The 72,089-nt window shown below is 41.7% G+C and overlaps 1 protein-coding gene across 1 annotated transcript; it reads left to right on the forward strand.

Moving 5' to 3' along the window:
• Positions 1–1,158: 1,158 nt before the first annotated feature.
• On the forward strand, positions 1,159–37,603 carry AP1S3 (adaptor related protein complex 1 subunit sigma 3). The gene is made up of 5 exons (XM_012445874.3): positions 1,159–1,380; positions 18,827–19,005; positions 21,008–21,116; positions 30,287–30,424; positions 36,506–37,603. Exons 1-5 carry the CDS (start codon positions 1,177–1,179, stop codon positions 36,539–36,541), a joined length of 666 nt encoding a protein of 221 aa, XP_012301297.2. The 5' UTR covers positions 1,159–1,176; the 3' UTR covers positions 36,542–37,603.
• The last annotated feature ends 34,486 nt before the right edge of the window (positions 37,604–72,089 follow it).

Raw genomic sequence — 72,089 nt, forward strand, 5'->3', positions numbered from 1 at the left:
CTTACAGGGAACTTGAATAAATGCATGATCAGAAGACCACTGGTCAACAGTCAAGAGAAAGAAAGGAACTCTAGATTACTCATCTGTAAGTATATCCCAGCTGTTTCTGAGATAAACTTATTATTCACATAATAAGTGGAAGCTGGTTGATGAGACTAGGCGATTGAGGATCAAGGTAAGTCAGTCAGCTAGACAGCATGTAGTTTGTTGTCTCCCAAGAATGTCCTTCTGGGTGCCAGTGAAATGGCTGTCAGAGGCTCTTTCCATCAGAACATGGAAACCGTTAGTGAAATAAATAATGGGGTAGTAATGGGATGATTCTGAATGGGGAAGCAGAGATTGTTTTTGACTGCCTTGATGAAGATAAATGGGAGTATAAATGGGAGAGGCTGACCCCTGTATAATTTATTTTATATTAATTAATTAATTTTTTTGAGACAGAGTCTCTCTGTGTTGCCCAGGCTGGAGTGCAATGGTGCGATCTTGGCTCACTGCACCCTCTGCCTCCAGGGTTCAAGCGATTCTCCCACCTCAGCCTCCTAAGTAGCTGGGATTATAGGCATCTGCTACCGTGCCTGGCTAATTTTTGTATTTTTAGTAGAGATGGGGTTTTGCCATGTTGCCAGGCTGGTCTGGAACTCCTGAACTCAGGTGATCTGCCTGCCTTGGCCACCCAAAGTGTTGGGATTACAGGCGTGAGCCACTGCACCCAGCCTGGATAATTTATTAATGATTGCAAACATTATTGAATGCTCATTCTGTGCTGTACTCTACACTCTAGAGGTTGATGTGTAATATTTTGTTCTCGCAGCATCATTAGTCCTTACCAGTGATTTTTGTTTTTCCTATTTTGTTGATAAGGAGACTGGAAAGATCAGGTAACTTTTTCACATCCACTTAGTTCATAAATGACAGAGCCAGGATTTAAATACAAGCTCTCAAGCTATTGATTGACAGAGTTTTCCCACTTAACAACCAAGTTACTCCACTGCCTCCCAGCACCCTCTGCCTGGCCTAGTGATAAATGTCCAGTGGGCTCTGGACAAAATCCGAAACAGTGATTGAGTTATATCATTTTGGCTGGATGGCATGCGACAAGCTTGAAAAAGCTAACGTTTAAATCTATGGAATGTAACAAATTTGCTTCAAAGGGTCAGTACATTAGAAGACTGGCAGATGTCAGTGAATCTTCATCCTAAGAATATGTGTAAAAGGTATCTGGGAAACTTTCATTTGGCAAATCTTATTTCTACCCAGAGCATGCTGGTAAAATCTATACTAAGGGGCATCATGAAAAGCTTCGGCAGATGGCCTTTTTCAGAAGAAAGCATCTTGGCTTGTGGAAGAGGGAAGTGGATTTGGCTGGAGCCATTTGAGAAGGTGAATATGCCATGCTGGTCAAGAAACAGTGGACGTCCCTCCTTTCCAGTTTCAGAAAGCCCCTGTGATGGGGGTTCAGATGCAAGGGAGAGGGTTGAGAGGGAGTAGCCTGGGAAAGATAGTCTTGTGGCTTTCAGAGTGAGCTTAGAGTAAGGACATCAGGATAATTGTTTTAAGGGCTCATCCTGACATACAAAGGCAAACCATGGAGCCCTGGAGGAATGAGTGCTCAGACAAGTCATGTGTAACATTTTTATAATTGATCTAGCAGAAAGAAGAGGGCAGCTGGGTCTCTCGGTTTGCAGATGCTATTAGACGCTTCTGGCCAGAGAACTGTTAAACCTGTCAGGATAAGCTGCCAGAATATGTGGCAAATACAAGTGCTAGTTGAGTTTATTGTATCTGGAGAAAAGTAATTCAAGTTGTAAGTTTCTGATACCTGGTAAAACCCTGAGCTTTTTAAAGGAAGGCTTTCTCAAGGAAACCATAGGAGGGGCTGACTTCTGGATAGTTTATTTTATTTTACTTTTAATTTATTTTTAGTTTTTTGAGATGGAGTCACTCTGTGTTGCCCAGGCTGGAGTGCAGTAGTGCAATAGTGTCAGTGTAAGAGGGGTTAGTTATAGGAGTTAGTGTTCTCTAACCCCTATAAAAAAGCCAAAGCACTTCTCCACTGAGAATATTAATAGAGGGCTATTTGTTATTTCTCAAAATTTAACAGTTTCACCAATATGTGAGTCCCCATTATGAGCAAGAAATGGAGTTAAACGTGATTCAGAAAGAAAAATGCAAAATGATAAGGGAACTAAGAAACCTATGGTGGGAAAAAAACTCAAGAGGTGAAACTTCTTTAATCCAGAGGTGACAGCTGAGGATCGTATGTAGTAACTTACTAAAACGCAAAGAATAAACAAAGAATCAGCAAAAACTGTCAGTCCTTTCTCTTTGAAAATTGTAGTCTGGGTGTGGTAGCTCACACCTGTAATCCCAGCACTTTGGGAGGCTGAGGCAGGCAGTGATGATCACCTGAGGTCAGGAGTTCAAGACCAGCCTGGCCAACATGGTGAAACCCCCTTCCCCCAATACAAAAAAAAAAAAAATGTATTAGGTGATCGTGGGAAAAGGGGAGATGTTGGTCAAAGGGTACAAAAAGTTTTAGTTAGGTTGAATAGGTTCTGGGGATTTAATGTACATCTTGGTGACTATAGTTAATAATAATGTATTATACACTTGAGCATGCTGCACAGATCATCCCATCACCTATTAACTATTCTTCCTGGTGCTCAGCATCCATTAACTATTCTTTCTGGTGCTCTCCCTCCTTAGCTACATTTCCTGATGCTCTCCCTCTCCTACCCCCACTCCCCAACAGGCCCCAATATGTATTGTTTCCCCCATGTGTCCATGTGTTCTCATCATTCAATTCCCACTTATAAGTGACAACATGCAGTATTTGGTTTTCTGTTCCTGCATTAGTTTGCTGAGGATAATGGCTTCCAGCTCTATCTATGCCCCTGCAAAGACATAATCTCATTCCTTTTTATGGCTGCATAGTATTCCATGTTGTGTATGTACCATATTTTCTTAATCCAGTCTATCATTTATGGGCAGTTAGGTTGATTCCATGTCTTTGCTATTGTAAATACTGCTGCAATGAATGTACACAGCCATGTATCTTTATAATAGAATGATATATATTCCTTTGGGTATATATCCAGTAATGGAGTTGTTGGGTCAAATGGTATTTCTGCCTGTAGGTGTTTGAGGGATTGCAACACTGTCTTCCACAGTGATTGAACTAATTTACATGCCTACCAACAGTATAAAAGTGTTTCTTTTTCTTCATAACCTCATCGCATCTGTTGGTTTTTGACTTCTTAGTAATGGCCATTCTGACTGGTGTGACATGATATCTCATTGTGGTTTTGATTTGCTTTTCTCTAATAATTAGTGGTGTTGAGCTTTTTTTCATGTTTGTTGGCTGCATGTATGTCTTCTTTTGACAAGTGTCTGTTCATGTCCTTTACCCACTTTTTAATGTTTTTTTTTAATTTGTTTAAGTTCCTTGTAGATGCTAAATATTAGACCTTTGTCAGATGAATAGATTGCAGAAAATTTCTCCCATCCTGTAGGATGTCTGTCTACTCTGATGACAGTTTCTTTTGCTGTGAAGAAACTCTTTAGTTTAAGTAGATCCCATTTGCCAATTTTTGCTTTTGTTACAATTGCTTTTGGCATTTTCATCAAGAAATCTGCTCATGACTATGTCCTGAATAGTATTGCCTAGCTTTTTTTCTAGGGTTTCTATAGTTTTGGGTTTTACATTTAAGTCTTTAGTCCATCCTGAGTTGATTTTTTTATATGGTATAAGGAAGGAGCCCAGTTTCAATCTGCATATGGCTAGTCAGTTCTCCCAGCACCATTTAATAAATAGGAAATCCTTTCCTCATTGCTTATCTTTTTCAGGTTTGTTGACGATCAGATGGTTGTAGTTGTGCTGTCTTATTTCTGAGTTTTCTATTCGGTTCCATGGTCAATGTGTCTGTTCTTATACCAGTACCATGCTGTTTTGGTTACTGTAGCCTGGTAGTATAGTTTGAAGTAGTATGGTAGCCGTGAAGTAGTAGCCTTGTAATATAGTTTGGGTGGCATAATGCCTTTAGCTTTGTTCTTTTTGCTTAGGATTATCTTGGCTATTCGGGCTGTTTTCTGGCTCCATATGAATTTTAAAACAGTTTTTTCTAATTCTGTGAATAATGTCAATGGTAGTTTAATGGGAATAGCATTGAATCTATATATTGGTTTGGGCAGTATGGCCATTTTCATGATATTGATTCTTTCTGTTCATGAGCATGGAATGTTTTTCCATTTGTTTGTGTCATCTCTGATTTCTTTGAGCAGTGGTTTATAGTTCTCCTTGAAGAAGCCTTTCACTTCCTTTGTTAATTGTATTCCTAGGTATTTTATTCCTTTTGTGGCAATTGTGAATGGGAATTCATTCATGATTTGGCCCTTGGCTTGCCTGTTGTTAGTGCATAGGAATGCTAGTGGTTTTTGCACATTGATTTTGTATCCTGAGACTTTGCTCAAGTTGCTTATTAGCTTAAAAAGCTTTTGGGCTGAGACGATAAGATTTTCTAAGTATAGGATCATGTCATCTGCAAAAAAATATAGTTTGATTTCCTGTCTTCCTATCTGAATACGCTTTGTTTCTTTCTCTTGCTTGATTGCCCTGGCTAGAACTTCCAATACTATGTGGAATAAGAGTGGTGAGAGAGGGTGTCCTTTTCTTGTGCTGGTTTTCAAGAGGAATGCTTCCAGCTTTTGCCCATTTGGTATGATATTGGCTGTGTTTTTGTCACAAATGGCTCTTATTATTTTGAGGTATGTTCCTTCAATACCTAGCTTATTGAGAGTTTTTAACATGAAGGCATATTAAATTTTATCGAAAGCCCTTTCTGCATCTATTGAGATAATCATGTGGTTTTTGTCTTCCTTTCTGTTTATGTGATGAATCACATTTATTGATCTGTGTATGTTGAACCAACCTTGCATCCTGGGGATGAAACCGACTTGATCGTGGCGGATAAGCTTTTTGATGTGCTGCTGGATTTGGTTTGCCAGTATTTTGTTGAGGATTTTTGCATTGGTGTTCATCAAGGATATTGGCCTGAAGTGTTTTTGTTGCTGTATCTCTGCCAGGTTTTGGTATCAGGATGATGCTAACCTCACGAATGAGTTAGGGAGAAATCCCTTCTTTTCAAGTTTTTGGAATATTTTCAGTAGGAATGGTACCAGCTCTTCTTTGTAACTCTGGTAGCATTCAGCTGTGACTCCATCTGCTCCTGATCTTTTCTTGGTTGGTGGACTGTTTGTTACTGTCTCAACTTCAGAACAAGTTATTAGTCTATTCAGGGATTCAATTTCTTCCTTGTTCAGTCTTGGGAGTGTGTATGTGTCCAGGAATTTATCCACCTCTTCTAGATTTTCTAGTTTGTTTGCATAGAGGTGTTTTTGTATTCTCTGAAGGTTAGTTGTATTTCTGTGGGGTCAGGGATGATATCCCTCTTATCATTTCTGATTGTGATTATTTGAATTTTGGTAGATCTTAAATGTTGTCACAATACCCACACAGATTTTAACTAAGTGAGGTGATGGATATGCTAATTAGCTTGATTTTGGTACTCACTTTATAATGTATATGTATAAAAATCACATTTTATACCATAAATATATACTATCTTTCAGGACATATATTAAAGTGTATTACTCCACCTACAGGCCAGTAGACTAATGACATCCTTATTCTGTGAACCGGTACAGGTTGAAAATAACTGGTAAAATCAAATGATGGCTGGGTATAGTGGCTCACACCTGTGATCTCAGCACTTTGGGAGGTTGAGACAGGCAGAACACTTGAGGTCAGGAATTTGAGATCAGCCTGGTCAAAATGGCAAAATCTCATCTCTGCTAAAACCACAAAAACTAGCTGGGCATGGTAATGCATGCCTGTAATCCCAGCTACTAGGGAGGCTGAGGCATGAGAATTGCTTGAACCTGGGAGAAGGAGGTTCCAGTGAGCTGAGATGGTGCCACTGCACTCCAGCCTCAGTGACAGAGTGAGACCCTGTCTTAACAACAACAAAAAAATTAAATGATCGCTCATAACGGATAGTTTAAGACAACTAATACACTTAAGAGTTTCCCTCTAAACTTTTGCATTTACGTGCATTTTGCATTTCACATGGGGAAGAAGAGGGGATAATAACATCCCAGAATATGTTTTTGATATCACTATCAAATGTAGACACTCCATCACTTCTTATTTATTATTTTAAAAAATTACTTTTGACTGGGTGTGGTACCTGTAATCCCAGCATTATGGGAAGCTGAGGCAGGTGGATCACTTGAGGCTAGGAGTTCGAGACCAGCCTGGCCAACATGGTGAAACCCCATCTCTACCCAAAATACAAAAATTAGCCAGGCATGGTGGCATGCGCCTGTAATCCTAGCTACTCAGGAAGCCGAGGCAAGAGAATCGCTTGAACCAGGGAGGCAGAGGTTGCAGTGAGCTGAGATTGCTCCCCTGCATTCACACCTGGATGACAGAGCAAGACTTTGACTCAGAAAAAAATTACTTTTAATGTTTTTCTCTAAATAGATATGTATTTAAACTCAAAGTTAAATAATCTGTAATAAAAACAGTAACCTCCTTTGCCAAGTTCTTCTCCCAGGGGCAACTGCTTTCAATAATCACAGCCTTTTCTTTTGTCCTTTACCTCTGGATTTCTAAATAATCTACTTATATTGTAGTTTCCATTCATTATTGACTTCCTGTTAAGGTAATTGAGCACTTTCTTCTCTTTTGTTCACCCTGCCCCCACCTTAACACACGCATATGCACACACACACTCTTTCTCTTACTCTTCCATCTGGAATGGTGGCTTTCTTGGCCTGATGTGTGGCTGTTGCTCTGGCTTTTTTTTTTTAATCACCATGTTGTATTGGATTCTCTGTTCCCTGGAGAACATACCCAATTCTTTCTTGCATTTCTTCCCTCATTTACTGAGGTACATCCTCTGGTGGCTTCTTAAGAAATACTTGAGGCAGGCCAGGTGCAGTAACCCATGCCTGTAATCCCGGCATGTTAGGAGGCCAAAGCTGGTGGATCTCTTGAGGTCAGGAGTTCCAGACCAGCCTGGCCAACATGATGAAACCCCATCTCTACTAAAAGTACAAATTATCTGGGTATGGTGACGGGCACCTGGCCTGTTATCCCAGCTACTCAGGAGGCTGAGGCAGGAGATTCACTTGAACCCAAGGAAGCAGAGGTTTTAGTGAGCTGAGATGGTGCTACTGCACTCCAGCCTGGGTGACACAGCAAGACTCTGTGTCAAAAAAAAAAAAAAAAAAGGAAAAAAGAAAAAGAAATATTGGAGGCAATTTCTCTTCTTTGTATTTTTAGTCTTTGCATGTGTGAAAACGTCATGTCTCTCGACTGATAATTTGGCTGGATATAGACTTCTTGTCTTTCAGCATCTAGTATTGCAGGTTCTGATTTCTGATCCATTGCATGTTAACTGTCTTTCTGGAATCTCAGGGTACTTTCTTTGTCATGGTTGTTCTGAAATTTCGAGTTGATATGCTTCTAAAATTTATTGTGCTGCATGCTTGATGAATTTTTAAAATCTGAAGTCTCGTCTACTTAGTTCTTGAAAAAATTTTGAATTCTTTCTTTGATATTTTCTTCCTCTCCATTATCTCTGCTCTATCTTTCTTGATATCATTACACCTTCTTGCTTGATCGCCTATAGTTTTTTATTTTTATTTTTATTTTTGAGATAGAGTCTTACGCTATCACCCAGGCTGGGGTGGAGTGGAGTGGCATCATCTCAGCTCACTGCATCCTCTGGCTCCCATGCTTAAGGGATCTTCCCACCTCAGCCTCCTGAATAGATGGGACCATAGGCATGTGCCACCATGCCTGGCTAACTTTTTTGTTTTTATAGAGACAGGATTTTGTCATGTTGACCCAGGCTGGCCTTGAACTCCTGGGCTCAAGTGATCCACCTCCCAAAGTGCTAGGATTGTAGGCATGAACCACCATACCCAGAACCCCCTCTATAGTTTTATATTTACCATTAATTTCCCATCTATTAAAACTTATTTTTGAAGGATGGGATCTCACTATATTTTCTAGGCTAGGCTTGAACTCCTTGGGCTCAAGTGATCCTCTTGCTTCAGCCTCTGGAGTAGCTGGGACTACAGGCATTCCACTGCACCCAGCTTACATCTATTTTTTTTGATCCAGTTTATTGGAGATTCCTTTGACTTTATTTTGGTTATCATAGTTTTTAATTTTCAAGAACTTTTTCTTGTCTATTTTTAGAAAAGGAAACTTGGCCGGGTACGGTGACTCACACCTGTAATCCCAGCACTTTGGGAGGCTAAGGCGGGTGGATCACGAGGTCAGGAGATCAAGACCATCCTGGCCTACATGGTGAAATCCAGTCTCTACTAAAATACAAAAAATTAGCCAGGCGCAGTAGTGGGTGTCTGTAATCCCAGCTACTCTGGAGGTTGAGGCAGGGGAATTGCTTGAACCTGGGAGGTGGGGACTGCAGTGAGCCAAGATCACGCCACTGCACTCTAGCCTGGTGACAGAGTTGAGACTCCATCTCAAAAAAAGAAAAAAAGGAAAAAAAAGGAAACCCTGTGTTTGTTTTATTGACATAGGAACTTTATCCTTTAACCATCCCTGAGTATTGTGTGTGTGTGTGTGTGTTTGTGTGTATGTGTGTATGTGTATAGCCATTTGTTCAGCACCGTGATTTGTTACTGTATCCAGTGGTTTGCCATTTTTTTATTTGTTCTTTTCTGTCTCTTTCTTGTTACAGGCTATTTTCAAATGCTTGGGACCCTTGGTCTCTACTCATTTAGAAGCAGGGTGGGGAAATGCTGATAGGCAGTTCTGAGGAAATAGACAGGTTGACTGAAGCCGTCACTGTTAGTACCTACAGGTCTTTTCTCTGTCATTTAGTGTCTTCAGGGAAGAATCATTCAGTCTGTTGAATTAAGAGATGGGTTTTTCTGTACAACAAAGCTAGAGATGGAGGTTCAGAAACCTTACATATACCGCTTTGCAGGCTCTGAATTAGGTTTAGAATCCAGGAGGGTTGCAGGCATCTGTAAATATCTCTTATTAAGGGTGACACTCTGAGTGGTAATGTAAACCTTAAGTATATAAGAACTGTGACAATCCAGCCCGGCGTGGTGGCTCAAGCCTGTAATCCCAGCACTTTGGGAGGCCGAGGCGGGTGGATCACTTGAGGTCAGAAGTTTGAGACCAGACTTGCCAACATGGTGAAACCCTATCTCTACTAGAAATACAAAAATTAACCAGGCATGCTGGCACCTGTCTATAATCTCAGCTACTCAGGAAGCTGAGGCACGGCATGAGAATCACTTGAACCTGGGAGGTGAAGGTTTTAGGGAGCCAAGATGGTACCACTGCACTCCAGCCTGGGTGACGGAGTAAGACTCCATCTCAAAAAAAAAAAAAGAAGAAGAAGAAAAAAGAAAAGAACTGTGGCATTTACACTGGAGTTTCTCAGATTAGGTAATGCCCTGCTTCATGCGGACAGTGTCAGCAGTCCCTGCTTGGGAGGTTACTGACTCGGGGCCAGAGCAAGCTGTGCTAAGAAGTTCTCCAACTGCATGGAGTTCCTAAATTTCTGTATCCTTGGATGAAGGAATTGGGAACTTATTGTGTGGTGTAGTTTGTGTGTGTGTGGGGAGGGGCGGGGTGTGTTTTATATATGCATGTGCATTTTCACTTAGCTATAGTCCCTGGAAATCTGCATGTGGCACATGTCAGTTACTGGACAGGTAGACTTTCAGCCGCTCTTCCTGCTTTCAGAACTCTGCCTTATCCCTTGTCTTCTAGGGATGTGCTGCATCCAAGTGTTGCTCTCAGGCATTCTCTGGGGAGAGATGTCTGGTTTCTCTTTGGAATTCACCCTTTCAGTGACAACTTCCCCTGTTTTGCTAAATCTTTCATCTCATTTCTGTCTCTGTCTTCCAAAGATTGGTTGAAGATTTCTGTCAACCTTCCTAGCTCAGGAACACCCTTTCTCTCTTAGATGAAGATATCTGGCTTTGCATGCTCTGAAGGGTTAAGACCCAGGAGTGTTGCAGATGTCTAAAATATTTCTTCTTGTCTCGGTCCGTTCTTGCATTGCTGTAAAGAAATAGCTGAGACTGGGTAATTTATTAAAGAAAACAGGTTTAATTGGCCCACGGTTCTGCAGGCTGTATAGAAAGCCTAGTGGCTTCTGCTTCTGGGGAGGCCTCAGGAAACTTACAATCATGGTTGAAGGAGAAGGGGAAGTAGTACCTCACATGGCTGGAGCAGGAAGAAGAGAGAGGGGAGAGTTGCCACACACTTTTAAACAACCAGATCTCACAATAACACACTCACTGACTCTCATGAGAACAGCATCAAGGAGATAGTGCTAAACCATTCATAAGAACTCTGGACTCTCATGATCCAATCACATCCCACTTAGGTCCCATCTCCAACACTGGGGATTACAATTTGACATGAGTTTGGTGGGGACACAAATCCAAACCTTGTCACTTTTTTTTTTTGAGACAGAGTCTCACTTTTTCACCCAGGCTGGAGGGCAGTGGCGTGATCTTGGCTTACTACAGCCTTGACTTCCTGGGTTCAAGTGATCCTCCTGCCTCAGTCCCCCAAGTAGTCGGGACTACAATTGTGCACTGCCATACCTGGCTAATTTTGGTATCTTTTGTTGAGATTATTGGTTTCACTATGTTGCCCAGGCTGGTCTTGAACTCTTGAGCTCAAGCCATCTGGCCTCCTTGGCCTCCCAAAGTGCTAGGATTACAGGCATGAGCCACCACACCTGGCCTTTTTTTTTTTTTTTTTTTTTAAATTTAATAATTCTTTTTTTGTAGAGACACAGGGTCTTAATTATGTTACCTAAGCTAATCTTGAACTCCTGGCCTCAAGCAATCTTCCTGCCTCAGCTTCCCAAAATGCTGGATTTACATGCAGAAGCTACCATCCCTGGACTGTTTTATGATGTTGATTATGATCTACTAAGTTTGTTTTATAACCTGCTGGATCGCAGCCTGTTGTAAAAACAATGCTCTAGCTAATGAAAATGAAACGTAAACTGTAGGTTTGCACTTTCTTTCTCTCTCACTTTCTTCAGTTTATTGACAGAATTAAATAACATCGCTTTGAAATTAGAGAAGAATAGTTATTAGGACTCCCCCATCTTAACAAGGCAACAATGATCATTTCTTAGTGATCCTACCTATTATTGTTGTCCCTATGCGTATGTAATTGTCATCTTAGTTGTGTAGCTGGAAGACACTTTGGCTACACAGTTTGTATGTTTCTTAAGACTTATTTTTTTTAGAGCAGTTTTAGGTTTACAACAAAATTGAGTGGAAGGGATGAGACATCTCGTATACCTCCTACCCTAACACAGGAGGAGACTCTCCCATCATCAACGTCCCCACTGGAATGGTACACCTGTTGCAACTGATGAGCCTACACTGACTCCTCATTGTCACCCCAAATCTGTAGTTAATTTACTTTTTGTTTTGTAATTTCGACTTTTATTTTAGATTCAGGGAGTGTACGTGTGAGTTTGTTACATGTACAGCTCATTGTTAGTGTTGGATATTCTATAGGTTTAGACAAATTTATAATGACACAGATCCACCATTATAGTATCATACTGAGTATCTGCACTCCCCTAAAGTCCTCTGTCCTATTCAGCCCTCCCCCCTACACTGCTACAGCCACTGGCAGCCACACAGTCTGCAATTCTTTCTGCCATTACTACAGGGTCAGCTGAGTAGTGTGCCATGTCTTTGAGCTAAAGTTGTATTTGTTGAAGGAACTTTGGCATTTACTTAGTATTAGACCTTCAGATAGAATGTTGATTGATTTTAATTGAACTTATTGATATTCTTCTTATTAAGCATTTTTTTTCTAATTATATAATCATATATATGAATTTTGGAAAATCCAGACAAGTACAAAGAAGAAAATAACATTTATAATTCTACTGTTGTAAGATAACCACTATAACAATTTAGTGTATTTCTTTCATGTGATTTTTTTGCAAGAATAGTTTTATATTTTTGCTATACTACACAAGCAACTTAATATTCTTTTATTTTTTTTAAGATGGAGTCTCACTCTTGTTGCCCAGGCTGGTGAGTGAAATGGTGCGATCTCAACTCACTGCAGCCTCTGCCTCCCGGGTTCAAGCAATGCTCCTGCCTCAGCCTCTTGTATAGCTGAGATTACAGGTGCCTGCCACTGCACCTGGCTAATTTTTTTATTTTTAGTAGATATGGGGTTTCGCCATGTTGGCTAGGCTGGTCTCAAACTCTTGACCTCAGGTGATCTGCCTGCCTTGGCCTCCCAAAGTGCTGGGATTACAGGTGTTAGCCAGTGTGCCCAGCCATCTTTTTAAAACGACATTATATCAGAAGCATTCTTACTTTGTTGAAATTATTTAGTAAATATCATTTAAACTCTATTATGGGATATTAAGACATTTTTTAGTTTTTTTTTTGTATGCTAATATAAAGATCAGTAGTAGACATCTAATGCCTCAATATTTGTCTGCATTTTAAGGCACATTCTTAAGAAATATTTTATTAATTAATTAATTAATTTATTTATTTATTTATTTATTTATTTATTTATGGTAGAGACGTCGTCTCCCTATGTTGTCCAAACTGGTCTTGAACTCCTGGGCTCAAATGATCTTCCCACCTCAGCCTCCCAAAGTGTTGTGATTACAGGCATGAGCCATTGAACCTGGCCAAAGACAGATTTTAAAAGCAGAATTACTGAGACCAAAGATATGGGCACTTTAGGACTCGTGACACTTACTGCTGAGTCACTTTTCAGGAGAGTTGGAGGTCTGGGGGTGGTGGTTGTTTTTGAAAGATGAGAGACACTTGGGTTATCCAGCATTTGTAGATGAGGAGCCCCAGAAAAGGGGGCACAGCCTGGCAGTGTAGGAGTGATGATGCTATGCTCTCAAAGAGGTAGGCGAGGGTTGAAAGCCAAGACGTGAGAAGCATTGTGCTCTCTGATGCAGGAAGAAAATACATCATGTTGGGGGGTGGGTGTGACAGGTCTGTGCACACAGGTATGCAGGTGTGGAAGGAGACAAGGGAGTCCCCAAAATGGCTTTTATCCTCTCCTCAGAGTCAGAGAGTGAGGATGGAGACTAGAAATATGGGGGCATGGTGGTGACATGAAATGACTCACTTGGGGGATAAAAGGGGCAGATGCTTAGAAATCCTTTGCATTGAAAGGTACGTGGAAGGTCTCCGAGTACCCTGGAGATTCAGCCGAGCTTGGTCCTCAGACCTTTACAGTGGTACCAATTTGCAAAGCCCTCTTTGATTTTTCCCAGGAGTGCCTGGTAACTTTCATATAGATGCAAAGTGAGAGTGGATGGTCTGATCATGTTCGGGAGTTTGCAGAGTGGCTGTAGAGGTGGGAAAAAGGAGTGAGGAGGTGAGGATCAGAGCAGTGGCATTTTTTAAGTGATGTGTCATCATCTGGGCCACCGGAGGAGGGCCTGTCAGGTTGACGGAATTGGAGGAAAGGAGCATCATAGCCTGAGTGTTTGTTTGAGCAGCTCAGGTCCTGAGATACGAGCTGGTCCTGAAAGGCTGGTGTTTGCAGCATGACAGTGCTGAGGACAGGGAAGGGTCCTGGATGTCTCTTTTCTTGGAAGCTGGTTGTGCGTCCATTTCATGGATCCACGTCAAGTGTAGGGAGTTGTGAACCAAAACTGTTACTGGAAGCCTTCAGGATTCCCCTTCACCTAGAAGGAAGATGCCGACACGGGCCAGAGCGCAAACTAAGCAGCCCGGTCCAGCTCTGCTTCGTGCTTCCCTCAGAGTCCTGACGGTGTCCCCCAGAGCATGCCTCCAAAACGGATTAGAAAATGCACAGAAGAGTTTGCATTCTGAGTCTAAGTGAGAATTTGGGGCTGTGCCCAATTAGGTCAAGGATTGTTCTAGTAGACACTCTGAGGACAAAGAAAGCTGGAATTACCTGATGTCTTTGGGTTTGAGCGATAATCTGTTAACAAATGAGACCTCTCAAAATGGCAGCTGACAGAAGTGGTCCCTTTGGAGGTGGGGATGGAGGTCTTGGTGGAACCAGGGGCCCACGTGGTGCCAAGCATTTGGGCCAAGTATAAGAAGTCACCATGCCTTGCTGGATGTTACAGCTGTTGCTGAAGTTGGGGTCTCCCGGGAGAGTCCCTTCATTGTTCCTTTTGTCCCAATAATATTATTGAAAGAGAATGCTAGTGTCGTTTTCTGAAGTCAGATGAACTTCTTTATGACATCGACTTGCATTTAAGTTGGCTCTTGGCAAATACTGAAAAAGTTTTCCCATGCCTTTTTTTCTACTCTCAAGCGAATACTAATCAAAAATGGTATTTTTTCATTAACCTTTTGAAAAGTATTATTCAAATGTGCCCTGAATGACTAAACTGATAAATTGGATAAAATTAATTGCTGGAGGTGATGAAGTCTTGTGAATCATTACAATCCATTCTACCAGTTTGTTCAAGCTACCTCATTAAATCTAAAGAGGTAACAGACACAACACTAGCCCAGTTCTCAAGCAAAGGAGAACTTGAGAGGGCTAAATCTTTGAACACTGTCTCATGCAGTGCAATTACTGGATATGCTTGAATCTATTTATTTCTGTTTTTGAGTCTGGAATGCATAGTTGCGTTTTATATGGGCTTAATGGGGTGTTTTATGTTCCTGATCATCCTTTCTTCTTGAATTTGTAAGAATGAAACATTGCTCTTTGGTCATTGTTCTACACTGTTGATCCTTGTTTAAGAAGGCAGGCATCTGATCCTCAGATAAGTTTGCATCACAGATCAACTAGAAAAGCATCCACCATTAAACCCAGCAATAGTTACACCTCTCAATAGAACTTCCAAGGTTAATCTAGGTGCCCTCGATTAAAAGTAACATTTGGCCTATGGAGAATTCCTAGAGGATGTTCAACAATGATGATTATGAGATCTGATAATAGAACCAATAAAGAGAAAACATAAGACCTGGTTTATTTCCTCTGGAAGGAAAAGGCTAAAAGAAGAGTTAAAGGCGGTGGGGCACAGTGGCTCATGGCTGTAATCCTAGCACTTTGGGAGGCCGAGGCAGGCTGATCACCAGAGGTCAGGAGTTCAAGACCAGCCTGGCCAACATGGCAAAACCCTGTCTCTACTAAAAATACAAAAATTAGCCAGGCATGGTGGCAGCTGCTTGTAATCCTAGCTACTCTGGGAGGCTGAGGCAGGAGAATCACTTGAACCTGGGAAGTGGGGGTTGCAGTGAGCTGAGATGGCACCACTGCACTCCAGCCTGGGCAGCAGAGTAAGACTCCATCTCAAAAAGAAAAAACAAAACAAAAAAAAAAAAAAAAAAAAGAAGACTTAAAGACTATTTCCAAATCTGTGAAGTTAGTTTTTCTTCCAAAGATACTTGATACATTCTCTTTTTATATAATCTGTGGATAAAATTAGGGAAAACTGGTTTAAATTGAAACAGAAAAGATTTAGGTTAGATGGAAGAAGAAAAATTTCTAGCAGAAAATGCAAGTAAACACCGAGCAAATGTGTGGACTTCATTTACCTAGTAAAATTCTGACTATTCACTAGGCATTGGATTGAATAATCTTACACACTGTGATGATGCAATGCTGAGCCTTATTCTTTTGAGATCCTATAATCATTCTATTTTATGCTCTTAGAGTATCAATCACTTTAATGATATCTTCTTGGAAGCAAAAATACCCTTCTCAATACAGTTATCAGAAGGTAGTAACTGTGTTGGATTATTGAATTTGATTATTATTATTTCAAATAGAGATGGGATCTTGCTATGTTGCTCAGGCTGCTCTCAAACCCCTGGGCTCAAGCAATCCTCCTTCCTCAGCCTTCCAACATTCTAGGATTACAGGTGTAGGCCACCATACCTGGCCAAGATTATTGAATTGTTTATACCTGTGTTATCGTGGAACAGGTATTCAAAAAAAATGCTAATGAAGGTGATTTTTCTTAAAGCTGATGATGAGGAGGGCTTTTTAACTTGGTTTCTCATCACCTGTGATGTCTTGGGCCTCATATCATTATTATAATGGATGTTTCTTTTCTAAGATTACCTATTCACTATTCACAATAGAAAGACATGGAATAAACCTACATGCCCATCAGTGGTGGAATGGATAAAGAAAACATGGCAATATACATATATACCATGGAATACTACACAGCATAAAAAAGAACAAAATCATGTCCTTTGCAGCAGCATGGATGCAGCTGGAGGTCATTATCCTAAGTGAATTAACACAGGAACAGAAAACCAAATAGTGCAAGTTCTCACAAGTAGGAGCTAAACACTGGATAGGTATGGCCATAAAAATGGCAACAATGCACACTGGGAACTACTAGATGGGGAAGAAAGGGACGGGGGCAGGGCTGAGAAACTGACTTAGGTACTATACTCAGTGCCTGGTTTGACAGGATCAGTTGTACCCGAAACCTCAGCATCACGCAATATACCCATGGAACAAAAGCACATATGCACTCCCTGAATCTAACACAGAATTGAAATTATTAAAAAACTAATTTATAGTTACCAGGAAAAAATAATGAACTATTAAGAACCTCAAGCTGGTCTTGGTGGCTCATGCCTGTAATCACACCACTTCGGGAGACAGGCAGGAGGATTGCTTGAGCCTAGCAGTTCGAGATCAGTCTAGGCAACATAGGGAGACCTTGTTTCTACAACAAAATTTAAAAAGTATTAGCCGGGTATGGTGGCACACACCTATAATCCTAGAACTTTGGGAGGCCAAGGCCGGGGGGATCACCTGAGCCTGGGAGGTTGAGGCTGCAGTGAGCTATGATCATGCCACTGCACTCCAAAAGATCTCAAATTCTGTAGCGGGGTGCAGTTAGGGGGAGATCTGAGTAAAAAGCATGGTTTCATTTGACTCTTAGATATTGCCACCTAGTGAGTTGTAATGGTTTATGTCGTGACATTTAGGGCTAAGTCTTTTTAACAGAGTAGCATCTTTTATATGTAAAATGTTTTATTAAAATCTAATAATTTTTTGTTCCCAGTATATATAATCTCCTTTGTAACACAATTAACTGAAACAATGCACTTAAAAAAAAAAAAAAACTGAATACAGTAAATTATGATTCTAAACCTGATCTTCTGATACCATGGATTGAGAAAACAATTCTCATAAAATAAAGATTAGGCCATCTGACAATTTCCAAAAGTTACATATACCTACCTCCAAGGATTTTTAAAAATTTCTTTTTTTAAAAAAAATTCTAACAGAGCCTTTAAAAATTTAGAAATGGGGTCTCACTGTGTTGCGTAGGCTTGGCTCAAACTTTAGGGCTCAAGTGATTATCCTGCCTTGGCCCCCAAAAGTGCTGGTATTACAGGTGCAAGCCACCGAGCGCTGTCCCTTCTGAGGTTTTGAAGTAAATTTCCAGATGTTCCAATGTATTCTGCTTACTTAAAGCTTTTAAAATTCATTACCTTCATTTCAAATATACTTTTCGAAACTTATTTGAAAATAAAATCAGGCTGTTTCCTGGTGTAGCCAATACACTATCTAAACTGTTAAGAGTCTATGGTGATGCCAAAGACGATTGTAACTTGAGGTGGTTGATGCTAAAGCTCTCAGCCAAGTAACCTGCAAAGTGGGGAAAAGAGCTTATGTTTAAGGGTGGGTACAGTGGCTCATGCTTGCAATCCCAGCATTTTGGGAGGCTGAGGTGGGCGGATCACTTGAGACCAGAAGTTTGAGACCAGAAGTTTGAGACCAGCCTGCCCAACATGGGTCAATCCCGTCTTTACTAAAAACATACAAAAAATTATCTGAGCATGGTGGTGTACACATGTAATCTCAGCTACTTGGGAGACTGAGGCATGAAAATCGTTTGAACCTGGGTGGCGGAGGGCGGCAAAGCAAGACTATCTCAAAAACAACAAAAAAAGAGCTTACATTTAAGGCAGAACGTGGTTCCCTTCTCACTTTCTCTTTCCCCTTGCTTCAGCCTCACTTCCTTTCCTTCTCCCCTTTATTTCTATATTACCATTATGTTTCAATAGTTGAATATGGTGCTGGGAAGTAATTTTTAAAGTAAACCCTTCTATTCTTAAAATTTTATTTTTGTCTTGTGAAGGAAGAAATTAATGTTTTCAAAACAGAAGTACTACTACTTTCTGGCCGTATTTTTCCCTATTTGTGTTTATAACATTTAAAAAGAATGAAAATAAAGCCGGGCATGGTGGCTCATGCTTGTTAGCCCAGCACTTTGGGAGGCCGAGGCGGACAGATCACCTGAGGTCAGGAGTTTGAGACCATCCTGGTCAACATGGAGAAACCCTTGCTCTACTAAAAATACAAAAATTAGCCAGGAGTGGTAGGACATACCTGTAATCCCAGCTACTCAGGAGACTGAGGCAGGAGAATTGCTTGAACCCAGGAGGCAGAGATTGCAGGGAGTTGAGATTGCACCATTGCACTGCAGCCTGGGCAGCAGAGCAAGACCCTGTTTAAAAAAAAAAAAAAAGAATTAGAAAACTTATTTTTCTCCTATAATAAAAGTAAGCTATGTTTGTGATTTACACATTTCTTTTTTCTCTGATGGGTTAAATATGATTTGTTAGATGAGCTAGTTTTCATGCTGGTAAGTATTTTTTCATCTGTCCAGAATGATATTTCTTTGTAAACTCCTCCACTGAATTTCAGTGTCTAAGCAAAATGGCAGAATGACTTAGTTGACCAGGTTCTGTTTTTTGTGTCCTTTGTTTGTTCTAGATACATTTCATATTGCTCTTCAGTCGACAAGGGAAATTACGGCTGCAGAAATGGTACATCACTCTCCCTGACAAAGAGAGGAAGAAGATCACCCGGGAAATTGTTCAGATTATTCTCTCCCGTGGTCACAGGACAAGCAGTTTTATTGACTGGAAGGAGCTAAAACTTGTTTATAAAAGGTGTGAGTAAATTTATGAGAGCTTAATTTCCCAGTCTTGCTTTGGTTTGTTCTAATGGTTTGTTCTAATCCTGAACATTTTAGATTTCTATACCAATTCCATCATTTACTGAAATCTTTGGAGGCTAGGGTCCAGATATTTGTACCAATAGACTAACTATAAAAGAACTCTCATGTTACCAAAAGAACTTCTAGGTGCCAGGATAAATTGTAGGTACTTGAACTACACCTTTATAGTGCATGCATGCATTCAAGAAAAATGGTATGAGCACCTGTTACATTCCTGGCATTGTTCTTTTTTATTTTTTTGGAGATGGAGTCTCACTCTGTTGCCCAGGCTGGAATGCCGTGGTGCAATCTCAGCTCGCTGCAACTTCCACCTCCTGGGTTCAAGTGATTCTCTTGCCTCAGCCTCCCAAGTAGCTGGGATTATAGGCATCTGCCACCATGCCTGACTAATTTATGTAATTTAAGAGACACAGGGTTTCACCATGTTGGCCAGTCTGGTCTCAAATTCCTGAGCTCAGGTGATCCATCTCCCTAAGTGCTGGGATTACAGGCATGGGCCACCACACCTGGCCATTTTTGGCATTGTTCTAATGGCTGTGAATACATCAGTGAACAAGACATATGACATTCCTGCTCTCATGGAGTTTACTTATTTATTTATTATTTTTTGAGATGGAGTCTCACTTTGTCGCCCAGGCTGGAGTGCAGTGGCATGATATCGGCTTACTGCAACCTCTGCCTTCTAGGTTCAAGTGATTCTCCTGCCTCAGCCTCTCCGAATAGCTGGGACTACAGGCATGAACCACCATGCCCAGCTAATTTTTGTATTTTTAGTAGAGACGGGTTTCACCATGTCAGTCAGGCTGGTCTTGAACTCCTGACCTCAGGTGATCCGCCTGCCTTGGCCTCCCAAAGTGCTAGGATTACAGGCATGAGCCACCACATCCATCCAGAGTGTACTTATTTATTAAGTAACCAAATAAAAAATACTGAGTTAGTAACAAGTGCTTTGGAATAAAATGGAGGTTAGCATGACAGGGAGATGGGGATGTGTTCAGTGGGGCAGCTCTCGTTATACCTGTTACTTACATTTATAGTGAGTAAATTGACGACATGAAGAGTTTCAGTAGTCAGTTCCCAGACACAGTAATTGAGTGTTAATTGGTAGAGCCATGATTCAAGTCCAGATCTTTTTGACTTTGAAGCCTGTATATTCTTTTTACCACACCTGCTTCCCATGGCAAGACCATACTAGAAAGGACTCTCAATTTATAGATAAGAGAACCAAAGCCGAGAGGTAACATAATTTTGCTCCTGGAGACCCAGGCAATTGATGCCTAAGCCAGGAACAGAACACAGCTGACCAGACCCTGCATCCAACATCCTACTGCAGCTCCTGGAAGGAAAATGCACATTAGAGATGCTCTTGCAAACGGTGTTTATAAAACTCATTGGGGAAAACAGAGGTAACCTCTGCAGACTGATATTTAATGGAGTAGATTACCAGCATGTGCCTGCAAAGCTCCTTCTGCTGGGCCCAAGATTGGAGTTTGACAATTTGAGGAGGGGAGGCACACACAGAATGACTGAAGCACATTCATAAGTGGGAGGGTGGGGAGCGTGGACTCCTGAGAGCACTGGTCAAGGCTTTCTGTTTTACAAAAAACAATTGACAAGCTGGAGAGGGGTGTGAAAAGACACCCTGATTACCATGGGCCAAAGGACACTGTCCTCCTGATAATAGATCTTCAAGGTAAAATTTTGTTGAGAGCCTTTCATGTGTAATTAACAGAAGTAATCCAATCCCCACAGCATTTTTATATATTCTGATTTATATTTCAGGAGGCTACTGGGGGCGATGAGTAATGATTTCATCCTTGGATGGGGAGAGGCTCAGCGGGGAGGAGGTGACTTTGCATATTCACGGGAAAAAAACTGTCTTCAGTTTGCTTAATGTATCATCATATTATGCTTTTGTTATTTTTCATTTCAAGGTATGCTAGTTTATATTTTTGCTGTGCAGTAGAAAATCAGGACAATGAGCTCTTGACGCTAGAGATTGTGCATCGTTACGTGGAGCTGCTGGACAAGTATTTTGGAAATGTAAGTGTGTGCTGGTTGGTTAGGATTAGTTACAGTCCCCATCTCAGCTCTTACTTCAGTCTGTTACCCCTTCTCTCCCTCACATCTAAAATATGAATTGAACTTGAATCAAAGATCACCTTAGTCTCCCTAATATTAGCACACAAGACCTTTCTCCCTACCTGCAATTCTTAGTATGAAGGAACCATCTTTCTTTTTTTCTTTCTAAATAGAGATAGAGTCCTGCTATGTTGACCAGGTTGGTCTTGAACTCTTGGCCTGAAGCAATTCTTCCACCTCAGCGTCCCAAAGATCTGGGATTATAGGCATGAGCTACTGTGCCCGGCCACCTAAAGCTTTCAAGCTTACCACAGATACACCAGAGACCTTATTTCAATGAACCAGAATGTAACTATAAAGGATTTCTTGATATTCTGTCCCTTATTCTTCATTGGCTTTGTCATCTCTTTTCTGTTTTGACTTTTTATCTTTCTCTGTTTTTTTTTCTAAGCTATAAGTATTCTTAATTATTTATGCATAAGAAAAATAGCAACAAACAAAAAACCCAAATCCTTTTCCTTCACATTGCTGTTCAATAATCTTTCTGCATTTTCTGCCAAGTGATATACTATACCAGGTGCTCCAGTCCTCAGAACCCGTTCACTCTGCAGTGCTTATAGCATGGGTCCATCTTTACTCTCCAAGGAAATCAGCAAGTTACCTTGGAACCCTCCCGTGGGTTGACACCAGCAATTCCTCTTATGTCTTCATCTGCTTTCAGCTGCCTCTCCCTACAGCACTGGACCCTTGCTCACCATGAAGCTTTCCTTAAATTGGCCCCTCTTGATTTTGCCATGACACTGATTTCTGCTGACTCTTGTCCTGTTATTTCTGAAGGCCCCTCCTTGGTTTCTTCCACTCAGCTCCCTTCCTCCGCCCATCCCTAAATGCTTTCATCTCTTCCTAACTCTGTGTGTACTGACTCTCGTCCTGGAAATCCCTTACTAAGTGACTCTTCTTCCCCTTGGTGACAGTCTTCACTGAGCTTCTCATGTTCCAGAACCAAACTCATCTTCTGAAAACCGTTCTGTCTTGTGATTGGAATTTTTTATGTTCCGGGATCCTTCAGTGCGAAAGGATGCTGCTGCTTTTGTCTTTTTCTGTGCCTTACCGGAATCTGCCTCTATTCAAATTGGGCTGACATTCATTCCCTTCTTTCCACTCTCACTAATATAGATTCACTTGGGATTTTAATTTTGCTTTTCTCTTAAACGTCCTATCTGGATTTTTATGCCTCTGAACTTTTCTCTGTTCACCCTCTTGCCCTATTAGTTACCATCTTCCTTAAAAAAACCAAATCTAAGTGTGGCGTTCCTTCACAGCCACTTGCCGTCATGTGCAGTGAATAAAATCAAAGCCCCTAGCCTGGTGTTTACCCTTTCAAAGCATGGATCCCTGACCACTCCTCCAGGCTTGTTGCATTTCCCTTTTTATTTATTTATTGATTGAAATGGAGTTTTGCTCTTGTTTCCCAGACTGGAGTGCAATGGCACAATCTCTGCTCACTGCAACCTCCACCTACTGAGTTCAAGTGATTCTCCTGCCTCAGCCTCCCGAGTAGCTAGGGTTACAGGTGTCCACCACCACGCCCAGCTAATTTTTATGTTTTTAGTAGAGGTAGGGTTTCACCATATTGGCCAGGCTAGTCTTGAACTCCTGACCTCAGGTCATCCGCCTGCCTTGGCCTCCCAAAGTGCTGGGATTATAGATGCGAGCCACCATGTCCAGCCTAAATTTCCTGTTTTATATACCTGACAGTTCTCAGCAACAAGGAATGGACTTGGAGTGTGTCTAACTGGATGCAGATTTGCTTGACCACCAAATTGCTAGTCTCTTGAGGCCATGCCTTGTGACTCATTTTATCCCCCTGCCACTTAACTTGTAACCAGCGCTGTGCCAGATTTGATAGCAAATCTTCCAAAACATTTAATCCAATTCACAGTCTCAAGAAATAAATCACTGGATTTTGGAAAATGTTTTCTTCTCAGTAATATCCTCTTTCCTATTCCCTTACTCACTGAAGATGTGTGTTAAGTGTTAGGATAATTTGCTTCCAGAAGAGTTTTTTTGTTACTCTCTTTAATGGAATGAGCAGTGTTTGCAGTATTGAACGAGTTTTATCAGATTTGTTGCAACACTTTTCATAAGGATGAACACTGGAAAGATTTCTAAAAGAATTTTTCCTCCCTCCCTTTTTTCCCCCTTGTAAACGATGTTTTAAGACCTAGAATGTTGCTCCAGGGATTTCAGGTTGTTGGTCAGTATATAACAGCAATAAGACAACTAGACCGTGTTTTCTTTCTCCTCTTGGTGTACCAAGTTTATTTTCATTTTTTAAAGGAGAAATTTGCAAATGTATAATAGCATATTTTCAAACATTATTTAATTTAATGCTTCCTACGATTCAAATGAATTCTCACATTTTTGTACTTTCCTTTGAAATAAACTGCAGACTTAAGCTTTTATAAGAGCCTGAAGAAGTTTTCCTGAGGTCTGGACATTCCCGTAACCTGCCTTCTCTTTCTCATTTCTGAACACTGGCTTGACCTGTTGCATTTTCCTAGATTAAACCAACTCTGATAATGTGAATTGGGGCTGAATTTTGATCTCAATCTATCTGACCGAATTTCAACGAGATATTTCAGGGCATTCTACTTCTCAAGAGAACTTGAGTAACCTTCACCAATACTAAGCCCAATTAAAGTACAAAGAGCGTCGGAATGAATTCCCATTTCTCTAATATTAATTTTCCATTCTATTTTGGTATACCTTTGGAAGCTCTGTCTTTGTCATGTACCAAAATTTAATTTATTAAAAAATTCAATGAATCTGTCATTAAGCTAAGAACAGCTAAGAGCAATTCAAGGCTATATGCCCAGTAGATGTTCAGTTCTTATTAATTAACAGTGATGAGCAAAGACTTCCAGTCCTGATTCTCATTGACATCATCTCAGCAATAAAATATTTCTCTTTGGTTTTCTTTTCCTTCTGTATTAATACTAAAGCTTTCCTTGAATTCTGCCCTTATATAATATTATCCAGGGAAAATCTTTGTACTGAGCCTCTCGTATAACACTGGAAAATATTATCTGCTGAAGACAGATGGATCAAAATCTCTGGCTACTAATTTATGTATTTTTTTTTAGCACTTTTCAATTCCAAGGAGATTTATAAGGATTAACTAGTTAATCTTCTGATCTTCAGTAAGTAGCATCAACCCCAATTTAGAGAGGCTCAGAGGAAATGCCTCAGAGTCTCATGCCACATAAGAGTCTAAGGATTTAGATACCTGCCATATTCTGCATTACAGACTGTAGTGTGAATTTTTACTGGCACCCTCAGCGTGTGTGGACGTTGATGTCTCAGAGGGCTTTTGAACTTGGTGTAGGGAGTTTTTTGTTTGTTTGTTTTTTGCTGTCAGGTAAAGAGCACCATGAGTCCCCCAGATGCTGGTATAGGCTCACTCACTCACCAGATCAAGGATTTGGGGCCTGTCATGTGTCTCTGTTTTACAGATGAGAAAAATGACCCTCAAAAAGGTTAAGAGAAGTGTTTACTTTGCTACCCTGATAGGTCTGCTGGAAGGGGCAAACAGAGAGTGATACTTAATAAACTGTTCATTGCTATGTAGTGTAGATTGCATTATAATTATTCTTAATATAGTTTTATGGTACTTATATAGTTTCTTATTATTTGAAGCATGTGTTGCATGTAACTTGAATCTTTTTGTATTTACTTTAGAGCATAATTTAATAAGGACAGGTACTTCTTAGAGTCTGTCCAAAAGGATTCAGTGGGAAATGCCAGAAGTAATCTCACTGCACTGTGAATTCTGCTGTTAGAGAAGAACCTCAAGCCAAATTGCAGTAAAGCACAAGGCTAGGATGTTGAAGATAAAGTTAAATGATAGTTCCTATCTTTTTAAAGCTTTATTCAGAATCTAGATACACAAGAAAATAAGGAGGCTCATGTGTTTATTAACATGGCGATGGAGGAAGAAGCCAAGGCTATTTGCATAATTAGAAAGAGTGGGGTCACTTGAGCATCAGGGACATATTTTTGTTGTGTTGGGACAACCTCAAGGTGGAATTTATCTTATTTTATTTTATTTTGTTTCTTTCTCCTGAGACGGAGTCTTACTTCGTCACCCAGGTTGGAGTGCAGTCACATGATCTTGCCTCACTGCAACCTCTGCTTTCTAGGTTCAAGCAATTCTCCTGCCTCAGCATCTCAAGTAGCTGGGATTACAGGCATGTGCCACCATGCCTGGCTAATACTTTGTAGTTTTAGTAGAGACAGGGTTTCACCATGTTGGCCAGTTTGGTCTGAAACTCTTGACCTCAAGTGATTAGCCTGCCTTGGCCTCCCAAAGTGCTGGGATTACAGGCACAAGTAACTAGGCAGTAGCTTTGGAAATCTGAACTGGAGCTGGGAACAATGGCTCATGCCTGTAATCTCAGCACTTTGGGAGGCCAAGGCAGGGGGATCACTTAAAGTCAGGAGTTCAAGACCAGTCTGGCCAACACGGTGAAACCCCGTCTCTATTAAACACACACACACACACACACAGACAATTCTACTAAACACACACACACACACACACACACACACACACACACAATTAGCCAGACATGGTGGCCCATACCTGTAATCTCAGCTATGACAGAGGCTGAGACCGAAGAATTGCTTGAACCCAGGAGGCAGTGAGCTGAGATGGCTCCACTGCACTCCAACCCGGGCGGCAGAATGAGACTGTCTCAAAAAAAACACAAAAAACACAAAACACCTGAACTGGTCCGAGGTCTTCCTGGATGTTTTCTCTCATTCTCAGATGGCAGTAGACTCAAAGAATAACCGTAGGGTAGCACTTTCGAGTGGCTCTATGTGAAATAGTTGCTCAGTTGTAACATTCTCTGTAATGCCTATGGAACTGGCATATTCATTTTTCTTATGATCTAAAGATAGTAACTATAAACCAAGGTGTGTGTGTGTGTATGTGTGCGTGTGTATTGTGTCTCAAATTCTGCATACCACCTTACCTTACCCTTATCCCTCAAAACAAGTATAGTAAATTAATTGCCCATGGCTGCTGGAGGACCCAGACCTGGGGTTGTGTCAAAGTGGGATGTAAGAAGTTCCTAGAGAATTTTCATTAGTATTTGTCAGGTTCACTTTGCAGGATGTTAATTGCTGGTTTCTCCTAATGAGGCTCCTGTCTGTCTTGGATTCCTGGTCTACGCCTTGAACTCTGAGCTTCCTCAGCTTGCTACTCTAACTCCTGACTTCTGCCTTTTCTGACCTCTGGTAACTGCTTTCTTCTCAAACCTTCTTTCATGTACATGGATGTCTGATCTACTGTGATTTCTTGTTGTTTCTTTCTGTTGTTTAAAACTGCAAGAATGATGCAAATGTTTACATAGCCCTCTAGATATATGGTTTTTAAAAATGAGATTGCATTCTGCATATTATTCTACAACGTTCTTTTTTCTCCCCTTACAAGTCTTAGAGCTCTTGCCATATTTGTGCATGAAATCTACCTCATTCTTTTCAGCTTCTACATAGAAAATGCTTGCGACATATACAGCAGCAGGGAAAGGAGACAGTGTCTGTGATACAGAAAGAATTATTCAAAATTCTAAGACAAATATTACAATAGAGAAAAGCAAAGTCTTTAAGAAGCAATTTATAGACAAGGCAAGAAATGGAAAAGGCCAGTGCACATCTAGTAAGATGTACAGTCTCACTAATAAGCGGGAAATGCAAATTTAACTAATGTTCATCTGAAAATTCAGAGACTATCCATTGCTGGAGACGGTATAGATAAGTAGGTCATCACTCTTACCGTTAGTGAAATTTTTAAGTTTTATAGCCTATTTTGGAGGACCAAATTTTAGTATTTATTAATTTTAAATGTACAAATCCTTTGACCCAACAATTCTCCAAGGAATTTATTCCTATGCTACCCTCAAATTAGTGTGCAATACTATATATGGACAACAAAAATTATGGCAGCATCATTTAGAATAAAAATTGGAAACAGCCCGAAGTCTGCCCATATCCATAAAGGAACTGCTTAAATAAACTGTGATACACCCCAGGATGGCACATGGGAATTCTGTGTGGAAGCTGGATTCATTTGGATCTGTCAACTTAAACCATGTTCCTTGTGGAGTCTGCTAGTTTATTGACCTAACTTGTAAATATATGGAGGAATTTGTTAAAATATTGACATCTATTTGATGCAAAGTTATAGCATTCAGTACAACCATAGAATTTTATCTAGGATGCCATTAATCTTTAACGTATTAGAAACAAGGCCTATATTTATTTATTTATTTTTGAGACGGAGTCTTGTTCTGTCACCCAGGCTGGAGTGCACTGGCACAATCTCGGCTCACTGCAACCTCTGCCTCCCGGATTCAAGCAATTCTCCTGCCTCAGCCTCCCAGGTAGCTGGGATTACAGGTGTGCACCACCATGCCTGGCTAATTTTTGTATTTTCAGTGGAGACGGGATTTCGCCATGTTGTCCAGGCTGGTCTCAAACACCTAATCGCAGGTGATCCACCCGCCTCAGCCTCCCAAAGTGCTGGAATTACAGGTGTGAGCCACTGTGCCCTAACAAGGCTTTTATTTAAGCTTGCTTATTCATTTGTCTTGCAAGCATTTTTTTGTGTCTTACAATGTGCCAGAAACCAGGGATATAAAGATGATGAAGACAAAGTTTCTACCCTGAACTCACCGTACGGAGGAGGGGTTAGTAATCAATAAGCATAAACTAGTGCACAGAAGATGTGGGTGAGAACCCACAGGTGGTGGCGTGAAATCTGAACGGGGAAAAGGGGATTTGGGGAATCGCCATGTGCCTGACTTTTGAATTTGGCCTTGAAAAAATGAGTTTGATTTGCCAGCAGGAGAATAAAGAAAAGGACATTTGAAGACATGATCCTAGAATTGTTGGAATGTGCAAAGGGTAAAGGCACAAAAAACCACCGTGACGTTGTGAGTCTGTGGCATGTGTGTCAGATGCATGGATGAGCACTGGTGCAGGAAATCAGACAACAGGGCCTAGGCTGGTAGAGATTCCTATATGCCTTTGTCCTGAACATAATACCTTACACAAGAGAGGCATAACATCAGCATTTTTTTTTTTTTTTGACAGTCTCACTCTGTCACCTATGCTGGAGTGCAATGACGTGGTCTCGGCTCACTGCAACCTCTGCCTCCTGGGTTCAAGCAATTCTCCTGTCTCAGCCTCCCAAGTAGCTGGGATCACAGGGACCCACCACCACACCCAACTAATTTTTTGTAGTTTTAGTAGAGGTGGGGTTTCACCATGTTGGCCAGGCTGGTCTCGAACTCCTGACCTCAGGTGGTCCACTTGCCTCGGCCTTCCAAAGTGCTGGCATTGCAGTCATGAGCCACACACCTGGCCAAGATCAGCATTTTAGCAAAGCATTAGTGGTCAATGGCCTTGAGCAGGAACAGCCGCTACCTGGAAGGTCATTGCAGTGGCCTGATTGAGAGGTGTTGCAAGTCTGAGCAGCAGCTGTGAAAGCAAAGAGAAGAAGGGTAGGGATTTATTTAGACAACAGAATCAGTAGGAACTGATGACCAAATCCAGGGGGGTGAGATCAAGGGAGGGAGAGGAATAAGGGGGGAAGGGAAGGTAAGTTGGTTGAACTCTAGAATGAATTAGATGGAGCAATTAGAAAGAGGTTACAACTACTAAGCAAAAAAGGGACTAAAGGAAAAAGAATCTTGATATCAGTTTGGGACATGGTGACATGGATTGAGGAATAGGCATGTAAAGGGTCTAGTTAGTGGGTGAAAATATTGGACTAGTGGCCCAGAGGGAGATCAGGGCTAGTCATCTAGGTTTGTTGAGCTACCTGCATGCTAGACACAGCAGCAGAGAGTCAGCAAGTTTGTCCAGGAGAATATGCATTTTGCAAAGAGGAAAGGCTTTCTTGAGGAACATGAATATTCAAGGAGAAGATGGATGGCTAGAATATAAACAACATGCCGCAGAGATGTTTGCCTGTTCTGTTGATCGATATGTGCTAGGCACACCAAAATACTTCTTAAACAAATGCAGGGTAGGAGGGAGGTGAATTATCCAAGGAGTCTGAGAAGGAATGATCAGAGATAGAGGAGAAAAAGAGGTGTTAAGCAGTATTGCCAAAATCAGGAGAGCAAGGGAGATTTTCAAGGATCAGAGATTGGTGAAGAGTAGCACATGCTGCTGAGAGGTAAACGTTGGGGAGGTCTGGAGACTTTCAATGAGCAGAGATTCAGGAGAACAGCTTCAGTTGGGTGGGTGGGGTATGGTATGGAAAGAGAAGGTGTCAGTGAGTACAGGAATAGGTAGGGAGGAAGACAGCGAGGGGAGTGTGTGAGTATTGGAAATGAGCCTTATTTGGATGATGGGAGAGATCTTGCCATACTTGCTACACTAAATAAACACCAGAGTCCATCAGACTCTGCTTTGGTCTGTGCCAGGGGTTCTTGATGTGAAGTCCCCCAGGCCAGAAGTCTCAGCATCACCTGGGAGCCTGTTAAAAGTGCAGATTCTCAGTTCTTATCTAGACCTCCTGAGTCATAAATTCTGGGGGTGGGGCCCAGCACCTGTGTGTTTTAATGAGCTTTTGGAATTAGTTTGACAACCACTGGCTGTGACATAATTTTGAGAAAAATTAGCACAGTTGAGCTCATTTTCCTCTGAAGAGTGAGTTTCTGAGAGAGTTCTAAAGCTAGAAGCCAAGATGTACAGAGCAGAGAGCAGGAGAAATGAAGCTCTGCCCTCCTGCCTGGAATGCAGCTGGGGCTCAGTTTTCTTGGTGCAGATAGAAAGAAGAGCCGTGTGGCCTCATTCCCTTACCGAGTCTCAAATTTCCTGTTGCAACACAAAACATTATTATCTAAGTACATGCTTTGCTTTAATAGAATGTGGCTTTTCTTTTATTAAAGGCCTGGCATTCCGCATTCTTTTTTTCTGTCCTTAAAATGCCATCTGATATTTTTATTTTTGGTATGCCACATGAGTGCAAACTGAAAAAGCTCGAGATTCGGGCGGATATTTCCCGTGATACAACCGCAAGTTTATCAAGACATTTGTTTTTGTCCTACCAGGTCTGCGAGCTGGATATTATCTTTAATTTTGAAAAGGCTTATTTCATCCTGGACGAGTTTATAATAGGTGGAGAAATTCAGGAAACATCCAAGAAAATTGCCGTCAAAGCCATTGAAGACTCTGATATGTTACAGGAGGTCAGTACAGTTTCCCAAACCACGGGAAAAAGATGATGACAATGATGATATAGTGTTAATAATTATAATATTAACCAAGACTTACCGGGTACTTTGTGCAGGGTACAGTTTCTAAACTATGTATTAGCTTATTTAATTCTCACAGCAATTCAAAAAGGTAGGTAGTATTGTTACCCCCACTTTACAGATGAGTAAACTGAGACACTAAGAGGTTAAATGACCTGCTCAATTTCACACTGCTAGGAAGTGTGGTATAGAGACTGAACCCAGGTAACTGGGCTTAAGACTCTTTGCTCTTCATGTTTGGTTGAGCTTTGGAGTGCGAGAATACTTCACTGCCAAAAAGGTATCAAATTATTCTTTTCAAGAATAATTTTATGAGATGTATAAAAAGACTTTCATTAAAATACCCATGCTGCCCTGGGAAAGGAGAATAGCAGTACATTGTGATTTTGTTTGCCAGGGATATTAAAGCTTTATTATTGAGCATGGTATTTATCATCGTAATTAAAATTTCTTACACCTTTTGAGAAGGCTGTACATGTGCTCCTGTTTGCATAAATAAATTGGGAACACTGTGGCTTGCTTGCCAAGGCATAAATGGGTCCTGAAGCATCCGTTTGGTATTGCTCTGGACTCTGGGATTTCTATATAAAATAAAGTGGAGGGTCGGGCGCCATGGCTCACGCCTGTAATCCCAGCACTTTGGGAGGCCGAGGCGGGTGGATCACGAGGTCAAGAGATCGAGACCATTCTGTTCAACATGGTGAAACCCCGTCTCTACTAAAAATAGAAAAAATTAGCTGAGCACGGTGGCGTCTGCCTGTAATCCCAGCTACTCAGGAGGCTGAGGCAGGAGAATTGCCTGAACCCAGGAGGCGGAGGTTGTGGTGAGCCGAGATCACGCCATTGCACTCCAGCCTGGGTAACAAGAGCGAAACCCCGTCTTAAAAATAAATAAATAAATAAATAAATAAATAATAAAGTGGGAATGATCTTTTAGAAGCAGCACAGATTTGCATCATACCTCATCAGGGAATTTACCTATTAGCCCCTCCATTCTTCCTAAGACTCTGTGAGAAAGAGCACTTCACCCCACTGACCTCTGCCCTCCCAGATGAGATGCTCTGAGGGCCTGGGTTTCATCCCAGCTCTTCCACCTCGAGATCCTTCTTCCTGCCGTCTCAGTGGGTCTTCCCATCTTCCTATTTTCAAATCAGTAGGTCAAGAGGATCCAGAGCTTATAAAGTACTTTTTTTTTAAAGTGGCATTTGGCCAGAAATGGTGGCTCACTCCTATAATCCCAGCACTTTGGGAGGCTGAGGCAGGTGGCTCACTTGAGGCCAGGAGTTAGAGACCTGGCCAACATGGTGAAGCCCTGTCTCTACTAAAAAAAGAAAAAAAAAAGCCAGGCATGGTGGCGGACACCTGTAATCCCAGCTACTTGGGAGGCTGAGGCAGGAGAACCACTTGAACGCAGGAGGTGGAGGTTGCAGTGAGCTGAGATAGCACCACTGCACCACCTGGGTGACAGAGAGAGACTCGAGACTTCATCTCAAAAATAAAGAAAAATTAAAAAGATAATAAATAAATAAAACTGGCATTAAAGCTGTTTTTTCTGCTATGTGGAAGAGGGTGATTAGGTTAACAGAACACCATTACGTGTGAATTCCCAGCAGCTGTTTTGGCCGTCTTTAGGCTGATTACTTGCTTCCATCCAGCCAGAGAATCAGTCCTCTGGTGAATGGATGCGAAGGAAGACATCTATTTGAGTGGGTGCCATAAGCAGCTGCGTGTGCCTATTAGAAGGCCAATGCATTCATTACTAGAGGAGTCTCACCTCAAAAAATGCATTTAAACTCTCCGATGTTGATTTGGCTGTCTCCAAATGCCACAGGGAGAAAACTTTACAAAGTAGTTGAGAAATCAGTGGTTTGAAAATTTCACAAAACAGTGTTTTATAAAGTATACTGGGGGTTGGGGGCAGGCAGAGGGGGAGGAGGTTTTTTAAAATTCTATCCTCAGGGTCTTGACTCTGCAATCTCTTTACAAGAGAAACAGACTTTTAACAGGGTTTTTGGCACTTCAGTAATTAAAACTGAATTGGGGTCCAAGACACACCTGGGTTAATTTGAAATCCTCTTAAACCAGGAAACAGTTTTAAAAAGGTTCTGGGGCAGACATTGTGGGATTTATCACGCCTATAATCCCAGCACTTTGGGAGGCCGAGACAGGCAGATCATGAGGTCAGGAGTTTGAGACCAGCCTGGCCAACATGGTGAAACCCCATCTCTACAAAAAAAAAATACGAAAATTAGCTGGGCATGGTGGTGGGCACCTGTAATCCCAGCTATTCAAGGAAGCTGAGGCAGGACAATTGTTTGAACCTGGGAGGCAGAGGTTGCAGTGAGCCGAGATTGCGCCATTGCACTCCAGCCTGGGCAACAAGAGCAAAACTCCATCTCGAATAAAAGAGGTTGTTAGAAATCTGGTGTTGCTAGTTCCATTTAAATCTAGGAAGTAGGTATTTCAAGAGTGAGCTCTTTCACAATTAAATGCTAATTGGCAATTCATGTTCCTGGTGATTGAGTGGAGGGGCTTGATGGGTAGGTCTCAGGGGACCTGCATTTAGCCCCAGTGTCCCTATTTGCGTGAGCAGGCAATGTCATGGCTACCCTCTCATTTTCTTCTGTTGCACTAACAACGCTTGCCAAATACAGAGAGTGTTATTAGCGTTTTCTTGAGCTCTGGTATTCAGTAAAGTCAATGAATATTTTGGGGAGCTTGTTGATAGTGAGAACCTTGTCTCTACAAAAAAAAAAAAAAAAGATAAAATTGGCCAGGTGCGGTGTGCACCTGTAATCCCAGCTACTCAGAAGGTTGACGCAGAAGGACCGCATGAGCCCAGGAGTTTTGAGACCAGGCAACATAGCGAGAACCTCGTCTCTACAAAAGGTAATAAAATTAGCCAGGCCTGGTGGTGTGCACCTGTAATTTCAGCTACTTGGAAGGCTAAAGTGAAAGGATCACTTGAGCCCAAGAGGCCGAGGCTGCAGAGTGGTAATTGCACCACTGCACTCCAGCCTGGGTGACAGAGTGAGACCCTGTCTCCAAAAAAGAAGGGTCAGATTATATCTCAGGAGTAATAGGATACCATGCGCCCTCGTGTGGATGCATGTGAAACTGCTAGATGCACCCAACACTGTCATCCTTAAAAGAGTAAACCATTTTAACAGCTAAGAGAAACCACAATGCAATAGGAAGTCACAACACGCACTGAGCTGTATGCATAAGAAACACCACAGAGCTAGATGTAACCAGAAGAGGTCCCAAGATACAGACTCCAGTCCCTGTCCTGTGAATATGAGGGCAACTAAGGTTCTGCCAGCTCTGAAAGTCTGCCCCAAATCTTCAAAGTGGCAAGCTCAAGAAAATACCAGCTTTTACCTTATTGGTTTACACAGCTTGAGTAACAGCCTGGCTCGGCTCACACAGGGCAGCCAGTGTGGCGTTTAGCAGACTGAGTCATCTGGTGGTGTGGGCAGTGCCCATGACTAGAGGCCACTGAACCACAAAGACAGGAAAGTGTCAACTCCAGGCCCCTCTCAAGGCTGCAGGCAGGGTCTAGCAATGCCCTCATCTGGTCATGGGTTTTTGTCAACGTTGCAAAAGTAAGATATTTTAACTGCAGAAAGTGCGTAGCCATACAATGTAATATATGCTAGAGGAGTGTCAAGCAATTAATTAATGAAAATAACATGCAACTGATTTTTATTTTGCGGTGTCTGTCATCTTCAAAGTTCATAATCTGCAGTCATTTCTTTTCTCATTCCAAATATACTTTATATTTGATTTTGTATTTGTAACTTTATATTCCCACTTAAATGGTATAAACTCTAGACTCCACAAAACAAGCATGGGCCAATGGCCTGTGTGATCCCTCTGCTAAGTTAAAAGACATGGGCAGCATCTGTAGAGGGATAGAGAGGGGAACGGGGCTGTCTCGGGCAATGCCCATTTAGGAGGTGAGAGCTTTATTGAGTAAACGTGGATGATTGAGCACAAGTATTTCTCAGCAGAGGAACTCTGGAGTTCTAGATAGAGCTGGTAAAAACCAGTTAGAAAATCTCTTTCGAAGATAAGGGCAGATTTCTAGCTCTGCTATCTCCTGAACAATCTTGTTCGGCCAGTAGCCTTGGTCTCTTCAGCCCATATCAGTTAGTGGACTTCCTGGCAGGTTCATATGAATCACATACCCTGGGGTTTAAACTTAAGAACAGGTTGAACTTGGATTGCTAAATGAGCAAATCGTGACTCAAACGAAAGAGACAGGTTGACTTTCTGTTCTCTCGAGCTTTCTTATTGATTCAACCTGGGGCTCTGGTGTGATACAAATATATATGTTTATAGTAGGAGAGAGTGCAAGAGAAGGCCCATCCATCTTGTATGGTATAGGACCAGCAACATCACTGTTAACTTTGAACTCTGCCTGTATTCGTGAGTCTGTTCAAACATTTTTTTTTTTAATGCTGAAAAAAAATTATGCCTTAGCAAACTTGGTAACTGATGGGCAATATAAAAAGAATGAGATCATGTCCTTTGCAGGGACATGGATGGAGCTGGAGGCCATTATTCTTAGCAAACTAACCCAGAAACAGAAAATCAAATGCTGCATGTTACCACTTATAGTGAGAACTAAATGATGAGAACACATGGATACATAGAAGGGAATAATACACATTGGAGCCCATCAGAGGGTGAAGGTTGGGAGGAGGGAGAGGATCAGGAAAAATCACTACTGGGTACTAGGTGTAATACCTGGGTGATGAAATCATCTGTATAACAAATCCTCAAGACGCAAGTTTACCTATATAACAAACCTGCACATGTACCCTTGAACTTAAAAGTCAAAAAGAAACATAATTTGTTTACTTTGGAGGGATGCCTTTGGAAACATATGGCAGAAATTATATATTTTTTTCTATGAACTTGGTAGAGAAGTAAAGAAATTTCTAAAAATTTCGGTCTGTTTATCTTTTTCTTTATTCTTCTTTTGAGACAAAGTTTCACTCTTGTTGCCCAGACTGGAGTGTAACGGTGCAACGTGTTCACTGCAACCTCCGCCTCCTGGGTTCAAGTGATTCTCCTGCCTCAGCTTCCTGAGTAGCTGGGATTACAGGAGCCCGCCACAACACTCAGCTAATTTTTGTATTTTTAGTAGAGATGGGGTTTCACCATGTTGGCCATGCTAGTCTTGAATTCCTGACCTCAGGTGATCCGCCTGCCTTGGCCTCCCAAAGTGCTGGGATTACAGGCATGAGCAGCCATACCTGGCCTGTTTATCTTTTTTGTCTTGACGATACATGTAATTTTTGTTTTGCACAATATAGGTCATAATACATACATTAAACAAATATAATTCAGAATTCTCTCATACATGTACCTGGATGTGGTGGTCCTCATGATCATTTTAGCAAACATGTTTATCTTAAGTCAACAGTCATATATCTTGGCAACTTTGCTTTAGCATTTCTCTCTCTCTCTCTTTTTTTTTTTTTTTGGAGATAGAGTCTCACTCTGTCACCCAGGCTGGAGTGCAGTGGCACAATCTTGGCTCACTGCAACCTCTGCCTCCCGGTTCAAGCAATTCTCCTGCCTCAGCTTCCAGAGTAGCTGGGACTACAGGTGCACGCCACCACGCCCAGCTAATGTTTGTATTTTTTCGTAGAGATGGGGTTTTGCCATATTGGCCAGGCTGACCTCAGGTGATACACCCACCTCAGCCTCCCAAAGTGCTGGTATTATAGGTGTGAGCACTGTGCTGGCCAAGCACTACTCTTACCAGACATTCATTTTATGATCACGCTTAACTTTTTCTCAGTTGAAAGTGACTTAATTCCAGCCATATGGACGTGTATACAAATTATACTCAAACTTTGATTAGAATGTAAAGATTTTATATCCATGTATCCTTTTGATAACTTGTTTTCAACAATGGCAAATAAAAAAATGCAGATTTCACAGTCTGCTAAAGAATGTGACTTAAAGGGAAGATTGTTCTAATTTATTGTTCTCTTTCAGACATTGGAAGAATACATGAACAAGCCTACATTTTAACTGGAAATCTACCTGAAGACTCGAGCCTGCATGTTATGAAGCTGTAAATAAGCAATGCTTCCCATCCAGTTTTTTGATGGAGCCTCAGGCACTATGCCAAAAATAACTTAAAGGGATTTTTGTTAACTAAAAAAAGTTAAAGTTGTTTAACATATTTATAATTACTATGTGTCTGTACTATTAAAAAAAGAAAAAACTATGTGTCCTTATTATACTATATAAAAGTCCTTGTAGCTCTGAATGTTTAAAATAACTACCACCTAACCCAACAGACAATATTTGTAATGTTTTAACTCTGTGTTATATTTTTAAGCTAGTTTAGATAAATTTGCTGCAATTTTTTTTGCATTTAATCCTCTACTGACAGGTTGGAAAATATGTTGTAATAATCCATGGTTTTGAATGTAAAGTATATATGATATCATTAATACTTTTTCTAAATATTTGGTTTTTTAAATTGTATAATAATTCAAACATGTTAATAGTGCAGTTTATAAATAATGCTAGACCTTTTTCATACACTTAATAATACTGTTATTGCAATTCACATACAAAGTATCTGATTTTAATGTGCTGAATTCATTTATTTTTTTCTGAATTCATTTATTATTTTAAGAAAATAACCAAAGAGTATAGAATTTAATAAGTGTTTTTGACGCTTTAGAAGCTGCTATCCTGACTGAGGTTTTAATTTATCTTTTAATTGAATATAAGGGACGTTCCAATAAGGTTTTCTACAAACTATATATTTATTAAGGTTTATAGAGACCTAGAGATACAGCATCTATGACTTCCTTTATTATTCTAAAATAGTATAAGAGTTAATAACAATAGCAATAATAATTATTGCTGCTATTTTTTAAATTTCATGTTCCAAGCATTCTTAATTGCTGGAAATTTCATTTCAAATATGTTTTAATGTATCTCTAATACTTTGAAGATCTACTATATGGCTTACTTAGAGCATTTAAGATTATCACAGTCTATATGGTAGATTCCTTTCCTTCTTTTTTATTTTCTTACCCTTTCTTCCCTAAATAAAAGAGTTGCTGCCAACCATTATTACTGTGAATATATCACATTTGTGCTTCCTGGAATGAAAATTCTGTTTAACCAGGTACTAACAGTGATCAAGCATATTGTAGGGAAATAGCTTGTAGACCAGGCGCGGTGGCTCACACCTGTAATCCCAGCACTTTGGGAGGCCGAGGTGGGCACATCACTTGAGGTCAAGAGTTGGAGAGCAGCCTGGCCAACATGGTGAAACCCCTTTTCTACTAAAAATACAAAAATTAACTGGGTGTAGTGGCACACACCTGTAGTCCTAGTTACTCAGGAGACTGAGGCAGAAGAATTGCTTGAACCTGGGAGGCGGAGGTTGCAGTGAGCCGAGATCGCACCACTGCACTCCAGCCTGGTGACAGAACTCAAACAAAACAAAACAAAAAAACAAAAATTAGCCAGGTGTGGTGGCGGATGCCTGTAATCCCAGCTACTCCGGGTGGGGGTTGGGAGTGCTGAGGCAGGAGAGTGGCTTGAACCTGGGAAGCAGAGGTTGCAGTGAGCAGAGATCACTGCACTCCAGCCTGGGCGACGGAGCAAGACTCCGTCTCAAAAAAGAAAAAAAAGAAAAAAGGAAAAGCTTGTGGTATTCTGTCTTGATGTCTGCTATTTGATGTTTTACCTGTGCATTTTCTATGTTAGCTTTGAGGCCTGGTATCATTCATATTAGAGTGGTTTGGGACCTTCAGTGATTTCCTAGAAGAGTGTATTTCCTGTTGGATTCTTTAGAAGATCCCATGTGGTAGAGTTTTAGAGAAACTTATGGAAAAATGTTTTCTTTAGTTCATCTCAGCAGACATATTTATGGAAAACAGCAAAGCAAGCAGGAGAACAAAGGGAAAAATTCACCAATTCCTCAATATAACCATCAAAGGAAATAACTCAGATTAGTATATAAAATAATCATTAGGCTTTTACTATCCAATATTTCCTCAACCACATAATTGTAGTTATGGCATCAGCTTGAAGTATATCATGTATGATTAATCACTCTTTTTATCTTCAGTTTTGTGGTTTAACTTTTTTTTTTTTTTTTTTTTTTTTGAGACGCAGTTTCGCTCTTGTTACCCAGGCTGGAGTGCAATGGCGCGATCTCGGCTCACCGCAACCTCCATCTCCTGGGTTCAGGCAATTCTCCTGCCTCAGCCTCCTGAGTAGCTGGGACTACAGGTGCGCGCCACCATGCCTAGCTAATTTTTTGTATTTTCAGTAGAGACGGGGTTTCACCATGTTGACCAGGATGGTCTTGATCTCTTGACCTCGTGATCCACCCGCCTTGGCCTCCCAAAGTGCTGGGATTACAGGCGTGAGCCACCGCGCCTGGCCAGGTTTAACTTTTTAATGTGGTAGAATCCTTCCCTTCCCTTCCCTTTCCTCCTCTCCCCTCCCTAACCCTTCCCCCCTCCCCCTCCCCTTCCCTACTCCTCCCCCCTCCCCTCTCCCCGCTTCTTTCCCTTATTTTTTGAGACGGAGTTTTGCTCTTATTGCCTAGGTTGGGGTGCAATGTTGCAATCTAGGCACACTGCAACCTACGCCTCCCTGGTTCAAGCAGTTCTCCTGCCTCAGCCTCCCAAGTTGCTGGGATTACAGGCATGCATCACCATGCCTGGCTAATTTTGTATTTTTAGTAGAGACAGGGTTTCTCCATGTTAGTCAGGCTGGACTTGAACTTCCAACCTCAGATGATCTACCTGTCTCAGCCTTACAAAGTGCTAGGATTACAGAAATGAGTCACCACACCTGGCCGAATTCTTTATTTTTCAATACAATTTTGTAAAGATGGACCTCATGTAAATCCATCACACTTTTTCTGGTTCTTTTGAAATTTTTCACCATATTTGGATAATGGTAGCGCTTGAACCTCAATCAAATATACTACATATATTGATAATTCCATATTAGATACTCTAGCTATGCACAGGCTTCTCAGACTTCCTATCAATGTCACACATAGAAAGTAAATATATCTCAGCCAAGTGAGGTGGCTCACACCTGTAATCCCAGTACTTTGGGAGGCCAATGCGGGCAGATCACCTGAGGTCAGGAGTTCAAGACAGACCAGCCTGGCCAGCATGGTGAAACCCTGTCTCTACTGAAAATACAAAAATTAGCCAGGCATGGTGGTGCACACTTGTAGTGCCAGCTACTTGGGAGGCTGAGGCAAGAGAATTGCTTGAACCCGGGAGGTGGAGGTTGCAGTGAGCTGAGATCATGCATCGTACTCCAACCTGGGTGACAGAGTGAGACTCTGTCTAAGAAAAAAAGGAAAGTAAATATATCTATATGGCACAATGGGGTAAATTTGAGAAATTTTAGGGACATCTTACATGGGCCTAGGCTAAAATAATCATTGTGTTTTCTTTATGTTACATAATTACCGTAAGATGACCAAGGGAAAGGAAAGATAATAAATATTAAATTTCTATAAAACTTCCAAAATAAAATATTTTAACATTTTTAATGAAGAATTTGGTGTGCTTTCATGAATATACTTTTTTAAAGTCAGATTTTAATGGCTGCATAATATTCCATGGTGTATATGTGCCACATTTTTCCTGTCCAGTCTATCATCGATGGGCATTTGGGTTGGTTCCAGGTCTTTGCTATTGTAAACTGTGCTGCAATGAACATTCGTGTGCATGTGTCCTTATAGTAGAACGATTTATAATCCTTTGGATATATGCCCAGTAATGGGATTGGGGGGGACAGCGGGGGGGGAGTTGGGGAGGGATAGCATGGGGAGAAATGCCAGATATGGGGGAGGGGGAGGGAAGCAGCAAATCACACTGCCATGAATGCACCTATGCAACAACTTTGCATGTTTTTCACATGTACCCCAAAACCTAAAATGCAATTAAAAAAAAAGAAAAAAAAAAAAGTCAGATTTTATGCTTGAAATTGCTACTAATAATTCCTGGCGACGTCTCTTTAATAAGACCTCTTTATTTTCTTGGTACCTACCACCAAGAAGCTACTTCACAGGTAAGTGGTAGCAAATGGGAGAAGAGCATTAATTGTTTTTGCTCCTACCGACTTTTCTCATCATTCACCTACATTTTGGTAATCTGATCTTCTCACATGTAATTAATGATGGGATCATTCTTTAAATCCAGTGACAGCTCCTTTTCTTTCATTAACAAATGTGAAGTCGACAGTTCTTGTGATAAAGCAAATGGATTTTTGATTCAAACTTTTTTTCCATGTCAAACCTCCTAAAATAATGATAAAGCTTTCATCAAATGTATTGTTCTAACCTTTTTTTTTTTTTTTTTTTTTTTTTTGAGACAGAGTCTCACTCTGTTGCCCAGGCTGGAGTGCAGTGGTGTGATCTCCGCTCACTGCAACCTCCGCCCCCGAGTTCAAGTGGTCCTTGTGCCTCAGCCTCCCAAGAGGCGGGGATTATAGGAGTGCACTACGATGCCTGGCTAATTTTTAAACTTTTTGTAGAGATCGGGAGTCTCCCTGTATTGGCCAGGCTGGTCTTCAACTCCTGGGCTCAAGAGATCCTCCTGCCTTGGCCTCCCAAATTATTGGGATTACAGGCATGAGCCACCATGCCTGACTTTCGCAGGCTTTATTAGACTCACCTTCTGATAGAACCATTCAGCCCTACACATGAACTTTTGGTAAGTTCTTTATGAATAAGCTCACACATAACCGAATCTCAGTGTCTTTTCCTTGCATCTGTGTCATCAGCACATACCTTATGCAGTGTTTCCATTTTATTTAACTTATTTAAAATGTTCGTTTACTATTTGGCTTACTAGTTTGTTTTGCAGCTTTACAGAATAAATAATGTTTTAAGCATTTCTCTTCGGGGTTTCACAGTTACTAACTAACAAGGATCGATTAACCTGAGATGATCTATTTACAACTTAACCATTCTGGATTATAATTATTTCCATATCTTTGACATGTTTTCTATCCAGTGATAGTATTATTCAAAAGTGGCACTTTTTCTCTTTCCTTTGAAAAATGTTGAGAATTTCCACACATATTGGTAATATGAGCGGTTCTGCAATTGTGTGAGTTACATGGGCTTTCGCTATTGTTAGCCGACTTCGTGACTAGCCTTATGAGATATACTTTATATACCTCATGTTGTTATAACATTTTTTAAGGATTAAAAAATAGAGATGAGTTCTCACTATGTTGCCCAGGCTGGTCTTGAACTCCTGGTCTCAAGTAATCCTCCTACCTCAGCCTACCAAAGTGCTGGGATTACAGGCATCAGCCACCACATCCAGTCTGCTATAACTTCTAAGATAACTTCATTTCTTACATTATACTTGCCCTTGTTTAAATTGTTATTTAATCTTGTGTGTAAAATGATTGCTTAGTAGAGAGATGCCAGTATAATTTACTTAACACTATTGCTTTACTTGATAACATTTTGAAGGAAATAAGACATTTAGGCTGAAGAAAAGGAAGAATTATGAAGAACTTGGTTCCACATGTGAGATACTTCTCATCCTGCATCAGTAGTGACTTAAACTCTTTTTTGAACTATTTTTTTTTTTGTGGGGGGGATCTGTTGAATTTGGGAAGCCTCCAGTTTTAATAATTTTTTTTATTATGATGGAAATATATCTGTAAAACGTAGGACTATATAAGTGCAAAGAATAAAGAACTAAGGAAGTTGCACACATTTGTAGTCAGAAATTAAGTTCAAAAAATAATTGAGGTTATTTGCATTCTTTAGTATGCAAAATAAATTGAAAAATTAAAGTGCAATAAAAATGTAATTTAAAAAATGAATGCAGTTAAACATCGAAAACGTTGAAATATTAATTATCATTTAATAAAATGAACATCAAAAAAGCATTAAAATATAAGTATTTTCACTTATGTAGGAGTAAATATATTTCAGATAATCTGTCCTTTATAATGAATTGATTTAATAATGTTTTTCTGTTTTTAGAGATGAGCATCTTTTTATTTCTGGAAACAATTTTTTAATGAGATTTTATCAAGCATTAGACTATGACTAATTATAATATTCAAAGCCGAAACCAAAACGATGGATAAATAAATGAATAAAACAAGGCACATTAGTAGAAAAAAATGAATAAAATCAATTACGGGTTCCACTTGAAACACTTAATCTCATGATAATAGCAATAATAAAATAGCTTGTACATACTTTATTAGTTGAACATTTATTAAAAACATAAGAGCATAGAGCAAATTAAGTTGGAAAAAAATTTAAATCTTTTACACACAAATAACCTCAAGAATAATAAATCATAGAGTATTAATAAAATTAAACCAGTTGATAATTTTAGAAAGTGCTTCATGTGCAGAGACGTTTATTCAAGTCTTCTCTGCTCTCTGCCAGTGTTTTTGTTTTTTGAAATGGGGTCTCACTCTGTCACTCAGACTAGAGTGCAGTAGCACGATCGTAGCCCACTGCAATCTGGACCTCCCAGGCTCAAGTGATCCTCCCACCTCAGCCTCCTGAGTAGCTGGAGCTACAGGTGTGTGCCACCACACTTGGCTAATTAAAAACAAACAAAACAAACAACAACAACAACAAAACAACAAAAAGAACTACTGCAGAGAAAGGGTCTCAGTATGTTGCCTAGGCTGGTCTCAAACTTCTGGGTTTCAGTGATCCTCCTGCCTCAGCCTCCCAAAAAGTGCTGGGATTACAGGTGTGAGTCACCATGCCTGGTTGTCAGTGCCTTTTATATTCAAAATATTTTGAGCCAAAATACACAATTCCTGAATTTAGGAATTTTTCTGAGACAGCCATCCAAATACTATTCAAATATTATTTTAACTCTTGTGAACTTTTGAATCAATAAAAATAGTGATTTCCTTTTTTTATCTCTGTGATTTTCAGCTATCAGTCTCAGAGCAAATAAGTGGGCCATAGTAGACTCGTTGTGATGTTCTGAACCATATGACTGAAAATCATATTTGTGTTTAGAGTGTCAAAATGGAGTAGGAATTAAGGACCTTCCTGCTGGTCCTGGCTGTGCCACTCTGGCAAGGCTCTCGGACTTGTGCATGGAATATTAGAATCAGATGAGATCGTAGAGTATTCTAAATCACTCAATGTATATAAGAGGGAAGAATAACCATTGCCGTTACATTTATGTTTTGATCAAGTCCCAGTGCTAGTCATTTGTTTAATTAAACTTTTTCTTGATCAGAGGGGTTACCCCATGAGAGTATTTGATGAATCTGGTGTGAAATACAATCCTAATGCCATTCAAGCATGTTTTTCACCCTTTTAAATGATACAAGTGAAGAATATTGAGTGGTCTTTAAATGAAAGACGTCATTGTAAGAGTAGAAAGAACCATACCTGGAATATAGGCAAAAGGGGAATTACAAATTTGTATTGGCCGGGTGTAGTGGCTCATGCCTGTAATCCCAGCACTTTGGGAGGTTAAAGCGGGAAGATCACCTGAGGTCAGGAGTTCGAGACCAGCCTGGCCAACATGGCAAAGCCCTGTCTCTATTAAAATACAAAAATTAGCCGAGTGTGGTGGCTCATGATGGTAGTCCCAGTCGCTCCAGAGGCTGAGGCAGGAGAATCACTTGAACCAGGGAGGTAGAGGTTGCAGTGAACCAAGATGGTGCCACTGCACTCCAGCCTGTGTGACAGAGTGAGACTCTATCTAAAAAATAATAATAATTAAAATTAAAATTAAAAATAAATAAAAACAAGTTTGCGTTGTCTAATTTTGGAGGTGGGATTTCTCATATGTTTCAGAAGGAAAGGAGAGAACAGAGGAAGAATACATTTTTAGCTGGTATGGAATTCACAATGTCTCTGGAAGATCGGTTTATTCATGGTAGAATTATGGCCAGTGGAATGTGGTTTGAAGTAACGCATGCCCACTGCAGGTCTGGCTCATAAAACTCTACCATATGAGACCCTCCATTCTCTGTTTACAGATAAACAAAAAAACTCCAGGACCCAGAGAAGACAGAGCCATGAGATGGGGGGAATCTGTAAAAAGGCTATCAAGAAAGCCAATCAACTGGGACAGCCACATTGGACCAAAATATCAGTAGAAGTCAACCTCTATTGTGTTACGCCACTGTACTGGGGTGTTCACAGCATTCAGCCTGCCCCAGTGCACAAAACAACTGTGCGCTACCATCAGCAGGATCGTGATATGTGAAATCAAGTTCATTTACAGAAAGTGGACAAATGAAGCACCCTTTAGAGTTAACACAAGTGACTAATTACCTGGAAAAGGGTGAATAATAAGCATGATTGGGAGAGCAGGTTTCTAAGAAATGGACACCGAAATGTAGAAGTAGAAAGACTGTGATGTTGCCATTCACACATCATGTCAGTTTCATAGAGGCACAAATTGGGTCTCACAGGTTACCCTGCACCTACATACAAATTTTGTTTAGCTGTCACTACATAAAGAATTGAATCAATTATGTTATTTCGCATACAAATAGTCTTCTGTTTTTTCTTGGAAAACTGTAAGGGCTGGTAATTTTGAGCCTGCACTTCTTCGTGGCAAGAATCAGCTGAAGCTGGAGGCTTGCAGTGGAGGGTCTCATGTGGAAAAGTTTTATGAGCCAGAGCTGCAGACATGTTTCCCACAGCCCCTACCACTGCACCTGCCCACTTCTCTGATTTCTATACTAGCCTAGCCCTGGGCATTTTCTTTTTCTTTTTTTTTTTCTTTTGAGACAGAGCCTTACACTGTCACCCAGGCTGGAGTGCAGTGGCTCCATCTTGGCTCACTGCAAGCTCTGCCTCCCAGGTTCAAATGTTTCTTGTGCCTCAGCTTCCCGAGTAGCTGGGATTACAGGTATGTGCCACTAATTATTAAAAAAAAATTTTTTGTATTTTTAGTAGAGATGGGATTTCCCCATGTTGTCCAGGCTGGTCTTGAACTTCTGACCTCAGGTGATCCATCTGCCTCAGCCTCCCAAAGTGCTGGGATTACAGACATGAGCCGCCATGCCTGGACCCCTGGGCGTTTTCATTTGATCCCTATGCTAGATTTTTACCCTGCTGCTGTGGTCGCAGGCGCAGCCCCCTAGGTTGCCTTTGAGACCCTCCATGATTTGAGTGCTTCTGTACTTTTAAATCACATACCCACCCTCCTTCACAGTTCCTTCAGGTCGATGTATTATTCTCTTCTTTGCTGTTGCTTGTTCTGTTCATTCCTTTTACCTAAATGTCGTTCGTTGCATCTCCCTATATCCAGATCCTTTAACACCCCACTCAAGTGCTACTTTCTTCACGAATTCTCTGTTGTTCCATTCTTTCTCTCATCTCTGAAATCCCGTTGCATTACATCTATGCCTCACACGGTACTTAATTTATCACTTGTAATGTTATATTACAGATATTTAAATATAAGTCACCTAAACATAAAAAATCCAGGATGAGTGGGAGGGGTGTGTGTGTGTGTGTGTGTGTGCGCGCGTGCGCGCCTGTGTGTTAGAGAGAGAGAAATAACTTTTCTGAATCTCCTAATGGTGTATTGATGTCTTGCACACATTGACACAATTTCTCACAGCTACCAGATTAGAATCTAAAACCTCTCCTTTAAAAATGTGTATTTTTCTTTTCTTTTTTTGAGACAGCGTCTTACTCTGTCATCAAGGCAGAATGCAGTGGCATGATCTTGGCTCACTGCAACTTCTGCCTCCCAGGCTCAAGTGATCCTCCCACTTCTGCCTCTGGAGTAGATGGGACTACAAGCACATGCCAGCTAATTTTTGTATTTTTTTTTTTCAGCCAGGCACAGTGGCTCATGCCTGTAATCCTAGCACTTTGGGAGGTTGAGGTGAGTAGATAACCTGAGGTCAAGAGTTCGAGACCAGCCCGGCCAACATGGTGAAACACCATCTCTACTAAAAATACAAAAATTTAGCCAGGCATGGTGGTGGGCACCTGTAATCTCAGCTACTAGGGAGGCTGAGGCAGGAGAATCACTTGAACCCAGGAGGTGGAGGTTGCAGTGAGCTGAGAACGTGCCACCACACTCCAGCCTGGGCAACAAGAGCAAAGCTCTATTCTAAAAAAAAAAAAAAGAAGGGTTTTTTCCATGTTGCCAAGGCTTGTCTTGAATTCCTGAACTCAAGCAATCCTCCCGCCTCAGCCTCCCAAAGTGCTGGGATTACAGGCATGAGCCACAGCGCCTGGCCAAAAGGTATATTTCTCTTAATACTGCCAAACTAGAAGATTTTTGAAGAATCACAAGAAGTTCTTGAATCTAGCAAGTTGTATGGTCATTTCTAGATTATGTCGTCAAATAGTTAATTTTTGATCATTAGAGTTTGTACTGTCTCTTATGTTGTCTTGAATCCAGAAATAACATTAACATATTGTACTTCTGAAGCATGACAGGATTCTAAAACTTCAGGTGACAGGTGACACTCTACTGTCCAAGACTTTTTCCGTTCTGTCTACCACTAGGTCCCTACAAGCCATACCAGTGCCTGGTACACAGTAAGATATCAGTAACTGTTTGCTTAGAGATGAATGATAAAGAACTAACATGGTGATTACTTGGTTGCAGCTGTTCTTGTGATAAAATGATCAAAATTAAAACTGAGAACTTAGCAGTGGCACCATGAGGATATGTTTTCTTTCTTGTGAAATAGACAAGAGGTTTGGAAACAGAAGTTAAACTGCCACATTTCTGAGCCAGCCTTCATTCAATACCATTTACATGCATGATACACCAAGCTTTTATGTTGAAGCCATTCATCTGGGTGGGAAGCCCGTTGCCAAGTCTTGCCAGCATGATGAAAAAGAACCTGATGGCTTGTTGATGTGATTGTACAAAGAGGAATAGGCTTTTTTTAGAAAAATGTGATTCAAGTCTACCCAAATATGTGCACTTTTTGTATTTTTTAATGTGTTATGTGTATTATGATTTTAGCACAAGATTATTACAGGGATCACTTTTTAAGATTGGAAAACTTTTTGATTATTATTATTTCCAAGTCATGAAGTAGAAAGCAGTGGGATGCTAATTCCTCTCTGTCTCTTCAGTCTTCCTTTTGTTCTTTGCTACAAAAATGTGTTGACTCTCTCTTTAGATGCCATGTGAGATCTGTGTAAATGCAAGTGATGTGAAGATAAAGCCTAAGAAGGCAGATTTGTAAACAAAAATGGAAAAATACCTTTAAAAGAAGCTTAACTGTAGCTGAAAGTGATAGTTGCCATGAGAATCATTGACTACCAAGTACATTGTATACTTGACCTAGCTAACATATTATTCATAAGAGACAGGACAAGCAGTTTCCCTCCTTCTTCCCCACCATGCTTCCTTCCTTCCCTCTCTCCCTACTCCCTTCCCCTCCCCTGCCCTCCCCTCCCCTTCCTTCCTATTTAGAACAGATGAGCAAGTGAGGGAGAACAGATAATAGTAAAAGAGAATGATATTTCACGTTAATAAATGTAAAGATTCCCCACATGTTTGATTTGCACATTTTGTGCTCCTGTTTATAGATGGAAATGCAGTGAAACAAGAATTCAGAGGTAACAATTGTAAAAAAGGGCTGAGAGCCAAGTTAAGGCCCTTTATATAGTATTGATTTCTCTCAATTGTTCTTTTTCTTATTTTGAGACAGTCTTGCTCTGTTGCTCAGGCTGGAGCTTGGAGTATAGTGGCATGATCTTGGCTCGCTCTGCCCTCCACTTCCCAGGTTCATGATTCTCCTGCCTCAGACTCCCAAGTAGCTGAGACTACAGGCATGCACAACCACACCCGCCTAATTTTTGTATTTTTAGTAGAGACGAGTTTTCACCATGTGGGCCAGGCTGGTCTCACACTCCTGACCTCAAGTGATTCACCTGCCTCAGCCTCCCAAAGTGCTGGGATTATAGCTGTGAGCCACCACACCTGGCCATCAAGTGTTCTTAATAATTGCTTTTTAGTGACAAAGGCAAACTATAGGCATAGAAAATTAGCCTTAGTGGGTCCATGTTGTAACTAAGTGTTTCCTTTGGAAGTGTATACTATGGGAGTGGCTTCTTCACTCTCAGCTTCCAATAAAAATCACACTGCAAGAACTGCCAGTTAGAATGGCGGTCATTAAAAAAATCTGGAGACAACAGATGCTGGAGAGGATGCGGAGAAATAGGAACACTTTTACATTGTTTTTGGGAGTGTAAATTAGTTCAGCCATTGTGGAAGACAGTGTGGCAATTCTTCAAGGATCTAGAAATAGAAATACCATTTGACCCTGCAATCCCATTACTGGGTATATACCCAAAGGATTATAAATCTTTCTATTATAAAGACACATGCACAGGTATGTTCATTGCAGCACTGTTTACAATAGCAAAGACCTGGAACCAACCCAGCCCATTGATGATAGACTGGACAACTAAAATGTGGCACATATATACCATGGAATACTATGCAGCCATAAAAAATGATGAGTTCGTGTCCTTTGTAAGGACATGGATGAATCTGGAAACCGTTATTCTCAGCAAACTGACACAAGAACAGAAAATCAAACACCAAATGTTCTCACTCATAAGTGGGTGTTGAACAATGAGAACACATGGACACAGGGAGGGGAGCATCACACACTGGGGTCTGTGGGGGGAGGGCTAGGGAGGGACAGTGGGTGTTGGGGAGGTTGGGAAGGGATAACATGGGGAGAAATGTCAGATATAGGTGACGGGGATGGAGGCAGCAAACCACCTTGCCATATATGTACCTATGCAGCAATCCTGCATGTTCTGTTCATTTGCCCCAGAACCTAAGTACAATTTTAAAAATTAAGAAAAATAAAACTCAACAGAAAATTGATTGAGAAATCACACTAAACAGAAAATTGATTGTATATTTAGTAAACATTGCAAATATTATATTTAGAAAAATAAAACAACAGAAAATTGATTGGGAAATCATACTAGTGTCTCTCTCTCTTACTCTCTCTGTCTTTCACTCTCTTCTCATCCTTAGAGAAAGCAGAATATTCAAATCAAGACTGTGCTCTGTGAGCAGTCTGCCCTATACCAGGGCTTCCCAACCCATTTGCTCTGCTATGTGGGGGTGACATAAATATAGTACAGGTGACCTGAAGGCATTGATCCTTTGGCCCCAGAGGAGCCTTTTTTTCTTTACCAAAGAAAATGTACCAAAAATAGGATTATTTTCATGAGTACCATGACATAAAAAGGTTGGGATGCTGTGCCAGAAATTACCTTTTAACAACTAGTCTTTCAAACATCACCTTATGGAGAAGACTTAGAAAAGTAATCGGATTAATATGACAGTCCAGAAACCCCAAATGCACTGAGCTGTCACACATGCACTGAGCCCTCCACTTGGAATATCATACCTTTTTCTCTCCTGCCTTGGGAATGCCCCACTCACCATTGACCTGGTAACTTTTGGTCACCACCCAGGGCTCAGCTCAGTGTCAGCTCCTGTGAAACTATCCTGATGACTCCCTTCTCCAGCATTAATGGATGTTATTGGGGACTATAGGAGCAGAGAACACAGTGGCTCATGTATGTGAACCTACGTGGACAACAGGCCGACTCTCCCTCGAAACTGAGCTTCTGCAAGACAGAGGCTGTGAGCTTATGTTGCTATCCAGATGGATTCCTTAATGTTTATTATGTCAATGCCTATGTCACACTTTCAAACTTCACATGCAGGGAAATGCATTCAAAGCATAAGCCATGGGCCTCCCACCCACCACATCACCACATCCCCCTGGACACATTTAGCTGTAGAGTCTGGGTCCTACTGTTCCTTTTTGGAGGAAAAAACTATATATATATGTAAGGCTGATTGCCTCACCGGGAGCTCGGACACACACCCCCCTGCCTTATTTCTGAAAGCTCGGACATGCTCGGGTTGTTCCCTTTTCCCCTTCTCGCACAGCCTGGCTTTCCCTTAAAGAACCCAGTATGCAAGCAGGGTCTTGTGATTCTAGCCAATAAGCAGCTGAGTCTTTCTAGCCAATAGCAGCTGAGTCTTTCTAGCCAATAGCAGCTGAGTCTTTCTAGCCAATAGCAGCCGAGTCTTTCTAGCCAATAGCAGCTGAGTAATTCTAACCAATAGCAGCCAAGTCCTGTATGCAAACAAAGGCTTGTAACCTTACCCAATAGTAGTCCTGCTCTCCCACAACCAATCGAGCTCCTTCACTCCCTATAAAACCCCACGTCTGAGAGGAGTCCGTGCAACTTCTCGGGCCCCTCCTGTCGGGCCGCAGAACCTTGCCTGGGAGCCTGAATAAATTCCTTCATGTTGGATCTTCTTGTGTTGGCCTCAGTTTCTTCATTTTAAACTCGGTAAGAACCCAAGAACAAACCTCACAATATATATATAGTTTTTTTTAGATGGATTCTTGCTCTGTCGCCCAGGCTGGAGTACAGTGGTACGATCTTGGCTCACTGCAACCTCCACCTCCCAGGTTCAAGCAATCCTCCTGCTGCAGCTTCCCGAGTAGCTGGGATTACAGGCATGCACAATTATACCCAGCTGATTTTTTATATTTTTGGTAGAGACGGGGTTTCACCGTGTTGACCAGGCTGGTCTCGAACTCCTGACCTCAAGTGATCTGTCTGCCTCTGCCTCCCAAAGTGCTGAGATTACAGGTGTGAGCCATTGTGCCCGGCCTTCCTTGATATTGTTGATAGCGCCATTTGAGGAGATTTGCTTTTCTTTGCTGACAACCTGTTAAGGGTTAACTCTGCGTGTCTAGGTTGCTCAAACTCTGCACATTTAAAAACCTGCCTCCAGAACTGGCTGGCTCTTGAGACATAGCATCTGAGCCTCTGGAATGTTCTGCCTGATAAGCGTGTTCTGTGTGCCCTGGCCTTGGGCCATGCTGTACCAGTGTGGCCAGATAAGTTAATCCTAACTTTGTGATTTATGGCAAACACTGTCTTTGCTCTGGGTGAGGGGACTGGAGTCTGGGTAGCTGAGGTCAGTCACATGGGTGCTGCATGCCTAGGTAACTGGTGTCTAGGTAAAACTGCAAGACACCAAGGCTTGGTGAGCTTCCCTGGTTGGCAAAACTTTGCATATGTTGCCATAGGTGGTTGCTGGGAGAATTAAATGCATCCTCCCATAACACCACTGAGGGGAAGCTAGAAGCTATGCCTGGCTTCTCCTGGACTTCTCCCCATGTGCCTTTTCCCTTTTCCTTATTCTAGTTTAAATGCTTTCAATGCAATAAACTGTAACTGTGACTTTAACAGCTTCAGAATCCTGTAAGTCCTTCTAGGGAATCAGTGAGCCTGAGAATAGTACTGGGGACTCCTGACACAACTCAGTTGAGATGTTATTGTTCAGTAGTTTGGTATGTGAAAACAATTATGGAGGCCGGGCACGATGGCTCACACCTGTAATTCCAGCACTTTGGGAGGCCAAGGCCAGTGGATCACCTGAGGTCGGGAGTTGGAGATCAGCCTGGCCAACATAGTGAAACTCTGTCTCCACTAAAAATACAAAATTAGCCAGGCATGGTGGCACATGCCTATAATCCCAGCTACTCGAAAGGCCGAGGCAGGAGAATCGATTGAACCCAGGAGGCAAAGGTTACAGTGAGCCAAGATTGCGTCATCATTGCACTCCAGCCCGGGCAACAAGAGCGAAACTTCATCTCAAAAAAAAAAAAAAAGAAAAGAAAAGAAAACAATTATGGATACCAGGAAAGGGACAGTTGGAGGGAAAATCTGGGAAGGTGTTTTGGGGGCAGAGTGCGGTGGATCTGTGAGGTCAGGCCTTCTCAATTTACTGGGATTATGTGGTGGGAGCCAGAACTGACATGGCTGGGTAAAAGCTCTCAGCCAATATTTGAAATTAATACACTTCAGGCTTTGTTTCTTCTGACTTAAAAGGTATCTCCATGTTCCCAGAGGAAGGGGGACAAAGTAAGCAAAAGGCAAGTACGTATGACTGGGAAGTTTGCTGATTTGGGGGTTCTAACTGCCCAGGGAAGCTTGCCCATCAGCCTTGCTAGCACTGCCTTGCTGGGAGGAGGGAACGTAGACCGACACGAAACTGGCAAGAGGCAGCCTTGCCCAGCTTTGTTGGCTGCTCAGCCTTCCGAGGCCGCAGGAATTGCTTTACAGAGGCCATTTAGCAACATCTCGAAATTAGCACCTAGAATTCCTGAGTTGATTGATAAGGTGGGTTTTGGACCTGAAGTGCCGGGGTTCATGACCTGTCTCTGCCCCCTCAGCTGTGTGACTTCTGGCAGGTAACCTCTCCCTGCCTTGGTTTCCTCATCTCTGCTCAGAACAGGGTCTGGCACCTGGTAAGTGCTCAACAGATGCTAGCTGCTGTTCTTGGTTTCTCTTCTGGATCTCTCTGACAAGCAGCAGAAGCGCTGTCCTAATCCTATTGTGGGGAAGAGGTTTTATGTAGCTTCACTGAAGAAAAAGGCCCAGAACTGGGACACCATTTTGTAAGCTGGTTATAGAAATTGCACTTCAAGAGCAGGCACAGTGGCTCATGCCTGTAATCCTGGCACTTTGAGAGGCCGTGGTGGATGGATCACTTGAGGCCAGGAGTTCAAGACCAGCTTGGCCAACATGGTGAAACCCTGTCTCTACTAAAAATACAAAAATTAGCTAGGGTGGGGGATGTGGGGGAATGCAGAGTGTGGGAAGGATAGGGGGTTTGGTACATGTCTGTAATCCCAGTTGCTCAGGAGGCTGAGGCACGAGAATCGCTTGAAACCAAGAGGCAGAGGTTGCAGTGAATCGAGATGGCACCACTGCATTCCAGCCTGGGTGACAGTGAGACTCTGTCTCACAAAAAATAAAAAAAATAAAGAAGCTGTGCTTCAACACCATTTCTTACATATTATATTCAAAGGAGAGGGTTTCTTTCTGTAAATGAGTTGAGGTGTGTTCCCCTGATGATCTTCCTTCCCCATTTCCCTGTAGGTTCTCTCTTAACTCCCTTCCACTGCTTGCAACTGGGAAGGACAAATTCTTGCTTCACCAAACAAAGCAAATATGAGGCTAATATAATCCCTGATGGCAAAGGACAAATCTGACAAAATAGGAACTTAATCACAGACCAACTCTTAGGTTTAAGATAATCCCTTCTTTTGACATATTCAGGATAACCCCAAAATGATAAGGCTCATTTTTGCCCAGGTTCATAAGGCCACAGGCCAACTGTGATCCCTAGAACACAGTAGTCCGAGTGTGCTGAGAATCTTATGTGACCTGCCTACCTTATATGATATGATACAACCTGGCTGCCCCTCCATAAGACAGTAAACAAGGCATAATATAATATTTTATTTATCTGGGGCTATGGACTCCATTTTCAAACTCTTAAAAGATGGAATATTATTGAAATGCTTAAAGAAATGAATAAAAATTCCTAGCAAAATTTGTTTGTCTTCAACAAAAATTCAAATGGTATTCAGCAAAAATGAAAAGTAAAAATAACATCCAATATTGGGTGACACAGATAAATAGCATACACCATGGAAGAAGAATTTATTAGTATGAGTAAAATGATCATATCTGTTCCCCCAGGAATTCTGAGACTCTAACTCAGGGATCTGCAAATTACGGGTTTTGGGCCAAGTCCAACCTGCAGACTATTTTTGTGTGGCCAACCAGGAAGGTAAGAATGGTCTTTATATTTTCAAAAGGTCATTAAAAGAGGAAAGAGAGGAGGAGGAAGAGGAGGGAGGGAGAGGGGTAAGAGAAACTCCCGTGTGTTCAATGCAGACGTTGAATAAACTGCACATTTTAAACTTGTTGATATTCTGCCTTAAATGGAAAGACCTTTGCTTAAAGGAACGGGCCCTTATAGCTCCTGATACCTGTGTTCTGGCTTTTAGGACACTTATAGCAGGGAGGTGACACCAGGGTCACACCATCTAGCCCAGAAGACTATTTTCTCCCCTGATGAGGAAGCTTCTCAGTTTTCTAGAAGCCTGCAGCACCCCTTCTTCTACATTCTGCAGAGCGGGTACGGATAAGTGGGATTCTTATGCTCTTTCATTGATTTATATGTCTTTCTGAAACCAAATACTATAAGGTATTGATACAGTGTGTGGGGCATGGGGAGGCCAGTGCTGGGAAAAGAAGGGCAGGGTCCCTGGCAAGAACTCTACCTTCAGGCCTGTGCCCATGGACCTAAGTGAGAACAGACACTCCTGTTTTTGTGCCCAAATTTTCCAAGACCACTCTGGCCTGCCATGCCGTATTCATGTGCCCATATAAACCTGAGACCTCAGCGGGCATACATACAAGTGGCTGAATGTCCAAAGGAGCGGAGGAACATGCCAGCAGACACCAGCAGACCAGCAATATCAGAGCAATGTGGGAGAGAAAGAGAGAAGGGGAATTGACCAGGGGCAGTCAGGGGAGAGTCCAGCTGCTGAGCAGCCTGACTCCAGGGGAAGACCACCTTCCCACTCCATCCCTCCTTCTAGCTCCCCATCCACCTCACTGAGAGCCACCTCCACCACTCAATAAAACCTTGCATTCATCCTTCAGGCCCATAGGTGATCCGATTTTTCAGTACACTGGGCAAAAACTTGGGGTACAGAAAGCTGTCACACTGCCCCTCTGCCCTCGTGATAAGGCAGAGTGTCTAACTGAGCTGATTAACACAAGCTGTCTGCAGGCAACAAAGCTGAAAGAGGACACTGTAACCTACACCCACTTGGGTTTTGGGGATCGCAGACACCCTCTCCTAGATGCTGCTATGGGGCCGGAGCCCAAAACTGGCCTCTGTACCTGCCTGTCTGCATGCTCCTTCTAGGGGTTTGAGCAGCAGGGTGGCTTAAGGAGCCAGCCACACCCCTGTCAAACGTCCTCTGAGGATGATAAGGGAACTCTGGTTTCAGCATGTTCCATAGATCTCATTGCATGTGACTTTTGCGGTTATTTCTGTGTAAGTCTGGCTTCAGAGTCTTGGACAGGTATATAATCAGGGACATACCATGTTGCATTGACAAACATCAGTCGTAGTTTTCATTGTTTGCCCACTGCTTATTGTTTAAGTGTTTCCAGTGTAAAAGAATTTGAGAGGAATTTCCAAACCCAGGCCCAATGCCTACCGATTTCTTTGGGAAGAAGCACAGCTAAGATAGAAATCAGATCTATCCCTGTGTTGCTGTAAACCCCGCAACGGTCTCTGTTGCCCATGGGATAATGTCCACGCTCTTTGCTGTGGAACCAGATAATTTTAAATTCCAGGATATATGTGCAGGACATGGAGGTTTGTTACACAGGTAAACATGCGCCATGGTGGTTTGCTGCACCTGTCAACCCATCACCTAGGTATTAAGCCCCACATGCATTAGGTATTTATCCTGATGTTCTCCCTCCCACCCCACCCCCACCCCCACCACACACAGGTCCCAGTGGTGTTTTTTCCTTTTCTGTGTCCATGTGTTCTCCTTAAGTAGCAGTTTTTTTCATGCTTTCTCCTTCCTTCCTGATAAGAGTACCCCACATCAGCTGTATTCCCAACATGTGATGTGTTTTCTTCGTTCTGCATTTTTGCATGTTTGAGTTTATACATCACCTCCTCAGAGAGCTGTTCCTTGATCATCCAGTTCAGTAGCAACCCGTCTCCCCACTGTCATTGTCTTGCCCATAACCTTGTTTTATTTTCTTTACAACACTTACTTTATTTGAAATTATTTCATTGGTTTGTTTGCTTGCTTACCTATTTGTGCATGTATTCATGCATTTATTGCACCTTTCTTCTTCCTCTTCTCCCTCATTATAATGTGTATTTTTTGAGGGCAGGGATTCTACACCTACAGCAGCTAGAGCTCTGCTTAGTGGAGAATCCGGCATGCAGTAGATTCCCAAAAGGTCCTAATATGGTTTGGCTGTTTCCTCACCCAAATCTCAACTTGAATTGCATCTCCCAGAATTTGGAATGACTCTGGTATGGTGTCATGCCCAGTCCTGGCTGTCCAGGGTAAATGAAGGCACCCCTCCATGTCTGTGAAGGGAGGCAGGTGCCCAGAAGTACCCCACTGCCAAGAGCCTGCCCCATACCCCACAGGGCAGAATAGGAGTCGCCCTCAAGGAAATGAGAGTGCTTTGGGGAAGGGAGATGGATTCTGGAAATGAAAACACAGAATGAAAAGAATCTAGGGAAATGCCCCAGACTGCCTCAAAACACTAAATAGAAGGAAAAAATCAGAAACCTATATGTAGTAGTCCATTTTCATGCTGCCGATAAAGACATACCTGAGACTAGGTGATTTACAAAGAAAAAGGGGTTTAATGGACTCACAGTTCCACGTGGCTGGGGAGTCCTCACAATCATGGTGGAAGGTGAAAGGCATGTCTCACATGGCGGCAGACAAGAGAGAAAGAGAGCGAGCCAAGTAAAAGGGGAAACCTCTTATAAAACCGTCAGCTCTCATGAGACTTATTCACTACCACCAGAACAGTATGGGGAAAACCACCCCCATGATTCAATCATTTCCCACTGGACCCCTCCCACAATGCATGGGAATTATGGGAGCTACAATCAAGATGAGATTGGGGTGGAGTCATCCCAATCAGCCAATTCACATCACTTCAGTTGCAAATGTTTCTGAAAGAAAAATGTAATGCGTGACCTTTTATCTGTGCCTTAAATTTAGAAAAAATAAGCACAGGGACTAATGACTGTTATAATTTACAGATATAGACTAGTCTGTCACTGAAAGGGCTTTTGGCATTCATCTCACAATTCCATGCCTCTGTTTTAAGGGAGAAAGGAGCCCAGTGAGAGACTTTACCACTGGAAAGCAAATTGTAAAATGGGAACTGGAACCCACATCTCCAGATTCCCAGTTCAGTATTGGAATTAGACCAGGATTTCTTATCTAACATCCTGTGTAAGGTTGTGCCTTTGGATCTGGGTTAGAATCCCAGCTCAGGCACTTAGTATCTGTGAGAACTTGGGTTTTGCTCAACTTCACAGTTTTCTCATCAGTGAAACTGGAAAAAAAAATTACCCCCTTTCCTTTTAAGTTTGTTGTGGGGATGAGGGAATATAAATTAAGTAAAGCATGTCAGAGCATTGTTCAATGCCTGATAATTACAGAGTGCTTGGCACATGTCAGCCAAATCCAGTTATGAGGACTTGACTGAGTGGAATAGAGCTGATGCAGTGATAGCAGACGTTCTTCTGAGCATACCCACAACAGTCAGAGAAAAAAAGTGGTTCAGGAGAGTGGTGAGTTGGTTGATGACAAATGCATTGAGAAACTTTGCCAAAGAAACAGATGAGTAGAGGCCAAATTCCTGGCTCATGATATTTTTAAAAATTGATTTTTGTGTATTCTTAGATTGGCCAAGAATATGCTTAAAATGGAGGAATGGAAGTTTGAACATGAAGAGGAGGGCAGGACAGAGATATGGCTGTGTCTTTTGGGAACTTCAAAGTCCTGGGTGTCCTTAGAGGTACTGAGTGTCCCGCACAAGGCTCCTCTGTGAACATGTGACCTATAGCAAGAGGTTAGAGCTTCGGGCCAAGTAGGGCTAACCCCACGCAATAGTGAGAAACAAGTCATTCATCTTTGGGGTCCTTCAATGGCCTCCTCTGAGCATTCCTGCTTGGACCCCACCTCCCCTAGCCTCTCCCTGAGGCTTCTACATGTTTGATGCTCCAAAAGAGATAACCTCTGGCACCAATCCATTTCTGTCCAGTTGGCAAGTCCATGCGAACATCCCCATTATCTAACAAGAACTTGCCTCTTTAGGCCCTGCCCCTAGCCCAGATAGAACATGCCAAGGATAGGAGGAAGAAAGCCACATTCCCATGGTCACAATATTTGCTTTGAACTAAGGTTGAACTTCCTTCCTTTTTACTGGCCTCTATTTAAACATCCTCTCCATTCTCCCTCTTCTCTTTGGTTGTCCTGTTTCTACCTTTGGGATTCTGGTTTTCCACCTCTACTCTCTGGCCTCCAACACCAGACTCCCTGCTTGCCTTCTTCTCTCAGTTCCATGTTGCTCAAGCATTTTTTCCCTGAAATTTGACCTCTTAGACTTGGCCTCAGATTCCACTCTTCTGAACTGCCACTCCTGGCAGCTCTGAAAGTTAGAACTGGATCCTGTTACACCCACTTCCCTTCAGAGAGGGCAAGTGGGCCAATGGCTATATTTGCTAAACATTTACTTGGGGCTTGACATAAAAAGCTTTTATACTGGCCAGGTGGGGTGGTTCACACCTGTAATCCCAATACTTTAGGAGGCTGAGGCAGGTGGATCACATGAGATCAAGAGTTCAAGACCAGCCTGGCCAACATGGTGAAACTCTGTCTCTGCTAAAAATACAAAAAATTAGCCGGATGTGGTGGTGGGCACCTGTAATTCCAGCTACTTAGGAGGCTGAGGCAAGAGAATAACTTGAACCCAGGAGGTGGAGATTGCAGTGAGCTGACATTGTGCTACTGCAGTCCAACCTGGGTGACAGAGAAAGACCCTGTCTCAAATAATAATAATAAAAACAACCAGAAACAAAAAATGACAAAAAACAAAGCTTTTATATCACTATTTTCCAAGATATGAAGCGTCCAAGTCATTGCAAGAGATATTTAAGAAAATAAGGGTCCTATGAAAATACTTGAGAAACATTTAGAAAATTTGCATACTCTCTTCTTTCTCATGGAGAATCACGGCACATCTTCAGCCCATTGCAGGTTCTGGAAACTCCCATTGTAAAGAGACCTTTGAACTTGGTATTTCATAATTGTACTTGATGCCAGAAACATTTTTCCAGCAAGTACCTATTAACAGCTCACAGAACTACTAATTCTTGGAGATCACTGCCTTCATTCACATGATGGTGGTATCCAGTGTGGGGGAGTGTAGGCATCCTGGTAGATGCTTGTCTATAGAGTTTTCTAACTTAGTCCTCATGACAGACCTGAGAAGTCAATTGTTTTACCCCTACTTTATTGTATTGTAGATTGTATTAGGAAGTTGGGACTGAATGAGGTGAAGCTTTGCAAAGCCCACACTGCTAGTAGCTGGGAGAGACTGGATTCAAGTCTGAGACTGCTAACCCTTGAGACTGCTCACATCTTTTTGGGTCCCACTGGTAGCCAGGGGTGAAGAATAGGCCATCTTATATTGAATCTGCTGGTGACAGCTGTCAGAGTGGCAGAACAGGGCAACTTCTCTGGGCAACTTTCAAGGAAATCTATTATATGTTGCTGCAGGGGTGCCTGGCAAGTCCAGCCTACAGAATCTACTTCTAGGACTGGATTATCCTCTTTCTTACTGACCCACCTGCAGTCCACCTCTAAGATCTGCTGGATGTATTTTCAAAATAGTTTTTAAAATTTGACTATTTCTGGCTGGGCCCAGTGGATCAAGCCTATAATCCTAGCACTTTGGGAAGCTAAGGCAGGCGGATCTCCTGAGGTCAGGAGTTCGAGACCAGCCTGACCAATATGGTGAAACCCATCTCTACTAAAAATATAAAAATTAACCAGACATGGTGGCGGGTGGGTGCCTGTAGTCCCAGCTACTTGGGATGCTGAGACAGTAGAATTGTTTGAAGGCCAGGATGTGGAGGTTCCAGTGAACCGAGATCACACCATTGCACTTTCACCTGGGTGACAGAATGAGACTCCATTTATTAAAAAAAAATCTGGCTATTTCCATCACCTCTACCTTCACTAGTCTGAGCCACCAACACTTATTGCCAAAATATTGCCTTTATAGTAATAAAGGTCCCTTAACTGGTCATTTCCACTCTTCACTCACTATGACCTATCCTGTAGTTACAAAGGTGATCTTTTTCAAACAATAATCACATCACGCCTCTTCCTTTCTTAATAACCTCTAAAAGCTTCCCATCACATCTTTTTGTTTGTTTGTTTTTTTTTTTTTAATTGCATTTTAGGTTTTGGGGTACATGTGAAAAACATGCAAAGTTGCTGCATAGGTGCATTCATGGCAGTGTGATTTGCTGCCTCCCTCCCCCGCACCCATATCTGGCATTTCTCCCCATGCTATCCCTCCCCACCTCCCCCCCCCCGCTGTCCCCCTCACTCCCCTGCAACAGACCCCCGTGTATAGTGCTCCCCTCCCTGTGTCCATGTGTTCTCCACATTCCAATTCTTTATCATTCCCTATGTTAATCTAGCTCCTGCCACCCCCTCTAGCCTCAAGTTGTTCTCCCCTGTGTCTGTTTTGCTCTGGCTGCATTGGTTTTCGTCACTAACTTGTGAGTGAGCCCAGCTAAGATCAGCAGAGCCACCCAGCCAAGCTCCCTAAACATGTGGGAAGTAGAAGCTCAGTGTTGTGCCTCACAGAGGCTTCCTGATGGTTTGTTACAGACACCATTTGGCAATAAAGAGCTAATGGTTGGCCAGGCACGATGGCTCACGCCTGCAATCCTAGCACTTCAGGAGACTGAGGTGGGTGGATTGCTTCAGTCCGGTAGTTAGAGACCAGCCTGGGCAACATAGCAAGAGACCATTTCTAAAAATTAAAATAAAAAGAGCCAATGATTGACTTTCTTACTTGACTTCATTTTATGCTTGAATGCCTCCCACTCAAAATGACTGTTCCTGTTTTATCATTTTCTATTTCTTTAGTTTTAAACTTTTAAATAAAATGCACAGTATTTTATTTTATGGCCTCTATCTTTCTTTACTTTCTTTGCTTTGCTCTAGCTGATTTTAGCAGTTATCATTACCTAAAGCTGCGTTATGAAATTATTGTTTTCTTTTTTGTCAATTTCTTTCAATAAGCCCTCCTAGGGCAGGGACTCTGTCTTATTTTTCACTCTCTCCTTAGGGTCTGTAACAGTGCTTATGCAGAGTAGGTGCTCAGGAAATATTTGTTGAATAAAAGGCTGACATTAAATTCTTTTTATCTTCAGGAGGCCTTCCCTGATTTCTGCTGTTATGGCTTGGCTGTGTCCCTATCCAAATCTCACCTTGAATTATAGCTCCCCTAATCTCCACATGTCATAGGCGGGACCAGGTGGGAGGTAATTGAATCACAGGGGCCGGTCTTTCCTGTGCTGCTCTCATGATAGTGAATAAGTCTCACGAGATCTGATGGTTTTATAAAGGGCAGTTCTTCTGCACACCCTCCCTTGCCTGCTGCCATGAGGTGATTGAGGATGTGATTTTGCTCCTCATTTGCCTGCTGCCATTATTGTGAAGCCTCCCCAGCCACGTGGAACTGTGAGTCCATTAAACCTCTTTCCTTTAAAAGTTACCCAATCTTTGGTACGTCTTCATTAGCAGCGTGAGAACAGACTAATACACCTGCCTAGCAGCACTTAATGGTTCTATGACCAGGCTCGGTGCTTCCCTACTATTCTAGTGCTTTCCTATCTCAGATTGAATATTGACTGCTTATGTATCTGTATTCTCCTCTACACTGTGATTTTTTGGAGATCAGGAGCTCTGTGTTGATCATCATTGTATCCCTGGAGTGCAGCATAAAGGCCTGGTGTGTGGCAATGGTCACTAAATATATTCTGAAGGTATGAGTACATAATCAGGATCTGGTCAGCCCATTCTGGGATGAACGACTATTACTATGTGCTAAAGGAGGAAGCAAATAGAGATAAAGAGGCCCAAAAAGGAGAATAAGATGTTCTTATGGGCATTGGTTTTATTCGTACAGGAGCTATTTTATGAACATTTTAAATTTTATTTGGCTGAACTGTCTACCCACAGATGATTTAAAATTGTCCCTGGAGAATGAGTGACGCAGAAAAATGAGAATGACTGGTATTGATGTGTGAATTATACCCTTCAAAGATACTCAGCAGCCTGTATGTCAGTTACATCAGACTCCTCCTCTTAGTTACTGTATTTATGGCGTGGACTTGAATTCAGGAGGCTAAATATAGTGTCGAGAGCCCCAGGCAATTTATAGAAGACATAGCCAAAAGTTTATCTCGTATTTTCTACAAGCTTTCATTGTACTGGGTTTTTTGATCTGCTTTTATCTTGGTGAACCAGGAATGAGGAACATTTTATTAAAGATATCTTTACCTAAGATTAATAAACACCCCCACTTGTGACTTCCAATGCAGAGCATATTTAAAGCCTTCTCTTTACTTTCTTTCTTCTTCTTTTCTTTCCTCTTCCTCTTCTCCTCCTTCTTGTTCTTTAAATGGGAGACTGAAGCCTCATTAAAAGAGTGGAAACATCTGAGACAGTAATCAGATCACCAGGCAGTGAGCTTCTCGTCTGAGATCAGTGCTGAAGTCAGTTCCTATTCCAAAGGGCAAAGTAATAAAAGCAAGACTGTGCTGCCTTTGAGGAGTTTAAAGCTTTTGTCCAGTTTTGGGAAAAGGCCCAAACTCAAGTTGTTAAGATGTAATCTGTGCCATTGTTGTATAAAATACTCCTTGTTGACTGGGCGCGGTGGCTCATGCCTGTAATCCCAGCACTTCGGGGGGCTGAGGTGGGCAGATTACTTGAGGTCTGGAGTTCTAGAGCAGCCTGACCAACATGGAGAAACCCCATCTCTACTAAAAATACAAAATTAGCCAGGGGTGGTGGTGCATGCCTGTAATCTCAGCTACTATGGAGGCTGAGGTGGGAGAATCACTTGAACCTGGGAGGCAGAGGTTGTGGTGAGGAGAGATCACACCATTACATTCCAGCCTGGGCAAACCAAAACTCCGTCTCAAACAAACAAACAAACAAAAAATTCCTTGTCACTTAATTTTGTACTCAATTATGCCACTTAATGATCGTGTTGCAATTTATCTGTGTACATTTACTTCTACTCGTCAATCATGTCCATCAAAAAAAATTACTCCTTGAGGGCAGCTTCCTTGTCTTATCATCTTTCCATTTTTTACTCAATGCCCCATATATAGTAGATGCTCATAAGATAGAATTATTGTTTGATTTAAACACACACACACACACACACACACATCACACATAGTTACAATAGTTACAAGTATATGCTCTAAGTCTTCCTCTAAGCCTTTTTCCAAAAGTCCCTCAAGGTCCTTTAAGAAGACTTGTAAGATGCAAGAGTGGTGACATTTCACATATTCACATTTATTTTGCCTATTTGGCTTGTGCAAAAGAAAGCTAGATGTTAGAAAATGCCTGTGGATTTTCATAAACTTAATCAGATGGTAAATCCAATTGTAGCATCTGTTCCAGATATAGTACTTTTACTAACACAAATCTTGCAGCCCCTGGAACTGGGTATGAAGTGATTGACCCAGCAAATGCTATTTCCTCTACACCAATTTGCAAAGACTGCCAGAGGGAGTTTGCTTTTTCCTGGCAGGGCAAAGAGTATACTTTCTTAGTGTATGCTCAGGGCCATGTCAACTCTCTTACTGTCTGCCATGTTGTATCTGCAGATATTTTGATTATTTTGATATTCCAAATAACAGCATACTAGTCCACAGCATTGATGACACTGTGCTGATTGTATTTAGATGAACAGGTAATATCACATACTTCAGATGCCGCAGGAAGACATGTGAGCCAGAGGAAGGCAGAGAATTCCAATTCTTAATAACCATTACTGTATCAATTAGGATGCTGCCATAAAAACAGATATCAGTTATTTTAACAGACAGAATTTAATATAAAGAATTGGTTAAACAGGATAGAAGATTTTTTTTTTTTTCAAAGATGAGATCTTGCTATGTTGATCAGGCTGGTCTTGAACTCCTAGTCTCAAGCAGTCCTCTCATCTCACCTCCCAAATTGCTGGGACTACAGGCATGAGCCAGCATGCCTGGCCCAAGTTAGAGACCTTAAATAGTTAAACGGGAATCCTGATGTATCACAGAGGTATTGACAGCATAAGGCAATTGTCACTTTTAGGACACAAAGGCAAGATGTCAGGATTATTGGAAACTAGAAACTTGGAGCAGGAATCTTCCAGGGGTGGTCTGGGCCTCTGGGAACTTTCAGGACTAAGAGGAGGGCCCTAAAGAGTTGCCATTCAGACCTCTGAGAAGAGAAGAACGGGAGAAAGCACAGTGAGAAGTACATTGGATGGATGGTGGGGCCAGAAAAGGAAAGTTCATTCAAGGTGGTAGGAAGATCAGTTCATACACACCATGTTGCAAAGTTTAGTTGACTTGATTTATTTCAGGAATGGGATAAGAAAGTAAATATACAAGAGGAGAAGACATTCGAGAGAATTGAGGATTCATTGCATGCAGCTAACTCTCACTTTTCTTATTTTACTTTAAAACCACTGTTGACAGAGATGAAAAACCTACTGAAAACAAAGAGCTGGTCCATGGAAATACATTTGTTGATTCCTGGAGTTGAGAGGCAGCAACACTTGGACCCAAGATAACAATGAGAAATCCAGAGAAACTTCTGAGCCAGACTGAACTTAGTTCAAATCTCAGCTTTATCACAAGCTGTGATATTACTTATTTAGCCTCTCGGTACCTCAGTTTTTTTGTAAGTGGGATCATTATTACTACCATCATGTTAAGTTCCACAGAGCTAAAATTGAAGTGCTATCATGCCTCCAACACTTACCCCATGCTTCATTTGGGGATTCTCTGAACCCAAATTATAATCCTCTATATTATAATAACAAGAACCATCTGCCTATTTTTGATCCACAATAATTATTTATAACACTGCCTTTTTTCCCCCCAATAGATGGAGTTTGAATCTGTTTAGCATGAACTCCTAGAATCGTCTCACTTTCTTTGGGAAAAGTGAGTCTCTAAATTTGGGAGACTCCAGGTTAAGTATCAGAAAGAGTTAAAGGACCATCAGACAAATGTTTGACTGAAATTTGCCCCATGATAAAAACAGGCAGCGTCTCAGTAAGAGTGATAATAATAACAGGACAGAAGTCCCCCTAAGGACAATGGGGAAAGACCAGGAGATTTGAAATAAGATGAAAATATGGAATTCAGAAGATGTAGAAGAATAATCATTTATCGGCTCACTCTAAGCATTTCTCAAAAAACTGGGATTCCAATTCCAAGTGAGCAAGGTTTTATACTTCTAGAGAAGGAAAGGGCCATTCGTTTGCTTTCCATAGCTTTTTGGAAAATATCTCTGTGTAGCTCGTATCCAACAGTCATCGGGTATCTTCTCATTCTAAATTGCTTTCCTTAGCAAACTTGCATGCTAGAGGGAAATGCCCTCTGCTGGTGTGAGAGTTCATAGGCCAAATCCTTCTCGCATTCTAATTTGGTAACTTGTAATTGGTTTCTTGTTACTGAACAGTCCTGTGTGATATTGGGTGATAATGTTACACGGAGGCCTGAACTGGGGCAGGACTAGCGTTAAGCTAGTTATAGCCAGCATTCCACATCAATAGCATATATGTGGCTATATTCGGGGGTTCCGAAAGTCTTTCTAATCCCAAATGATCTTTGCTGCCCAACTGCTATAATGTCTGAAATGCTACCATTAAATTTATCCCATTAGACTACAGTTCCTGGAGTTACCAAAATGTAAGTTCAATTCAACCTAATAAACTCTTACTGGGTGAACTTTTAGTGTAGGACATTGTGATGGGTACTCAGAGTGAAAAAACAAAAGCAAAAATTAGGATGATGATTCAGTAAGTTTATCCATCACCCTCAACAGCCAAAAAACAAAGTGTTAAGATGCAATGAAAAGTTAATATATAAAAAAATGCCCAAAGGAGTGATAAGGACTCTTATGCAATAAAAATTCAAAGAACTAAATGATTAGTAGGTGCTGGAGTAGCCAGACACATGACTTGCATCAGGACTTCAGAGGTAAGTACTCCATTCGTGGTGGTCATAAATGATTTAGGTTTCACTGGTGAACTAGCTATCCAGATTTCTTGAAAAGAGAAAAATTTAGAATGAATTCAATGGCACTTCTCAGGGGGTTACTAGAGAATAGCTTACGTGGGAGACCCCAGGACAAATACCTGGGGACTGAATTGTGTGGCAGCCAAAAAGTTTCCAAGGACAAATTTGTTTGACTATTTGCACAGGGATGTCAGAGCTTTGTTGGATGGTACCCTGTGGGTACCTTGACATACCCAAAGCTCTGTTTGAATAACTAATACAGTGAACAGTGAAATGGCCCTATGCATAATTTGGTAAAGTGCTTGGAAATCCTGATGTGAAAGGCAGACTGGAAAAGGTCATTGTTGAAATTTCCTTCCTTCCTTCCTTCCTTCCTTCCTTCCTTCCTTCCCTCCTTCCCTCCCACCCTCTTTCTTCTTTCTTTCTTCCTTTCTTTTTCTTTCTTTCTTTCTCTTTCTTTCTTCCTTCCTTCCTTCCTTCCTTCCTTCCTTCTTTCTTTCTCTTTCTTTCTTCTTTCCTTCCTTCCTTCCTTCCTTCTTCTCTCTTTCTTTTTCTCTTTTTTGTTTTTTTTTTTTTGAAGCAGAGTGTCACTATGTTGCCCGAGACAGTCTAAAACTCCTAGGCTCAAGTAATCTTCCCACCCTGGCCTCCCAAAGTGCTGGGACTACAGGCATGAGCCACCATGCCCAGCCACTGTTGAGATGTTGTAAGCAAATTGTTATGGACCGCAACCCCAAATTCATATATTGAAACACTAACCTCCACTCTGATGGTACATGGAGGTGGGGCCACTGGCTGGTAGTTAAGTTTAGATGAGATCATGAGGGTGGAGCCCCCAGGATGGGATTAGCGTTTTCATAAAAAGAGATTATAGTGCTCTCCTTCCTCCCAACCCCTTCTCCGCCAAGTGAGGATACAACAAAAAGACAGCCGTTGGCCAACCAGAAAGAGGGCTTTAACCAGACACTAAATCTGTCAGCAACTTGATCTTGCACTTCCCAGCCTGCAGAATTGCTGGGTCTGTCCCACAGACCCTGGCCAAGTGACGGATGACAGGAGTACTCAGACACAGGTATACAGTGTAAGACCAGCTAGGGGGCTGCCAGCTCCAGTGGCCAAAGACAGCAGCCTCGAACAGCTGGAGCTGCTTGCTTTTATTCAGTGCAGACATAACACCGACAGCCTGGAGCAAACACAATCGGCAGGTAAGTAACATTGCTGTTCCCCCTTTCAGGGATCAGTCATGTGCATGGATGATCAAAGGTCGGTTTCTGGACAATATGAGTAAACAAGCCTATTTAGATAAATTCTCCTAGACTCTCTTGTACCTACTCCTTGGCCTCTGCCTCAGGGTAAGAGAACATCTGCCTTCAGCTTATTCTCCCCCAAAGTTTTGCAGAGCTTCTGACCTTTCAAAAGGCCTGCTCCTTTCCCTATAGCTTCTCCCACCACTGACTGATCTTCTACACAGAATGATGAGAAATAAATGTTTGTTGTTGAAGCCACCCAGTCTACAGTATTCATTATAGTGCAGACAGACTAATACGCAAATCAATATAAAGCACCCTGTGGAAAAAAAAAACAAAATGAATGCTTTCAATATTTTCCAGTGAAAAAGAACTTATAATAAAAATTTGACATTGTTTGACAGGAAGGCAGGCTTCTGTTTCTAGTTTTTTAGTTAACTTGACAGTGAAGTTCAAGTTTCACAGTTTAAACTTTCTCTGGGTTGAAATCATCATTGCCAGATGTGGGAAGAGGAAGCAGGACCCACACAGGACTCAGGAGGGCATTTAGGTCATTCTACTTAGGCCATTGCCATTCTCTTCCTATTCCTCTTAAAGAAAGGGAGGCTTTGACGTCAGGCGTGGGTGAGTCATCTTTCCTCCCAGGGCCTCCGGCTGGGATTTGCAGGCTGTCTTTGCAGCAACTATTCTGTTAGTCATTCACAAAAAAGCATCCTGGAAAAGCTGAAGGGAAATGCTTGGATGGACAAGTGATTAAATTTCTATTTTCATGGCAGACAACCTGTTGGCTTGCTCACAAAAGCAGCCGCATCCAGTACCAGGCACCCCAAGGGCACACAGTAAATGCTTGTAGATTCACTGACAAAAAGATCTGCTGGGTTCTCTTAAATCTTGGTGTCGAAACTGAATTTTCAGATATGATTGCGTGGCTGGTCGATATGGTTTTGTGCCTATTTACTTCTCCATGCTCAAATGTCAACTCAAATTTATTGGATTTACAGAAAGAGCTTAGTAACATTGCTGGCCCTACTCTGAGGAACATTGTGAAAGGAAAATGAATAAGGCCCTTTCTGAAGTTTTATCTGCAGGGGTACATGTGGGATTCAATGGAAAGAAAGGTGAACTGTGAGCTAAGAATTATTCTCTCTCTTGCTCCAGGAAGCCCTCAGCAATCATTTGATCTCTTTTGAGAATCTGTTAGAGAAAAGAATAAAAATATCTCCTTATCTGCCAGAAATGCAGGGAAACAAGAATGAAGCAAAGGGAAGAGTGTGAGTCCTACGTTCTTCCAGCCTGAGACAGGATGTATCCTTATTGCTTTGCCTGCAGTGAACTGACAGGGAATCTGAGATGCAGAGAGGCATGGTGAATTAGCCAGAGAAGTCTAGCAACTGTGGCCTGAGCCCTCTTCTCTTTTTCCTCTCTTAGGCGATCTCCACAGGTTTATAGACCAGCTACATCCATGATTCTTAGATTTCTATCTCCAGCCCTTCTTCACGTATATAACTTGTGCTTTACACTTTAATGTGAAGGTCCAGTAGGTATTTCAAACATCACATTCATATGGAAACTCATGACTTTCCCCTCAAACATGCTACTTCCTGTCTCCCTTAGGAGGGACTACCATTTACAGTTATCTAAGCCAAAAAGTCTAGGAGTCATCCTTGATTCCTCTGTTCTTTTCATCCCCCGTTAGATACAATTCAGTATTAAGACAAATTCTTTCTCTCTTTCCTTCCCTCTATGTCCACTGCCAATACCCTAGAGTAAAACATGCTCCTTTTTCACTGGGTGGACAGCAGTCACTCTAGTCTCTCTTATTTTACTATTGACTCCTATTGATACAAGAGTTAAGAAGAAATTCCTTAGGCAGATATTGAGGGTACTGGGGTCCTTGGTAAGCTTTTCCCTTTTAATAAAAAGTGGCCCCAAATCATTTTCTAACAAACAACAGCCTGTAAAATCAAGCTGCAGACATAGACAAGAAAGCTGGAAGCTTGCAGGGGTGAATACCAGTAAGGAAGAGCTACCTGGGACTAGGCATGTTCAAAATGGCTGCTCCATCTTCCCTTCCCCTTGCCAGCCATGTCTACGTAATGAGCAGACTAGACAGCACCAGTCAAGTGGAAAGTCAATTTGCATAATAAGATTGGTAGGGGGAGGGTAGAGGGGTTGTGGGAGGTGGCCAGCCTTCTCCACATGCTATGTAAACATCACACCTGATTAAACCAATTGGTGAGCCCTATGTAAATCAGACACTGCCTTTTCAGGGCTGTCTGTGAAATCCAGTGAACTCTGCTGCCGGCCAGTCTTTGCTCTCTGAAGCCGTTCTCTCTCACCAGAGAGAGAACTGTTCTCCTTTCTCTTTCTTCAACCTATTAAGCCTCTGCTCCTAATCTTCTCATGGGTGTCCGTGTTCTAAACTTTCCGGGCATGGCACCACAAATCCTGGGTATTTACCCAAGACAATGAAACCACTTCACTATGATGTATACATGCTACAAAGGAAAGTTAGTATAAAATTCTTCTTAAAGAAAATTCAGGCAATTTATTAAATATTACCTATAAAATATTATGTATCTGTATTTTACATAAGAAAACAATGATTTATTGGTCTTCATAACAACTGATCCATGCAACAATACTAGTAGTCAACAGTAAGCTTAACTCTGTTTTCAGACCAATCATGCAACTTTAGATTAGAGGACATGTGGGACTTTGCATCCTAATTCCTAAATTTACCGTCAAAATGTTTTCAGAGACAAGTATAATGAAATCCATAAGAAGCTAAAATAAGTTATTTATTTATTTATTTATTTATTTATTTATTTATTTATGAGATGGAGTCTCGCTCTTGTCACCCAGGCTGGAGTGCAATGGCGTGATCTCAGCTCACTGCAACCTCTGCCTCCCGGGTTCAAGCTATTCTTCTGCTTCGGCGTCCCAAATAGCTGGGATTACAGGCGTGTGCCACCACACTGAGCTAATTTTTGTATTTTTAATAGAGCTGAGGTTTCACTATGTTGGCCAGGCTGGTCTCAAACTCCTGACCTCAGGTGATCCACCCGCCTCAGCCTCCCAAAGTTCTGGGATTACAGGTGTGAGCCACCACACCTGGCTCTACCTCTTCTTGAAGTTGTCTCTTTTCCATCTTTTAGATCTCAGCCCTAAGGTCCCTTCCCTGAGAAACCGTTTCTGGGTACCCTTTCTTTCTTTTTTTTTTTTTTTGAGCAGGAGTTTTGCTCTTGTTACCCAGGCTGGAGTGCAATGGCGCGATCTCAGCTCACTGCAACCTCCGCCTCCTGGGTTCAGGCAATTCCCCTGCCTCAGCCTCCTGAGTAGCTGTGATTACAGGCATGTGTCACCATGCCCAGCTAATTTTTTGTACTTTTAGTAGAGACGGGGTTTCACCATGTTGACCAGGATGGTCTCGATCTCTTGACCTCGTGATCCACCCGCCTCGGCCTCCCAAAGTGCTGGGATTACAGGCGTGAGCCACCGCGCCCGGCTCTGGCTCCCTCAGTCCCTGTGTATTAGATCATTGTTTAATTCCTTTGTAGAATTAACCACATACTGAAATTATCCAGCTTATTTATTTACTTGTTTATTATATCTCCACTATCTCTTGCTTCTTTCCAAGTAAGTGACCTCCATGTGAATGAGGGCCTTGTCCTTACAAGGGGCAACTATGGAGCAGTGATTAAGCTCTCACACTCCAGAAATAGACTTCTTGGATTCATAGCCCAACTTTGCCACTTGCTAGGTATTTGACCTAAAATAATTGTTTGACCTCCCTGTTCCTCTCTGCTCTCATTAGTAAAAATGATAGCAGTGAAGGGACTTGCCTCATGAAATTGTTGTAAAAAGATCACTCCTTTTAAGTCATCCCTCGCACAATGCACATACTCTGCAAATGTTAGCTGCTTCTGTTGATGACTGTACAGTACCTGCTTAACACGTATTAGTAGAGTGAACAGGCTGGGTGTGGTGGCTCACGCCTGTAATCCCAGCACTTTGGGAGGCCAAGGTGGGTGGATCACCTGAAGTCAGGGGTTCAAGACCAGCCTGACTAATGTAGTGAAACCCCGTCTCTACAAAATTAGCTGGGCACGGTGGTGGGCACCTGTAATCCCAGCTACTCAGGAGGCTGAGGTGGGAGAATTGCTTGAACCCAGGAAGCGGACATTGCAGCGAGCCGAGATCGTGGCATTGCATTACAGCCTGGGCAACAAGAGTGAAACTCTGTCTCAACAAAATAAAAAAATAAAGTAGAGTGAACAATAAATTAGTTTCATTCATTCAAGGAACACTTCTCCTATGTCATGGAACGTTTTTGGGATTATGCATAGGAGCTGAGAGAACAGGCAAGCCGTCCTCGGAAACCTGTTTGGATGGTGGCTGGCAGAACTGCAGCTCTGCAGAGAGAGATGCCAGCCAGAGTGCAGAAGTGGAAAGTGATCATAATAGAAGTCAGAGTTTATATATTGTACTAATTCTGTGCTAAGTGCTGTGACCCATTTTTCTATTTTGCCTTTCAAAAATAGAAAATTTACT

The sequence above is a fragment of the Aotus nancymaae genome, unplaced genomic scaffold (genome assembly GCF_030222135.1).
Source record: "Aotus nancymaae isolate 86718 unplaced genomic scaffold, 86718_ANA_hifiasm-v0.15.2.pri h1tg000008l, whole genome shotgun sequence".
In the NCBI taxonomy this organism is placed as follows: Eukaryota; Metazoa; Chordata; class Mammalia; order Primates; family Aotidae; genus Aotus; species Aotus nancymaae.

Bases quoted from the DNA above. Each gene is read 5' to 3' on its own strand.
- AP1S3 (XM_012445874.3), top strand. From the start codon at position 1,177: ATGTCAGTGAATCTTCATCCTAAGAATATGTGTAAAAGGTATCTGGGA. The intron at 19,006-21,007 runs GTGTGAGTAAAT...TTTCATTTCAAG, and splicing joins CTAAAACTTGTTTATAAAAG to GTATGCTAGTTTATATTTTT. The intron at 30,425-36,505 runs GTCAGTACAGTT...GTTCTCTTTCAG, and splicing joins ACTCTGATATGTTACAGGAG to ACATTGGAAGAATACATGAA.